The sequence below is a fragment of the Nicotiana sylvestris genome, chromosome 8 (assembly GCF_000393655.2).
Source record: "Nicotiana sylvestris chromosome 8, ASM39365v2, whole genome shotgun sequence".
In the NCBI taxonomy this organism is placed as follows: Eukaryota; Viridiplantae; Streptophyta; class Magnoliopsida; order Solanales; family Solanaceae; genus Nicotiana; species Nicotiana sylvestris.
This window is the reverse complement of record NC_091064.1, coordinates 189,460,412-189,532,500: the sequence shown is the minus strand read 5'-3', so window position 1 is coordinate 189,532,500 and position 72,089 is coordinate 189,460,412. Positions and strand designations below refer to the sequence as shown.

Here is a 72,089-nt window from a genome sequence, read left to right as displayed (position 1 = left end):
TCCAGCTGTGGTGGGTCAACATTAACAAGCTTCTGACTAAGGATTTTTTCATATCTATATACTATTTGAAACCTTATTACGTAAAATGTTCATGTTTTGGTATTTACCCTACCTAAGCATATTTTAGTTACAAATATATACAATACACCTTAAAAGGCTCCTAATCCATTATTTGTGCTTTCAATCAAGAGATTTAGTTACACCCCTTTTCAAACTTTCGAAGACTAATCTTTCAGTCCTTTTCATCTTCTCAGTTGGATGTTATAATTAATTTCGATTCTGCTTTTCTTTTAATTTTTGCCCAAATTTTTTCCAGTTCTCTTCGCACTTCCCAATTTCATGGCTGAAATTAGTTACTGATGTCGTTCTTTTCTTCCTATTCTCGTTCATTTTCCCATTCTCTGCTCTACTTTGGAAAGTTATTACGAGTTCCCAAGTTGGTAAATAATTTGTTAAATGTGACATTAGCTATAAAATTTTTGCACATTTAAAGACGCTAGATATTTTTTATCCTATACATCTTAATCTGTTAAGAGAAACTAAAACAGATTTTCAGATTTTTGAGCATAATTCCTTTTCTGCTACTTGAAATCATGGTACAACACCTCATTTTTCAGTTTTTATTTTTTATTCAGGTGTATTCTATGTCTTGAATATTTATACTTCTTCAACTATAAAAGAATTCCCTAACAAAAATTCAACTTTGGCACGAATTTCCAACCGCATTGCAAATAGATTAGTCAAAGGTTAATGGTGCAAGGATACTCAGGCATTTGGATAATATTTGATTTGGATAATATTTGGTTGAAGTTAACGGAAAAATAAAAGTATAAAAGTATAATATATACATAATAATTATATATTTTACAACTTATCTACAATTTATCTACAACTTTCACACATTATTTATACCAAGTTATATACAACTACAATATCATACCACTTAAATAATTTTTTTATACAATATGTCTTTTGTATATTTTATATCCGATTTATATATATAGTAAATAAATTTCATACAACTAATTATATATTATACAATTTATCTACAATTTATCCACAACTTTCACACATTATTTTTACCCAGTTATATACAACTACAATATCATACAACTTAAATACAATTTTTATACAATATTTAAATAAAAAATATATATAAACAACAGAATACAACTTTACTACAATTTCTGCAGTATAATGTATGTCATATCTGCAGTATAATGTATGTCATATCTTCTTCTTCTTCTTCTTCTTCTTCTTCTTCTGATGATGATGATGATGATTCTTCTGAAATTCAACCAAATTCAAGTCTAATCTTCACGAAAACACCCTCAAAATTGAGATATAAACTCCAAATCATATTCCCAATTGTCTGCAACAACACACAATCCAAACAAGTAATGGTTTTTAAAAACCCAAATTCTAAATTCAAAGCTTCAAAACTTTTTAATGACTGCCAATGGTGAAATTGCTGCTCTCTTTTCCTTAGCTTTACATTACTGTAATTAGGGATTGAGAGATAGAGAGAGAGACATAGAGAAAATTCCAATTCTTTGCAACAACACACAATTCAAACAAATAATGTTTTTTAAAAACCCAAATTCGAATTCAAAGTTTCAAAGCTTTTTAATGGTTGTCAATGGTGGAATTGCTACTCTCTTGTTCAAGATACGTGGGGAGGGGGGAGGGGGATGTGGAGAGAGAAATGTGGAAGGAGTGGGATACGGAGAGAGAAACGTGGGGGGAGTGAGATTTGTACGTTACAGTGATTGTAGGAATTGATTAATTATCCTTAAATCCTAAAAATATACGTAATTGGTAATTTTGTATATAGGAGGTAATTAAAGTGAAACTTGAGTAGGGAGAGTCATAAAGTTTTCAATAGTGTATAGGTATGTAAAAATCCCTTCTGATTAAACCAAAAAAATGTGAAAATAGCATGAGCTATAGCTAGTGTTAGTAAAGTAAATAAAAACTAGCCCCTATTTTGATAAAACTCAATAAAAACTAGCCACTATTTTGCTGAAATATGAAAATAGCATGTGCTAGCATAATAGGCTGGATTATGGAGTTCCTGCATATAAACTTCCAGCATATATGTTGGAACTCCAGCACACGGAAAGTTCGAACATAATATGTTGGATTATGAAGCTCCTGTGTATAAACTTCCAGCATATTATGTTAGAACTCCAACACATTATGAAATTCCAACATATTATGCTGGAATCTCATATGTAAAAAGTTCGAACTCCAGCATATTATGCTAGATTTTTTCAAATTTTTAAGGGTGTGTTCGGATTCTATCTTTATATGAAAAAATATATAAAGTTCAATTAATTTTGAAATTGTAACTATTTTCAATTACCAGTTATAAACCTCGCCATTTCTAATTTCCCCTAAAAGTTTGGATAAACTTATTCTAATTCAAGATCAATATCTTAATATGATAATAACAACATATTTAATATAATCCCACACATCATCTAGAAAGGATGAAATGTATATAGACATTACCCATCAATCCAAGATTAATCTTCTGCCAAAATAACACTTGCCAGGCCTAGTTACACATCTTTGGGCCTATTAGTTAGACTTCTTTTGCACCATTGACACAACAAATTAATTGGTGGTGAGATTTCTTGCACGCCTTGATGTTAGATTAAGGTTCTCTTTAATTTTTTGGGAAGAATTAACCTAACTAACCATCAATTCAATAGCTTAAATTAAAAGTAGCTAACGGACGTATAATGATTTATTTATATAGAGTTACATATAATAACTGTATAATTAATGTATACACCCCACACTAAAACTCTTGATTGTCCTCGAGCAACTTTCAAAATTAAGCACAATGGCAAGAAACACATTTTCTTTGCGTGCGTAGTCCGGTCGCGTAGCCGGAAAGCCATAATGTGGAAATTTGTGAAAAATGATGAGTTTTGACTTTAAAATAAATTTAAGTTGACTTCGGTCAACATTTTAGGTAAATGGACCCGGACCCGTGATAGGAAAATATGAGACTTGGGCGTATGCCCGGAATTGAACTCCGATGTCCCAAACCCGAGAAATGAATTTTTTAAAGAAAATTATTTTCTGGAATATTTACGAGTTTTTGGAAATGAAATGTGTTTAAAACTTGACGGTATCGGACCCGTATTTTGGTTTCGGAGACCGGTACAGGTCTTATATGTGATCTAAGATGAGTCTGTAAAATTTGGTAAGAACCGGACTTGAAATGACGTGAATCGGACCGTATTTGAGAAAATTGGGAAAAATTTAATGTTCTTAAGTGATTTCATGATTTTGATGCTAAATTCATAGTTATCGATGTTATTTTAGTGATTTGAATGCACGAACGAGTCCGTATGATGTTTTTAGGTTGGTGTGCATGTTTGGTTTAGAGCCCCGAGGGCTCGGGTGAGTTTTGGATAGGCCACAGAGAAGAATTGGACTTGGAAAAAATTGCAGGTTTCAGCTGTTCTATTGCAGGCCTGCAGGCTTCGCATTTGCAAAGCCTGGCTTGCAAATGCGAGCTCGCAAATGCGAACTAGCCCAGGCCAGCCTTCCCTCGCAAATGAGAGTTTTCCATCGCAAATGCGATACTCCCTCCCCCCCCCCAGTTACTGCCTTAGTCGCAAATGCGACTCCTGTATCACAAATGCAACTTCGCATTTGCGAGAGGTCTATCGCAAATGCGAAGAAGACCGGAAAATAGACAGGGTCGCAAATGCTACATTTTGTTTGCAAATGCGAAGGTCTCAGAATTCTGAAGGGTTCGCAATCGCAATTGCGATATCAGAGACCTGTAAATTTACACTTAGACGCATTTTCAACCATTTTTCATACTCTTTCAAAACCAAAACACCCTAGGGCGATTTTTCAAAGGCAACTTCTTCTCCAAATCGATTGTAAGTGATTTCTAACTAGTTTTTCTTCAATCCTTAACATCTTTTCACATGATTTCAACTTAAAATCAATGATTTTCATGGGGGAAATTGGGTATTTTGGGTAGAACCTAGGTTTTTCAAATTTTGGGGATTTGGACCTCGATTTGAGATCCGATTTCAAAATAAATTATATATTTGGGTTCGTGGGGGAATGGGTAATCGGGTTTTGGTTCGAACTTCGGGTTTTGACCATGTAGGCCCGGGGGCGATTTTTGACTTTTTGGGTAAAATTTTGAAAAACTTATTTTCATGCATTAGAATTGTTTCATTTAGCATTTATTGACATAATTGAGTAACTTGTGGCTAGATACGAGCGAATTGGTGGGGAAATCAAGAGGTAAAGCGATAGTTGAGACTTGAATTGTGTTCATGGCATCGAGGTAAGTGTTTGATCTAACCTTAGCTTGAGGGATTAGGAGTCGTGTCTTATTTGCTATGTGGTAACTGTGGAGTACGACGTATAGGCATGGTGACGAGTATCTATACGTCAGTTTCAAGCATGCCCGTGAGTCTTGTATTGTAATTGTTATGACACGTTGTGGTTTATTGTGCTTCATATGAGGATTATCATTATTGTTCCCTTGCCGGGATGTTATTATCATTATTGTTCCCTTGCAATGATGTTATTGTCATATTATTGTTCCCTTGCCGGGATGTTTGTTTGATATTATTGTTCCCTTGATGGGATGTTGTTGAAATATTATTGTTCCCTTGCCGGGATATTGTTATATTGCTCTTGTTCCCTTGCTGGGATTCTTTTGTGATTGTTGTTGATTTATAAACGGGATCGGGTGGCACGCCGCCATAGAAATATATGGAATGGGAGCAGGTTGCACGCTTGCAACGAGATATATGAAATGGGAGCGGGTTGCACGCTTGCAACAAGATATATGAAATGGGAGTGGATTGCACGCCTGCAACGAGATATATAAAATGGGATCGGATTGCACGTCTACAATGAGATACATGAAATGGGATCGGGTTGCTGATAACTGCGATTTCTGCATGTTTTTTATACCCATTCTTACCTGAACTTTGTGCATTTATTGCCATATAATAGTCCCAAAATGCTTACAAATGACACTTGATTACATGTTTGAGCGACAAGATGACAAATACTAAAGATCGGCTCAAAAAAGGAGTGAAATCTGCCGAGTGTCAAGAGACAACTGAAAGGGGGGATCAAAAGGCCCTGCGCGGTCCGCACTGTTCTGTCACGCGGCCGCGCAGGAGAGTTCAGAAGCTGGGCATATCCAAGTTCAACCTGCGCGGACCGCACTGTTTTGCCACGCGGCCGCGCAGAAAAGTTCAGAGGCCATGATATTTTTAAGATAAGTTGCGCGGTCCGCGCCTCTTCTCGCACGGTCCGCACCCAGTTCTAACGCGGTTCGCGTCCCTTTTTGTGCGGTCCTCACCTAAGAGAATCAGAGAAGCGATCACTCGAGACAAAAGCTCATGCGACCGCGCACCTAATTAGTGCGGTCCGCGTGGATGAAGTTCATGCGGCCGCACGTCACTTTTGTACGGTCCGCGCCCCCCAGTACCAGATGCAAGTAATGAAGACCCAGAGCCCTACGCGGCCGCGCGTCATTTGTGCGCGGTCCGCGCCAGACCCTCAGGGGTATTTTTGTCCGGTTTTTCCTGTGAAGTATAAATAGAATATTTTACTTTTTAGCAGTAGTTTTTGGATATATATATATATATATATACTTTCAACATTTAATATGTTTGAATCTATTTGGATTACAAGGGTCAAATTAATTAAGTTTTATAAATTCGAATATAAATTCTTTAAAATAATTTACCTATTTAAAAACTAAATAACTAGAAACGATGCCCTCAAGGCTGGCTCTCCCTTGGTGCATGGTAGCTTAACATGCGCCCACCATGGGTGGTAAGAGAGTGTGCATCCCAACCTAGAAGGATCTCATGGCAATTATGAAGCATCCTCCTCGCAAACTCAACGAGGGCAACATGATGACAGTAAGAAAGTAGTGGGAACTGCACAAGCGAATTCAAAATCCAATGAAACAGTACTGACGAACAAAGAATTAGAGAAGGCACAACAAATTGAAGCATCAAGGCGCTGGAATGAGCTAGTACATGCTTCGCCTAGTCAAATGCAAACTAAATCAGGAAGCAGCGGTAAGAAATCATGGGCAGATGAGGTCGAAGAGGGAAGAAGAAGAAGAAGAAGAAGAAGAAGAAGAAGAAGAAGAAGAAGAAGAAGAAGAAGAAGAAGAAGAAGAAGAAGAAGAAGAGTTCAATTTGGGATGAATTTGATATAACACAAATATCAAATACAGGATACAAATTAGAATATGCTCCACCAAATCAGTTGGAGAGAATTCAATTGTTGAAATTGAATTGGAGGATATCAGTATAAAAATTGCTTATTGGGAAAATGTTATGGCGTGCTATGTTCTAGGGGCACACCCTCCTTTTGCTGTAATTCAGGGCTTTGTTCAATGACTTTGGGAGACACATGTAATTGATAGGATAACTATACTAAAGCATGGAGTAATTAGTGGTGAGATTCGAAATAGTAGTAGGAAAACAAGAGGTTATTCAAGATGGTATCTACCACTTTGATAACAAACCTTTTATTGTTAAGGAGTAGTCACCACATCTAGAATTCACAAGAGAAGAACCGCTAAATGTTCCAATATGGATCAAGTTTTTAGGATTAGACTTTAAATATTGGAGTCAAAAAGCTTGAGCAAATTGGGAGTCTAGTTAGGAAGCCTCTCATGGTCGACCACAACACTGAAAAAAGAATGGTTTGAAGTTTGCGAGGCTACTAGTGGAAGTGGAGACGGGATTACAATTGCCTGATGTGGTGATTTTCAGGAATGAAAAGGTGAAATTGATAGAGCATGAGGCGAGTTATGATTGGAAGCCAACTTTGTTTAAGCACTACTCCATATATGAGCATACTGATGGTGAATACAGATTGAAGAAGAAACAACCAAAGGCTCCACAAGAACAACAAACTAAACCCATCGAACCTAAATAAGCAAGTAAGGGGAAGGTGAATGAAAGGCCTCAGGTAACAGGCCAAAAGCAAGATGACAGGGGTAAGAAGCTTGACACAGCACAGGCAGTAAAATTGACAAGCCAACATGATAAATATGAACAAGGGAGAGGATCAGGATGGCAAACTCCTCTAAGGATTGGTAAAACTCAACCAAAGCACGCACAACATGTTACTAGTTCAAACTCCTTTCAGGTACTACATGGACAAGAAGTTAATACTAGAAGAATGGGCTCAAATCTTACTGTATGTGACTCTCCAATCCCTCATGTCGGGGATCAATAGTTTGCTCAAGTAGAATGTGAGGGGGCTTAACACCCCTAATAAGCGAAGGAAGGTAAAGTTCCTTTGCCGTGAAGGAAGATTAGGCTTAATAGGCTTACTAGAAACTAAAGTAAAAAGTAATAAATTAGAACAGATTACTATCAGGTTGTTTGTGGGATGGGACTTTGTCTCAAATCTTGAATGCCACTACAATGGTAAAAGATGGATCACCTAGAAACCTGATTATTTTGAGGCTATCACATGTGAGGTTCAGTGCATTCCTCTTAAATTGTCAGTTGACTTGACCTATGTTTATGCATTCAATACAAGAGAAGAAAAAAAGGATATATGGGACAATCTCATTAATCACAGCAAGAGGTGTTCCAACCCTTGGATGGTTCTGAGTGATTTCAACTCAATTTTGAAAACTGATGATAGAATGGGAAGAATCCAGTAACATGGGCAGAAGTAGTAGATTTTCACAGTAGTGTGATAGAACGTGGCCTGCTTGAAGTACCAGCTCAAGCTAACAAGTACACATGAAATGATAAGCATGTTGAACATAGGACTTTCTCAAAAATAGATTGAATTTTTGTCAATGGAGTATGGTTGGATGAGATGCCTTCATGTAGAACTGTGTTTCTCCCATAGGGTATCAGTGATCCTTGCCCTACTAAAATCTCTCTATCCACACGAAGAAATAAAGCCAAAAGATCCATCCAGTTTAGTAATTGTGGACTCATCACCCACTCTTTGCTACTGCAGTTAGTGAAGGATGGAACATTGTCTTTGAAGGATGCAAAATGTACAAGATGGTAAAGAAGTTGAAAGTGTTGAAGAATAAGCTGAAAAGCCTAAATAGTCTGTCTTCTCATGACTTAGGGTGTGTTTGGTATAAAGGAAAATGTTTTCTGGGGAAAATGTTTTCCAAAAAAATATTTTTTTGGAAAACAAGTAGTAATCTTATTTATTTTCCAGTGTTTGGTACGCAAATTAAGGAAAATGAATTCTCAAAGAGTATTCATAAATAATTTAGATATAATAAACATGAAGCTATAAACTTTCAAACCAACAACCTTCCGAACCAACAAATTTTATAAACTTTCGAACCGCTAAACTTTCAAAACCGCGGAATTTCAAACCCGTAAACTTTATAATTTCTAAACTCGTAAACTTCCAAACACATAAACCTCCGAACTCATAATTTTGGAACTTATAAAATTTTGAACCTTTAAACCGATAAATAAAAAAACTAAAACTGAAAAAATATATTTTTTCCGAAAGGACCGTTCGGGGGTGGGGCAGTAAAACAAAAAAAACAGAAATTTAAATTACAAAAAAAAGTAGATTTTTTTTGCAGGGGGAGGGGGAGGGAGGGGGTTGGGGTGGGTGGTGCAGAAAAATGAAAAAATAAAAATTTAAAATTGCAAAAACAAAATTAAGGTAAAAAAATAATTTTTTTGTGGTGGGGGGGATGGGGGTAGTGGGGGGTTGGGGTGGGGTGGAGGGATAGTAGGGTGGGTGGTAACGAAAAAACTGATTTTTTTTTTAAAAAAAGGCCTTTTTTGGAGAGGGGATGGGGTGGGTTGGTGAGGGTGGGGAAGGTTGAGAAAGATTTTTGGAAAATATTTTCCCTTCTCTTAATAAGGAAAATATTTTCCTCCAATTGGAGGAAAATGAGTTCATGAGGAAAATATTTTCCCAAATATTTAAGCCAACCAAACATGGAAAAATTGGAAAATATTTTCCGGAAAGTGTTTTCCTTCATACCAAACACACCCTTAGTCTCAGAAGTCATTGAAGATAGGAAGGCCTTTAAGCAAGTTCAGCAGCAATGCATAGGTATCCAACCAATGTAGATCTTCAACAACATGAATCACAGGCTTATAAAAAATTTAGGCAGTCATCAAATTTGGCAGAATTGTACCTACATCAAAGGAGTAAAGCTAGTTGAATCAGATTGGGAGATAATAATACAAAATATTTTTACTCTATTATAAATCACAGGAAGTTGAAACATGCTATAACACAACTCAAGGATAATATGGGAGATTGGCAAATAGAATCTGACAAAATAGCAAGGCTCTTTGTGGAGTATTATGAAGACACTTGGAAGGACAACAGATTCAAGACTGCAATCCTCTGAATATTTCTTGAAGGATGATCCTACACTTTCAATTGACCAACAACTTGCACTATTGAAACCTTTTGAAGATAAAAATGTGAAAAATGCAATATTTCAGATAGATAGTAGTAAAAGTCCAAGCCCTGATGGATTTGGAAGTGGATTCTACAAAGCTGTGTGGAAAAACAATGGGGCAAAAGGTCACTCAAGATGTGTTAGAGTTCTTTCAAAATGCTAAGTTGCTGAGACAAATTAACCCAACTAACATAGCACTCATTCCTAAGGTGGAGGTACCAGAATATGCTATCTAATTCAGACATATCTCATGTTATAATATCATATACAAATGCATCTCTAAGTTGAATTGTTGTAGATTGAGAAGTGTTGTGAGCTTCTTTGTGGTAGATAATTAGTCAGCTTTTCTGCAAAACAAATCCATGTTGCACAATGTATTGATATGTCATGACTTACTTAGACACTATAACAGGAAGGCCTCACCAAGGCGTCTTTTGAAGATTAATTTAAGGAACGCTTATGACATGGTGAGCTGGGACTTCCTTGAAGAAGTTTTAGCAGGGTTTGGATTTTCTAACAAATTCATTAAGTGGATTATGATTTGTGTATCAACAACCAAATTTTCAATCAAGGTGAATGGAGAAGGGCATGACTATTTTGCAAGGAAGAGAGGACTTAGTTAAGGTGATGATGTCTCACCTCTGTTGTTTGTTCTAATGATGAAATATTTGTCCGGAATATTAAAGGTTGTCAGTATGTTGCCTAATTTCAAGTTTCATCCCATATGCAAGACAATGAAGTTAACTCATCTCATTTCATCTTTGCGGATGATCTTATGATCCTCTGCAAAGGTGATGTGAAATCAGTTAATCGAGTCATGGACACCTTGGACCATTTCAGTAAAGTTACAGGTTTAATATCTAATATGGACAAGTCAAGCATTTTCTTAGCTGGAGTGGATGGCAATACTAAGGATCAACTGTTGGCAAGGACTAGATTCACGGTGGGTACCTTCCCTATCATGTATCTAGGATTGCCTCTCTCACCCAAGAAAAAGAACAAGTTAGACTGCCATATGTTAGTGGAGAAAATCACTAGAAGAATTACTATCACCTATTCAAAGCATCTGTCTTATCTTGGCAGACTGCAGGTGATCAATGCAATCCTTTTCTCTATTCACTCTTTCTAAGGGCAGTGTTCATCTTGCTTCAAAGCGTTCTAAAGGAGGTTGGTGAAATATATAGGGACTATTTTTAGGGAGGATCTGAGGAGAAAAAGGTGTCTTGGTTCTTGGGAAAAAGTTTACTATCCTAAGAAGCTAGGTCCACTGAATATAAAGAGCTGTTGGAACAGAAATGTAGCTTCAATTGGGAAGTTGATATGGCAACTAATCAATTGCAAAGAATCTCTATGGGTTAAATGGTTTCATGGGATCTATATGAAGGCGAATAGTAACATTTGGACACATAGACCACCCATAGATTGTAGCTGGCACCGGAAGAAACTTAATTCTATTAAGGTTCAAATGCAGGGTTAGTATCAACAAGATAAATATAAGCTTACATTGAGTGGTGAATACTCCATCACTCGAATTTACCTTTCAATTGTAGGACATCGTCCAAAGCTAGAGACTGCTGAGCTAATTTGAACTGCATTAGCTCAACGAAAGCAGAGATTCATCCTGTAGCTGGCAACACAAGGGAGACTGCTTACTAAGGAGAGGCTACTAAAGTTGCATATATATTAGTGGTCGATGAAAGCTGTTGCCTATGCGATACTCAAGCTAAGGAAACAACTGATCACTTATTTATTTGAAGAGTGTGAATGATTTAAAACCCTAAGATATATCTTCCAATGGACAGGGATCACTATGTAGGTAGCATCAACCAAATGCTGAGAATTATTAAAAGGAAACATTGGAAATACTTTAAAAAGGACCTGGTAACTGCTATGTGTGGAGCATTACTATACCATACATGGAGGGCTAGAAATTGAAAAATATTTACATGAGTAACTGTACATAAAAGATGGGATAATTTTAAGGATAAAGAGGAAATTAACAGAAAGGATGGATTTACTTACCAAGTCAAAGGAGGCACATAGATGTGAAATTTAATTCAACTATTCTGTAATTAGCTTTATGTGTTTGTTTGAGGCCTAACTCTGTTAGCAGTGTTAGGTATTCTTCATTTGTAAAGATTTGGGTGTTAATGATAATATTTACATTGTTACAAAAAAAAACATTATATAACTATAAATTATACATAATTAACAATTTAAGATATTTAAAAATTATTTATAAAAATATCATTAAAGAAAAATCTTATTTAATTCCTTCCCAAAATAATAATAGGTTCATTCCTTTTGTTAGGTAAAATATATCCAAACTACTCGTATTCGAGTGGTTGATCGTAGTGAGATTTCGCCTCACGGAACACTACTTAGAGAGAGAATGAGCAACATCTCACTAAACCAACACTCAGGGAATCCACATCAAATTCTTCCCAAACCCCCTGACAAATTCACCAACAATCAATCCTACTCACTCTTACATATATAAACTAATTCAAGGAGAAATCTTTACCATTGCTTCCCAATCAATACCAGGAACCTCATCAACTACTATGAATATCCAATCAAATGATTTGGAAGCCACTACAATGGAGGGTTTGTCCCAAAATATGAGGCACATCATACTGAGTGAGGATGATAGAGAAAAAATGTACAATCCTTGGAAGTACTCACTCATCATCAAACTCATGGGCAAATGACTAGTTCACCATTACTTAAAGAGGAAAACCCAAGAGCTATGGAAGGTAGACGAAAACTACCCTCTAATAGATCTAGGGGAAGATTACTACACGGTCAAATTGACCAACGAGGAAAGCATGACTAGAATGCTACATGATGGACCCTGGTTCATCAATGGTTTTTTCTATCAGTGCAAAAATGGGTACCTAATTTTGTAGCCACAAAGGCATACCAAAATTATACTGCCGTTTGGGTAAGATTATATCAACTCCCCACAGAATTTTTTGATGGGATAATCCTAACAAAATTTGGAAACTGTATTGGCAAACTGCTTAAAGTGGATGCATGCACATCGGCTACATTAAGAGGAAGATATGCGAGACTCTGTGTGGAATTACCATTGGATCAGCCAGTTCAAAACTTTATCATGATTGGCCACCACAAACAACCTATACTCTATAAAGGAGAAGGTTTTTTATGCACAGTCTGTGGAAGGCTGAGGCACTCAAGCAGAATCTGCCCCTATAGGATTCTACCAAGTGGCCATAATGAAGGTCCATTTTCAAAGGAGGCACCACAACCTAAGGAAGAAACTACACAGGAGTGGATGATAGTCTCTTTCCCCAAGAAAAACAAATCAAAGGTAGCCAATCAGTGCATGAACAAGACGAGTTCTTCTGTTGCACTAGGTATTAAAGTTAGCATGTATGATGCATTGTCAGGTAAGTATTTAAATACGCAACCTATGAACTATGTTAACAATCAATTGCTCACTAACCCTAATACATCTTACTCTACAGCCCAAACTGATCAATGTGATGTAGGAACATTAGTAGCAAATGAGCTCGCTAGAAAACCACCCAATGGCAATGAAGGTGGTTTCTCCAATAACCTACTGGAGCACATAGTTATGGAAAATTCAATAAAAAATTTAAATAAAAATCACCCTAATTTGCATGGCAAGATGAAGGCTAACTCTACATCTGTCCAAAACGTGTCACACCCTACTAAATCCAATAATATCTTAAACCTCTTGTCTAAAAAAATGGATTTGGACTTAACTCCCACACTAACCAACAAGAGAGGCCAAGACATCATTAATACTACTAATAATAATTACCCCTCTAATATTAACAAACAATCAAACAATAATGGCAAATCTACTAACACTCACCATGCAAAATCTGCCCCTGATTCCAATTCAACCATGCAACGCATGGACATAGAAAATAGCCAAGTGGAGGAGGGCATATCCATGCAAGATTTGGATATAAACCACACGCAATCCCTCTCTATTCTTACAAAGGTAGAGCAAATCATTGCTGTCGCGCCTGTGAGCACGCGATTTTTGCCCTATATGAATTACTCCCATAAATTCAAAACAAAATAACTTCTTCTCATTATTAGGAATTTTTGAGGATTTTGTGGCATTTTCTGATAATTGTTTGCATTTGTCTGTGCATTTTTATTTTTGTTTAATTAATGAAAAATACAAAAAAAATGTTGCATTTGCATTTAAGATTTAATTTTACATTTTAGGATTAATTTACAAATTAGTTGTTTTATAAAAATGGAAAAATCACAAAAACAAATAGCTCATTTTGCATTTTAACTCTTTAATTGTGAATTCTATAGTGTTTCTTTGAATTTAGGATTTAATTAATTATTGTAAATACTAGAGTGATTGATTAATATAATTGGGTAGGTTAATTTAGTTCAAAATTTAATTTATGTTTTATTTTTAATTTGAAAAAGAAAAGGATTTGAAATTGGAAAAGAAAAAGAAAGGAAATAAGAGAAAAATCAGATTTTTGGGCTTTTTCCATCGAATTTTTCCAGGCCCAAATGATTATACACCCATTACCCATTCAAATTGCCCCACACCCGGCCCAGATTTGGGTCCAACCCGGTCCGTTCCCCCAACTAGGTCAAACGACACCGTTTCGTCCTTTTGATCTGGATCGTTGATCTCAGTTGATCAAACGGTCCGTAACTGACCCTATCTCAACATATAAGTGTCGGAACCCCCCATCCCCCCCTCAGAACCCTTATCCAGTCTCTTTCACCTCTCTCTCTCAGGGATTGGAAACCCTAGTGCCGCCCTCATATCCTCTCCGCCTTAGCCCGGCGGCGCCAATGCCATGCACCACCAATCAATTCGGGGTATGTCTCTTTTCTTCTCCTCAGTTCTTTTCCTTCTCTACTCCTTCGTTTCTTCTATTATTTGTTGTCCCGTTAGGTCTTTTGTGTTCATTTATGGGTTGTTTATTATGCACGTTATTTTAAAATATTAGGTCACTTAGCTTGATTAATTAGGTTAGTTTTATCTGGAAATCTCTTTAATTTTAGCCCAGTACTTGATTTCTGTTTTTGAAGTTGTTCAGACGCGTCTCTATTATGAGCATTTGTTTCAATCAATTCGACTTGGTCTGGGTTTGGGTTTATGCCTTTGATCTTTTGATTTACTGGTTTGGGCCGAACCTGAATTAATTCAATTGGGTCGAATCGACCCATGCTCTGTCCGATTCCTTCAGGTAATAACAGGGCCATTAAGGAGTAATTTGGGTAGTCTAGGCTTGGGAATCTCTTTGTAACTGCCTGGGGAAGCTTCTAGGAAGCTGGGGTGGGGGGCTATCTTGAATTCTAAAAATTTAACTAAGGGCACCTAAGCTAAAACAAAAATTAGAAAAGGGGCAAAGTGCAAGCTGAGGCTGCCCTACTCTCTTGCCTATAAAGGCATCATTTCTTGCCTTTCAAGGCAGACCCAAGAGACCTAAGAGAAAAGATACAGAAAATAAAAAACACGGCGAAGAATTTCAGAAAACTACTGTTCCATTGAACTCCTTCTCTGATTTTTTAATTTGCTGATGCCATTTCTGATTCATCTGGTGTTGAGATGGATTGAATTTAGTTGTTTTAAGTTTGAACTGAAACCAGCTGAGTTACTACTCGATTGAAACTATTTTTGTGGACTAGCTGAGCATCGTTTTGGTTTAAAATTGATTCACTGGTTGCTTCCTGCTGTTGATCTTTGCTATTGCCGCTAATCCTTAATCCCTGTTCCTTCCATCTTCAGGTACATGTCCCTGATTTAAGCATGTAAAGAATAGCTTATGAAGTGTTTTGTTGAAGGGAGATGAAGATTATGTTTTGCTGTTATCAGATGTTCTTCTTCTTTAGTTTCTTTCTCAGCTTGTAGTGTCAATTTCTTATCTCAGCATGTTTAATGTGAAGTTATGCTTGAGGACTTTGAGTCTTATGTTGAAATTGTATCAGGGCTACTGTTAGAGTTATTGATTTCCATTTGTTCAGTTCTCTAGGTTTTGTTATTGATAGAAGTGTCAATTGATTTTAGATCCATGATGTGTTTGTGAGTTCAAATTACAAGAGTATGTTGTTAATTGTAAAGTTGCTATAGTTAAATTGAGCATGCATGTGAAGTGAGAATGGGGAGATTGATCATGTTAAAGTGCAGCAGGTTTGCTGCTGGTATGGACTCGAACTCGAGTCTGACTCCCTGATTTGGGCCTGGGCAGTATCTAGGCTTTTAAGTCTGGATAGGGTCTGGCTTTTATGCCTCACATCTTCAAATTCATTTATTCACAAACCCGGGACTTGGTTTACTGATTTCAGGGGTACATTAGTTTAGTGTTGTCCATATTCACACATAATTTCTTAAATGTTCTAAAAGGGTTGTAAGCAGGACTTGAGTTTAAAATTATATTTGAAAACTTGTGAGTTTGGTTTTAATACTTGCACTTGTTTTCTTTAGAAAGCTTAAGGCTGTGTAGTCTTATTAAATGGTGGGCAACTTATACAGATATTTTAGTAACATAATTGAAATGTTTAAAGCATGTCTTGACCTTTGAATGTAATTTGATATTTGTTTAAAAGTCAGAAGTTGTATGAACGAATCCCTGTTGCGTCAATCTGGCATCAATGTGATTCTCCCCAGGACCGCATATGCCTAGTTTTCCATTGGGTGTTGAAATTTCTTTGAAATTGGGCATTGGGCTTCAAGCCAGGCCCAAGTTTTGAGGAAATGAGGACGGATTAAGTTTTGCCTAATGCTGACGTTGTGATTAATAATCTGAATTTGAGCATCAGTTTAGGAATAGTTATAATTTCTTTAAGCCTTATTTCATTATTTTAGTTACTGCAGGTGAGCCAATATTAGATAACAGAAATAGATTTTGGCCCTCAAACATCTAGTTTGAACATCCTTTTAAATTGGGGTTGAGGTGCGCCGTGCCAAATAAACTTTAAATGCATAGCCCTCATTTAATTAATGTGTTTGCTCTTTAGGAATCGAGGTGTGCCATTTAGAGAATTTTCCATGGCCCTCGCAAAATTAAAAATGTGTAGTTGCTTTAGGCGCGTTATTCTAAAATTTTACCTTCTTAAACTCGGGTGTGCATTTCATGTGACCCAAATCATATCTTAAAACGTTGAATAAAATATGTTTAGGATTGCGAGTGCATTTCATGTGGCGCGATCCAAAGGCATGTTTTAAACGACGTTCAATCTTCTTTAAAAAATTGAATAAAAGCGGCTAAAAGTTAAAATTTGCACATAGGTTCATAATTGTTTAAAATCGGATAATTAAGCCGATTATAACAGTTGAGCGACCGTGCTAGAACCGCGGAACTCGGGAATGCCTAACACCTTCCCCCGGGTTAACAAAATTCCTTACTCGGATTTCTGGTTCGCGGACTGTAATACAGAGTCAAGCTCTTCCTCGATTCAGGATTCTACCGGTGACTTGGGACACCATAAATTATCCCAAGTGGCGACTCTGAATCTTTTAATAAATAAACCCCATTTCGATTGTCCTTTAATTGGAAAAACTCTTTTACATCACCCTCCTTCCGGGGGTGTAGGTAAAAGGAGGTGTGACAGCTCTGGCGACTCTACTGGGGACTCGAACCTAGAATCTCTGGTTCAGGGTTCAAGAATTCGAGCTTAGAATAATTGTTATAGTTTGCTTTATCCATTATCTGATTTTGTTACATGATTTGGGGCCTAATGTGCTAATTGATTGCTTCTACTGCTTTGATATTCCGTGAATTGTATATAAACTGTTGTGAAATCCCTCTTCTTTCTGAGTCTTCTAAATCATGAAGAAGTGTGCACTTCGTGTGACTTCTTTTCTGTTAGAGTCATATTCCAAATTTAGAACGAGGTTCGGACAAGTTACAAAGCCGGTGAAGCTTCTGTATTTCCGGTATGCTACCCTTCCCCCCCCCCTGGTTCGAGTTATCCGCTCGGGTAAGCCAGGTCTAGAACAAATAAACCCAGGTTTCTAAACCTAGGCTGAAGCTGCTGATTCTGTCTTAACCGTTGTTGATACCCAATTTTTCCTATATATTTTCAATATGCAAAATACCTTTAAAATAGCATATATATGCATATATAAGCATTTCCAAGGTTTTTATTATTTTTTCCATAATTTTAAGGTTTTAAATTGATTTATTTCCTCCCTTGTTATCCATAAAATCCCCAATAATTATTTCCAAAATTATTATTTTGATAATTCTTCTATTGTATTTCTATATTTATGCCAAAATATGGCTAAAGTAATTTTTTTACATATTTTTACAATTATATTCAGTATTTTTAAAAGCTAAATTGCACATATTTTCAATACTAGCCCTTTTTAGATTTGATTATGTTTTATACGTATAAAATTAGATCCTGTATTTTTAAAATTGTTAATTATGTATTATAAATCATTTTAGCCCTTTAAATTAGTTTTTAGAAAACTATTTACTATTTTTATAATTTAAATAGGGAAAATGGTTATTTAACGTATAGCCAAATTGGCTTTCAATTATAGCCCAAATCAAACCCCAATTTCCCAGCCCAATTTCAATTTAAAACCGACCCTAACCCAATTTAAATCCTACCCAACCCAGACCCCCTCTCATCCTAGCCATTGATCTCTGAGATCAACGGCCCATATTCCCCCTAACCATAATTAATCCCAAATGACCCCCCCCCAATCCCTCTTATTCTTACAATCTGTCGCCCTTGAATCCCCCCTCCTCTCCAACTCTCTCTGAAACCTAAAGCTAACCCTAGCTGCTGCCACCCAAACTAACCCTAATCCCTTCAATCCTCACTCAATCCATGGACTCCCATGGCTGTTTGAGACGTATGCTTGTCTCCTACGTCTCTTGGTTACCCGTTTTCATGATTTCGTGGAAAGATATCGAGGAGATCTAGTCCAGATCTTGTTCAACTTCTATCCATGGTCTTTTATGCTACTTTCTGGCCATCCATGGCTGTTTGAGTAAGGTCCATGGCTTTTCCCGCAGAAATCGGTAACGATCTAATGTTTTCTCATCCTCGTTGGGTTCTCTGAAATCCTAGTTCTTGAATTTTTTTTACTTATCTTTAGATCTGTCTTCGATCTAGGTGTAACCATGAGTTTTAACCGATTTTTTCTTCGTCTCTATTATTTTCTGAAAACCCTAACTATAAAGCCTCAGATCTTTTTAGATATGTGATGGATCTATGGGTTTCTTAAGGTTTTCACTTGTTTTCCTCAAAATGTTTCTCCGATTTCAAACGGTTTCTTCATTTTTCAAATTAGGGTTTCAAAACCCTTTTTGCAAAAACGATTTCTTTCTGATTTTAGCAATTACTTTGATTTTTAGCATGTTTAAACATTGCCTGAGTCTTTCTTTTTTGCTCGATTCATTTTTTCCAAGAAACCCTAATACTTCTGGGTTCGATTCGAAGTTTGAATATGTTTGCGGTGTGTTTGCATGACTATCATATACATTATGGGCTTTATGTGGGTTCTATATGCTCTTGTGCTTCCCGTTTTAATTTGTTCTTAAGGTTTCTTTGATTTTGTCCAAACCCGTGTTATTTATGGGTCCGACCATCTGTTTATTGAGCGTTCACATAATTTATGTAGATTCTATGTAATCTCCTTAAACCTACATCTTTGATTTCGTGTATTTTTCTTGTAATTCTGTACTGATTTTTCGAAATTGCTTCCTTACTTTTGTGATACTTTCCTTGGTTAGTGCTGATTCCCTATGATTTTTCAATCTCATTCGTGATTCTCTGAACTAATTTTCAGAATCAAATTGTACTCTGCCTTGTTTATGTGCATAAACATGTTGTTAAGTAGTGTGTATTTTCCTTATGTTGAAACTATTATGTACTTAGAACTTATTACATGCTACATGCTTTTACTATTCCTATTATGGTAAAATCAGTCTTACAAGCAATTCTTGTCTTATTTGATACAACTTGTACCCATTTGAACAATGACTCCTTAATGAAAGGAAGTCTGGGTCTTTAATTGATTCTGACTTGTATTATTTCTGTAATCATGCTAAGTCAGTACTTATTACCTTATTTTCCTACCGGTTTTCAAAAACTATAAATACTCTACCCTCTCTTCTTTAAAGACACGGACAATTAGTTTAGAACACACATACACACTCAAACTCTCTCTTCTTTCCCTACTACTTGTGCTACTGCTTGTCTAGCCGGTTGAAAGTCAAGGTTAGACTGTGGAATCCTACTTGCTTTACTTTTCTGCACTTTGCTTCCTTAACTAGTATGTCCTAGTTTAATTTTAAAGCCTCAACAACAACATGTTTCTCTTATTGTTTCAGTTTCTCTCATTTCTGGTCTATTTCTACTTGTGGTTCTGTTGTGAAACCTGTAGTTGAGTTACATTACTAGCATGCTATTATGTCTCCATTTTCCTTTAGATTAATGCATTTTATGTGTGTTTCAAAGCATGCCTTGTCAATCACTTATTGTGTATTTACCATCTTATGAATCCCAAATCCCTATGCCTTCCATGTGTTTTTGTTCTTTCTGACTGGTTTGTGATTATGCCAGTATCAACTATTGCTGAGCATATCCAAACCAGTCCTAAGACCCTTGCTGGGGTTATGTGTTTATAATTAAATGTCTGTGTATCCCCAAATCCCTTGACCCCCTGTGTGACTACTGATTCTGTGTGTGATCCCATCTTAAGGTGTTTGAGTTTGGTTCACTACTACAACTGCTTTCAATCATCTCTGTTACTGATTGCTTTCAAAATGGACTTGTCAGTCCAGTTTTTAAACAAACTCCTTTCAAACATGTGTTCTGCACTTTCACTATACTCTTAGAATACTAGGTTTTGCCCCTTTTGTGTGAGCTTTGACTTGGGACCCTTGAGCTCCTTCTGAGCTTGGACACATGAAAGTTGGCCTTTCCACACTGCACTTACTTTACCTTGGCTATGAAATCTAGGTGTGAGCACTGCCCGGGGATCCCTTGAGGTCTTTAGGGAACTCTGACACACCTAGATATGAGGGAAAGCTATGAACAATCTTGGCACTTGAGATGATTGATTACATAACTCGGAGAGGAAGTCCTAATCAGGCTTTCTATAGTATAACTTCTTATTTTCATTATGTAATTCATTTCGACATTGGTCTGTAATAACTTGTTGTAAACAAGTATATTGGGGTTGGCTAGTGAAAAGGGATGGGGTAAATATCTTTGTTATAGTTGTTAAGGGTAGAAAACATGTTATTAGGTTTACGTTACTAATTACGCAATAGAAACCATGCTTAGGGTTCATACATGCATTAGAAATCATGCCCCTTAGATCTCATATTTATTGTTTCAGCATGTGTACCCTTACAAAATCATGTGTTAAAATCTGCTAATAATTAGCACTTTACTATTACGTTTTACGCTACCATGTGCATTTAGATTCCTGCTCTAAGAATTCTGCATCATGAGTTTTATACATGCATCTTAGATACCATGTTTTAGGATCTTATTCATACTTGTATTCACACTTAGTGTAAACTGATGATGATAAAAGAGGTAAAAACAGCTTCACACTTGATTATCCTGTTTGATATAACTAGCAATAACCTCTATATTCGTAGCAACTAGAATAACAAGCTTCTAGGGTAAAATAATTTCCAAACCGTCTTTTAATAATTCTGAATAACTACTGCATATCGCTTTACGCCTAGGCAAGTCTTAGGTCATATAAAGTTGGAACTGCCTTTGTTTAATTATCAACTGTTAAAATCAGTAGGCAAACCTGATTCAGACTTCTTTTCTGAGTCATGTGATAAATCTAGTTCTGTTGTTATCACTTAGATACCATGCTTTAGGATTTAAATATAGACCTTAACCGTGTATGAGTCATGTTGTCTATGTGCATTATTTGTGGAGGTATATCTGAGCCTTCTACTTATTTCGGTGTTTTCCCCTTTAAATGCAGTCCTACTTGTTTTGTATGTCGCCTTAGTATTTTGCCTTTAAACTTGAGGGTCTACCTAGAACCCCCTTCTTATAGGATAGGAGTCCTAAATTCCTCCATGACTGATAGGAAGGGATGGGTAACATCATGTAATAAGGGTCGAGACCAACCCTCACTTTAATTACCTTCACGGGCGGGAAAGGGTAGATATGGATATGATGATTGGTGCGCTAATACCACGTGTAATCCCTCTTTTGAGGAGTGCCATACCGGGTATTGCATTGATGTGATCCATATTACAAACAAACCTAGGACACCCCCTTTACATTCATAAGCATGTTTTAGATTGTAATTCTTTTCAAATTTCGCCTTTCGCTAATTGTTTTCAAACACTCGTGTATTTAAAATCAAATTCCCTACTATTTGAGCCCTACTTGTTTACTTGCTAATTGCACAAATTCACACAAATTGTCTGGCCGGGAACCACACTAGTGGATCCTGAGGGGTGCCTAACACCTTCCCCTTAGGATAATTTCAAGCCATTACCCTATCTCTGATTACCAAATAAATTGAACCCTATAGGTGCCCTAACGCACTTTAAAAATCGTTAGGTGGAGACTCTTCAAAATTTCAAAACCCATTTTCCCAAAAGGAAAGAGTTGTCCCATAGCAAAAAATGTCATAAACCCGATTTCGCGAGAAAAAAAGGGGCGTAACAACCGCACCTGCGGAGTGGGAACTGCAGGTGCGAGGTCCATAGAAGCGGGTATGAGGCACAGGTGTGAAGATGGGATCACAGGTGCGGCTTGGTCCCCGCATCTACAATGACTACAGATGTGGTCAGGATATCGCAGAAGCGGAAGTGGGCTTTTAATGAAAATCAGCAGAAGCGGAAAAGCTTTCACAGGAGCGGTCCCGCAGATGCTGGAATGGGACCCCAGATGTGGTTTTGCTAGGCAGAACCTATAAATTGGATACTTCGTGAAATTTGGGTTATTTTCTACCATTCTTGTTCGGACTTGGAACTTTTTGAAGGGTTTTGAAGAGTGAACCAAGGGGGTTTTCGTGGAGGTAAGCTACTTGAACTCAATACTTGTGATTATGGTGATTTTTAGTTGTTTAAGCATGTAATTCAAAGAAATTAGGAAAGAAATTGAGGGGTTAGGGCTTGGAAATTGGAGAGTTGGAATTGAGGATTTGAGGGACCATTTGAGGTCAGATTTTGATGAATTTGGTATGTATAGACTCGTGAGTGAAAGAGCTTTCTAGTTTGGTGATTTTTGTCGGATTTTGAGATGTGGGCCCGGGGGCCGGGTTTGAGGGTATTTCGGGTTTTTGGTCTAAATTGATAGTTTTTCGTATGGAATTGGTTCCTTGGCCTATATTGATTACATTGTATTATTTTTTGTTAGATACTTAGATTCGGGACGTTTGGGTGCCGATTCCAGAGGCAAGGGCATTGCGGAGTAGGGATTTGACTGGTTTGAGGTAAGTAATGATTGTAAATCTAGTCCTAAGGGTATGAAACCCCGGATTTCATATTGTTTTACCATTTTGAGGTGACACACATGCTAGGTGACGGGCGTGTGAGTGTGCACCATTGGAGATTGTGACTTGGTCCGTCCCATGGTGACTATAAGTTGTGTAATTTGGCTGACACTATATGATACTTATGTGTTTTAGAAAGAATTTCTATAAATTAGGTTGAATGCCATATTTAGGCCTTGTGCCAGAGCGGCTTGGACTCTTAGGGGCTGAATGACTGATTGAAAATCTATACTCAGTCATGTTATATTTATTGATTTTATAACTCAGTATTTATTACTCTATTTTGATGCATATAAATGTTGTTTTGGGCTGAGTACCCTGTTTTTACTGAGAGCCCGAGTGGCTTGAGAGGTTATTGACTGAGCGAGGCCTAGGGCCTAAATTGTGAGGATATTTATGGGATCGGGCTGCACGCCGCAGCATGTTGTTACAGATTCATGACTGAGTGAGGCTGAGTTCCTGATTGTGAGATATTGAGACTATGGCACGTGAGTTGTCCATACGAATTCTGATATTGATGTTATAGCACGTGAGTTGTCTGTGCCGATTATAGCACTTGGGTTGTAGGAGCCCCTCCGGAGTCTGCACACCCCCAGTGAGCGCGGGTGCTCTGAGTGAGTGATATGATGTTTTGATCGAGGGGATGTTTTTGATTCATGTTATGCCCGAGGGGCTATTTTACGAGAGATTGTAAGGTATTGCCCGAGGGGCTGTATATGAGTGACTGTAAGGTTTGCCCGAGGGGCTGTTTATGATTCATGTTTGCTCGAGGGGCTGTTCACAAGTGATATTTGCCCGAGAGGCTATTTATGATTTATGTTGCCCGAGGGGCTATTTATACTTTCATCGTTTACTCACTGTTTCATCACTTCGTTTGAAAACTGTTGAAATATGTTTTAAACGGTTTTACTAAAACTGGATTTAAATTAGCTGAGTAGATTTAAAACCCTGATTTTAAAAACATGTTGTATTTTGTTGAGATTTCATGCTATGAACTGTATATGTTTTATTTGCTCGTTACTATTGCTCAGTCTTTATTTACTTTTATTACTTACTGAGTTGGTGTACTCAAATTACTCCCTGCACCTTGTGTGCAGATCCAGGGGTTGCTGGACGTGCTAGTGAGTGTTGATTTTTTCCGTTGCGGATCTATTGGAGTTAGTAAGGTAGCTGCATGGCGATCACAACTCTGCTCTTCTCCCTCATATCTTCCTATAAATTGTTATTAGCTATTTTTCAAACGGTATATGTCTTAGTGTTATCGGACAGTCCTTTGTAGATGCTCATGACTAGTGACACCCCGATGTCTGGCTTTCTTTCCACACTTTTGTTTTGATTTACACTCCTTATGAAGGTTTTATATTAAATAGCTTTGGAAATTGTCTTAAAAATAAAAAAATCTTGTTTGTTTTGGTAAAGTGTCAGCTTGCCTAGTACCACGATAGGTGCCATCACGACATGGTAGATTTGGGTCGTGACAATTAATGCCTTAAATTAGGGAATTTAGTTACATCCTTTTCCTTTTTTCTGTCATCTCCTCTTTCCTCACTACCGCATCTCTCATCAATTTTTCTTTCTTCTTCATCTCTCTCTCTCTCACCGTCTTTCTCTCTCAATAAGGTAATTCTAAAAGTTGTCTTCTGTTAATCAACCTATTGAAGTAACCTCCAGGTTGTAAGAATTGAAGATTCGAACACTAATCTAGCATAAAGCTTTGAATTCGAATTTGGGTTTTCAAAAATCATTATTTGTTTGGATTGGGTGTTGTTGCAAACAATTGAGAATATTTTTTGGAGTTTATATCTCAATTTTTAGGGTGCTTAGTGAAGATTAGACTTGATTTTGGTTGAATGTCAGATTGAAACTCGAAGAAGAAGAAGAACACATGGCATACAATATACTTACGAAATTATAGTAAAGTTGTAATATAATTGTACATAAATTGTATTTTGTTGTAGTTATATATATTTTTTTATTTGAATATTGTATGAAAGTTGAAAAATAATAGAATAATGTATGAATCGTCATATAAAATTTGTATTTAAGTTATCAAATGGTCGTAATATTGTTAATCTTCTTCCTTGACATAGACCCATAACTATAAGCGTTTGGAATAATATTTCGCCGCCTGCTTCTTCAGGTAAAGTGGGAGGTATCCCTCCTTTCATCTTTTTGGCAAAAAATTGGTTTTAAATTTTCCTCTTTATGGTCAAATCCAAGCTGAATCCTTTTTAGAAAATCCTCACCCTTTTATAAAGTAGGATTTCCATAAGTATCTTTTAAAATTTGGAGAGTTTCTGTTGTTGGCTTTGGGATTGATATGAAGGTCTTCTGGAATCACTTCTTAAGGGTCTATTAGGTATAGGATCAGGAGGCAGAGGAGGATTCATTAGAGTTTGATGGAGCCGCTAAATGACCGTAATATTGTTGATAGAGGTGTCTCATTTGCTTTAATCTATCATAAATTACTGAAACCTATTTAATCAGCACTGAAATGGGTACATTGTACTTACAATTAATATTATACAATTTGATGGTACAACAACATACAAATTTAAAAATAAATTTCGTACAAATTTAATACAAATTGATATATCTACAACAACATACATACTAAAAATAAATTTATACAACTAATTATATAGTATACACTTATTTACAACTTTCATACATTATTTTTACCCAGTTAAAATACACTTACAACATCATACAACTTAAATACAATTCTCATACAAATTTTATACAATATGTCTTTTGTATATTTTGTATCTGATATGTATATATTTAGTATGTGGTGTGTATTTCTTCTTCTCTAAAACTTCAATCAAAACTTTCTCTCTTAATAAAATTTTGATAGATATCAGCAATTTTATGTAAAAAGATAGCATTGATAACTTAAATATAAATTTTATACAATAATTCATATATTATACAACTATTTCCAACTTTCATACAACATTCAAATAAAAAATATATATATAACTACAACAGAATACAATTTACATACAATTATACTACAACTTTATTATAATTTCATAAGTATATTGTATGTTATATGTTCTTCTTCTTCTTCTTCAAGTTTCAATCTAAAATTCAGCAAAGATCAAGTCTAATCTTCACCAAACACCCTCAAAATTGAGATATAAACTCCAAACAATATTACCAATTGTTTGCAACAACACCTAATCCAAACAAATAGCAGTTTTTTAAAATCCAAATTTGAATTCAAAGCTTCAAAGCTTTTTAATGGCTGTCAATGCTGAAGAGTAAGGGCGACAAGTGGGCCGGTCGGAGCCTTAAACGGGCCAAGTGGGTAGTTCCAAATGGTCCCAGTCCCGGTCCTGGTCCCGGACCGGTCCCAAATTAAACGGGTCAAACGGGCCCGATCCAAGTGGTCTTTTTGTAGGAACCGACCTGGAATCGGGCCCATGAACTCATGGTCTCGGGCTAAATGGTCCCGGTATGCGGGCTAAGTGGGCCCAACATATATTTTTTTAAAACTAAATAAAAATTAAAGACAAAAAGATGTTAAAAACCAATATCTAAGGCAATGCCTTGTAAATTTTATTATAGAATTGTAACCTAAATTTTTTACTTCAAATTTAAAGTCTAAAGACAAAAATATTGTAAAGAGATATTCAAAGCAATGCCTTGTAATTTTATTATAGCATTGAAAAAATATGGCAATATCTTTCTTAGTCTTTCTCCTCACTATGGAATGAGCACAACAAGGTGCTAATACCACCACTGAGAAGAAAAAAAACTAATCAAGATGTGCTAAAGTACAAACTATATAATAAAGACTAATTTTTGTTCATACAAGTTACATGGTATCTCTTACAAACTTCATAAATCCAACAAGTTCCGGAGGAATTTTCGTTAGTGGTGGCGGAAAAGTAGTTTGGCCATTTTCACTTTCGGGCGAAGCAACATCTTTTACAAGTTCAGCTAGCATTTCTTCGTAAGCTTCGTCTTCCTCTGGTTGTGATTCAGCAAGTCCAAAATTTCTTTTTTTCGGACGGATCCAATCTCTAAAAAGTACTGATTTTTCCAAGCTCTTCCTCATAGACGCTCTATAATCGCCGAGTTAAAGTCTTGCTTGTCTGAAAACGCTCTTCGATGCCACTGTTGAAGCTTGAATAGTTAAAATATCTCGGGCCATCCTTGAAAGAACCGGAAAATATTTTTCTTTGTCCTTCCACCATTCCAAAAGATTGAATGAGCCGTCGGAATTAACTTCCTAAATTCTCTGCGACAAATAAACTTCAAACTCATTTAGTTATGAAAAATCACTAGTACTAGAATCTTGAGAACCCCTAAACCCCGCCCAAGCACTAAGTACTCTTACTCCCGCAGTTCTTTTAGATGATTGAGAAGAAGAAGAAGAAGTTGGAACATTTGATCTAGCATGATCTAATACAACTTGATAATCATTATAAATAGTTTGAGCATTTATTCTAATTGAGGCTATTTCTTCCGGAAGTTTATACAACTCCTCATCTTCAAGTGCTAAACTATTATAAAGAGTTTCATACCAAAATTAAGGACCTCCTAATTTTATACAAGGATTTAACAAAGCAGCAACACCACAAATAGGGGGAATAGGGGGAAAAATATTTTTTAAAACTTTTTTCCCCATAGAATCAATAGCAAGTTTATAAATTTTCCATCCTCTGAAAAATGAGCAAACAAATTTGGAAGTTCTATAATATAAACTAAACAGTTAGAAATAGTAGGAGAATATTGCCCAGAAAATTAATTTGTAGCAATATAAAAAATTTTCTAAAAAATCTACAAACATTTTAACATTAGCCCACTCTGCATTCGTAAGGCGCTCATCATCATCACTTACATGAGTATTAAACGTTGAGTTTATGGATTTCTATATTCATATGCAACAACTAAACTTTTATACATGTTATTCCATCTAGTTGGACATGGTTTAGGAACCTTTCTTTCTCTTAGGCCAAATTCATTGCATCTTTTAAAATATTCTCTAAGTCTACTTCTACGGTTTGAATAAAAAAGCCAGTTAAGGGCCATTTTAACCTTTTCAAATTCAATATTTAAAATTCTCATACCATCACCAACAATTAAATGGTAAATATGACAAATACATCTAACATGAAAATGTTACTAAATGCAGGACTTAGTATAGTGGTAAGCAAGCCTACAGTATTTGTGTTACTAGTAGCATTATCAATTGAAACTGACATTATTTTATCACTAATGCAAAAATATCTGCAAATTTCGTAACTGTGCTAGCAATAAACTGCCCTGTATGACGTGAATTAATTATTCTATAAGCAATAATGCGCTTTTGTATTATCCAATCCTCATCAATCCAATGACTGATAACAGTAAGATAATCACAGTCGTTGCCACTTCTACCAATATCAGTTATAATAGCAACACGATAATTTATATGAGTAAATAAATAACGCAAATATTGTTCATATTCATGTTTATATTTATAAATATCGCTCTTTACGGTTATACAAGGAAAACCTTTATAAGTAGGATTAAAAAATTTTCTAATATAATGCATAAAGTTAGGGTCAGAAGGAAACCTATAGTATAAGCACATAACATTTACCATTTTTGCATCATTCCCAATCTTTTTTTGGATCATAATATAAAATACCTCCGGTAATAGTATTAATTCCCGGTTGAAATTAATTTAAACCAGTACTAGGGTCAGCCTGACTCGGAGTAGGTACACTTTTCCCCTCGGCCAAAGCTTTCAGATGAAGATATCTAACTCTATCTTGAGGGTGTTTCAATATGTGTCTAGCCAAAGTTCTCGTTTTCCCCCGAGATCCAAAATATTTAAAAGTTAACTCCGCGCCACAAGTTTTACACTTAGCCTTATTTTGTAAAATTAGTTGAGTAAAAAATGGTCAAACATGAGATGTTTCCATCTGTTTAGTAGGTTGTCTAGAAAAAATAGGGGCAGTAACAAGAGTATCAGATGGGGCATCATATGGATTAGCAGGGTTATCACTAGTTTGGTTAACATCAGGAGCAGGACTAATGAGTGTATCATTATCCGGTTGAGTTTCATCAAAATATATTTCCTCATCATCATTTTCATCAATAGTTGGATTAGAATAAATAGCATTCATTAATTCATGGTCTAATTGTTCGCCAGCTCTAACATTATGGCAAAATTGACTCTCAGTAAATTATAATAAACTATTATCGCTATCAAGAATAGCAGGTGTAAGACAGATATGGGGTTTGGTTCGAGGAGCGGGGAGCAGTGGAGGAGGAACAGATTGACCACTAGATTTGCCACTCTTGGATTTTCCTTATTTTTACCAAAAAGTTTATTTAAGGAAGCCATCTTAATTAATCAAGTAATAGAAAATAAATAAAACAAAAAAAAAACTATAATATTAAAATTTAAGACTTGGAATGAGTTTACCAAATTGATAACAACTTGTTGAACACTGATTATCGTTGAAGACTTGAAGACTTCAATTCACCAACTTTAAATTTTTTTCACAAATTGTAACAATAAAGTAAGCAATAGTAGCAATTATAGAAGAAAATTAGAGAGAGATTGATGATTTTGTAAGAAAAATAAAAGAATGAGGCGGTATTTATAGTTAAAATAGGAAAAAGTGTAATTATAAAAAGTTTGAGGTTAAAACAAAGTGTGTGTGTGTGTGTGTGTGTTAAATGACTATTTTGTAAATAGCCAACGACTATTTTTTAAAGGCTAATGAGCAGATTTTTAAAAGCCCGACGGGATTTTTTTTTAAAAAAATTGACTGTCGTTTGGCCCGCCACAGACCAGTCCGGTCCCGATCCCAAATGGTCCCGGTCCTAGCGGTCCTATTGTGAAGAACTGGCCCAGAAGCCCGAACCATGCCTACGAATTTGACCCAACCGGTCCTGGCCCGTTTGACCCATTTGGCCCGCGGTCCCGGGCCTCGACCGACCTTGCCACCCTTAGTGGAGAGTCAAACACCTTCAAAATTTATTGATTGACAATTTCAATATGAACACCAATTGTGCAACATGAAAGGAAATTGCTAAGTTAAAACTCTACAGTAAAACGATTGAAATCTATTGATGAATTCTTTTAAAAATATATACAACATGAAATGCTAAAAAATAGAGAACATCAGAGAAAGAAAAATTAGGGAAAGAACAGAGAATGAGAGATTGAGAGACAGAGAGAGAGAGAGAGAAAGAGAGAGATATAGCGCAGGAGGGAGAGAGAATAAGGATGAGATATAATTGATTTCTTATTCAATTTCTAATATAAAGGGATACTCATTTAATTCCTAAAAAATATATATATAATTGGTAAATTGTATGTAATTAAATTGAATTTGAGTAGGGAGGGTAATAAATTTTTAAATAATGTATAGGAAGGTAAAAACCCAAGTATAAATTATATCTTCGGATGATAATGCTACGATCTGTTGGGTTAATCAGTAAAGGGTAACTTATAAGTTTAAAAAAACGGAAAAGGTCCAAATATGTCCTTGTACTATACGAAATTTAGTACATTTGCTCTTCGTTAATACTTTGGCCCATATATGTCCTTACTGTCGCATAGTTGGTCCATATATGCCCTTGTAGTATACGAAATTGAGCACATTTTTTCTTCGTTAATACTTTAGCCCATATATGCCCTTACAGTCACATAGTTGGTCCATATATGCCCTTTTCAAAACAGAATCCGCCCAAACTAATTAGCTCTTTCGTTAATTTTACTAAAGTGTATTACAAACACTATTTCCTTTTTATTAGTATTTTTTTCTTTATCTTTCCCTTTTATTTTCTTCTCCTTTTTCCTTTCTCTTTCTCGCATATTAGATTTCCTCCATTGCTGATGCTTTCTCCATTTTCATCACCAATTTGACTTGACAAAACTTATAAATTCCTGCTAATTTTACTATCACAAACCCCACAAATTTTCTAACCTGAAGGAGATGAAAATTGTTGGAGAAAATTTTTCGGTGGTATTAATTGGGTGAAGAGAGTATATGGTTATTCAGATTTTGAAGGAGTTGTTCAATGTGGAGCTTTAGAACTGAAGGGAATAAGACCTTCAAAATCGGAATAACCATATCTTATCTTCACCAAATTAACACCACCGAAATTTCTCTCTCTCAATAGTACAAGAATATTTATGGACCAACTATGTGAGAAAGAATTTACAAAAAGAACTCTATTCGATATTTTAGTTTCTTTCCCTGTTGTTATGTTCCCGCCACGAGAAAGACGCACGGGAGAGGAATTCCCAACGTGCGGAGGATCCCTTGAGAGTTTGTCTCGGTACCCGAAAGCGAGACAGGTGGCTTAGAGAATACCTAATAGCGCGAGATAACTCTGTCCTTTGAACTCGACTATTTATCATGGCCGAAAGGGAACTCTTTCTAGTTGGTGGTGGAAGGTGACTGAACTCCGTTCGTGATCCCATCCGTCTTATGGGCACACAAATGTTCACAAAGGAAAAGGCTATCCATGGGAAGCGTCTACTTCGGCTTAAAGCGAATAGGCTGGCAGTCTTGAATCGACGGAGAATTCTTTAACTGTTCGGTATCAACATCTTTTTCTACTTCTAACAAGTAGGATTCGAACTTACGACCAATCGGTTAACAAGCGACTCCTCTACCACTGAGCTATAGAGGAACAATAGGAGATTCGATCTCAAAGAGTTCAATTCCCGCTCCCTACCCATGACCAATATGAGCTCGAAGCTTCCTTCGTAACTCCCGAAACTTCTTCGTAACTATGTGTCGCGGCCCCTTTTTCTTTCCTAAGTGGAAATTGGGTTTATGACAATTGGAGAGACAACACATTTCTTTTGGGAACTGGGTTTGAATTTGGAGAGTCACCACCTAATGATTAGGGTGCATTACGACACCAAAAGGGTTCGATTTGAATAACCAGAGATAGGGTAAGGGCTTGAAATTATTCTAAGGGAAAGGTGTTAGGCACCCCTCAGAATCCACTAGTGTGGTTCCCGGCCAGACAATTATTATGAATTGAGGTGCAATTAATGTATAAGCAAATAAGGCTCAAATAATAGGGGATTTCAACACATAATGGTTTGAAAGTAAACAAGTTTTGAAAGAACAATTACAAAAGCTGATTTTTTAGAATAAAAAGTTAAATTGCTAAAAGAATAAAGAATAAAGGAAAGGGGATCCTAGGTTTATTAAAAAATATGGATCACCCCACACAATGTCCAGTAATCACTCCTCAATGAGGGGCTACACGTGACATTATCGCGCGGTTATCATATACATATCTACCCTTCCCTCCTCGTTAAGGTATTAAAGCGTGGATTGATCTCGATTACTTATTGCATGCTATTACCCATTCCATTCCTATCAATCCCGGAGGCACTTAGGGCTAATTATCCTAAAAGGGAGGGATGCTGGGCTTATTTGGAGTTTCAAAGGTAAAAATTCTAAGGCGACATACAAAAACACATATTGCATATGAAAGGTGAAACACATAAGCATATAGGCTCAAGTATACCTCATCGAACAAACACATAAAGTAGCATGTCTTACACATACTGCTTAGGTCTGATTGAAAAGCATTAAAGATGAGGGAGATGAGATTGTTGAGGCAGTTTTAATTTATTGCATAACTCAGATAAGAAGTCCGAATCAGGCCTGCCTGCTGGTTGTAGTGATTAACAGATTCAATTTTACAGTTATTATTCTAAGGCTTGCCTAAGTGTTTAGACGGGGTCCTATAGGCATGATATCTACTGAATTTAAAAGGTGATGAGATAGTAGAAGCTTCAAAATAAATTATTCGAAATCCTATAAGCATGCTTGTTAAACCTTGTTAACGAGGGAATTAGGTTATTAAGAGAAGCAGAATGAACAAAAAAAATTGAACTGGTTACAGGTTCTGCAGGTAGTAGTATCTACTATTACCGAATTTAATTCCTAGGAGCATGTTATCTAACATTGACTGCGAATGAAAGCGAATCAGATTGATTTAAGAAACCCTTATAGGCATAATTTCTATGCATTACTCATTTTAAACCTTATAGGCATGGCATCTAAATGAAGTTTGAATATGCAGAATTAAAAGTACCCTATAGGCAGATTTTCTACATGAAGTTGAATATGCAGAATTAAAAGTACCTTATAGGCAGGTTTTCTACGTGAAGTTGAATATACAGAATTAAAAGTATCCTATAGGCATGGTCTATAGGCGAAGTTCGAATATGTAGGAGTTAAAACACCATATAGGCATGTTTTCTACCCTTGCATGCATAGTTACCCAAACCTTTTCACTAGCCAGCCCCAAGTGTTTATTACAACTTATTACAAACCAGAATAACAAATTGCATCAGAACAGGAAAAATACAAAGAAAGTACAACCAGAGGAGGCCTGATTCTTGACTTCCTCTCTGAGTTACGAGATAAACCAACTCAAAGACCATTGATCCAAAACCTTTCTCCAATTTAAGTGTGTCTGAGTTCCCTAAGAGACTCAATGGGACTCCGGGCAGTGCTCAGACCCAAATTGTATTACCAGAATAAGGACAAGTGCAGTGTAGAAGTGTCAGCCCTGAAGTGTCCAAGTTCAGAGGGAGCTCATGGGTCCCAAGGCAAGGCTCACAAGGGGGGAGGGGTCAGAACATAAGTCTAAGAGAGAGTGCAGGTGAAGAAACAGAGTAAAGAAGAGGGAGAGAGGTGCTGGGAAACAGTTACAGAGTTAAGGACTTCACACAAAAGAGGTTCAGGGATTAGGGATTGCAAAGAGCCTATGCACTTAGGCATTAGTTAATTCTGGGCATGCACAGCAATAGGGAGTGTTGTTATGCTTACAAAATCAACCAGAATACACAATCACATAATGGTAACATAGAGGTTATGATCACGGGGGAATCACGTTTGAGTCATAGACAACAATACTTAATATTGTCATGCCTCAAACAAACTATCAGTATCAACACATTCGGGTAGGGGTTTAGGACACATAATAGATTCAAAACAGGTAGAAGGAAATTACATCATGCTAAATTAAGTACTGGACTAAACACAAACAGAAGGCAAACAAGAAGGCAAACGTATTAAGTAAACATATTGTTGTGATGCTGAAATCTTAATCAGAACATACCAGTTCAAAGAAGAAAAATATAGTAAAAGCAAGTAGTAGGACTTTGAAGACAAGCCACAGTACAAGTAACAAGAGAGAATATTTTGAGTGTAAGTGATTTCAGAACTAAGTATGTTCGTGTATATGTGTTAATGAAAGAGCAGGTTATTTATAGTTTGAAGACACGCAGAAAATAAGTCAAGGATCACAGTTTAGCAGTAATTATGGAACTATGTACCAATTAAAATCAAATCAGTATAAGGACTTCCTTTAATTAAGGAGTTAAAATCAGACGGTAATGGGCAGAAAACATTTTAGGAAAGAAATCAAGCACCAGGTGCAGAGTAGACAATTAGGGGTAAGTGCATAGAGGTTTAATTAAAGGAAGAATCTTTGAAATACTCGGTTAGCCAAATAAGGTAAGAAAACAAAGTAAAGTTGCAGCATATGGAGATAATCGAAAATCAGTACATAGCAAATCAGGGAGTCAAGGATTTCAAAATCACTGATTTAAGGAGAGTGACATGGGTTCCCAAGAATAAACAAGTAAACCAAGTTAAAGACAAGAGAATTGAAAGTCTAAGGGGAAGTTTTCAAACCAATTCAAAACACAGGGAAATCAGTAAACAAGGGAAGAATCAATTACACGAGTGCAATCAGAATTACACGGGAGGTTTGAAATCAGTCCAAAATTGAAGGTCATTTTAGAGGGGAATTTAGCATATAAAAGAGTGCATAAACATTAGGCATGCAAGGCTAAACTTGTGACAAAGAGAATAACAATCACAAAATCAGTAGATAGTGAATTATCGCAACATGGTAGTCACATAGGTCAACTTAGTAATAGGGAAAAAGGATATCAGAAGCATGCAAAAGTCCGGGTAAAAAGACTTTTTCTGAAAAATATAGTCTAGTTTCAATGCTTGCAAGAAACCAAATCACATAGAGAAACAGAAGTTGAAACAAAAAAGACTTCAAATCCAGTCGAGCTAATTCAAACAGATGAAACAGCTTTCAGAAGTTCGAATAGGTCTAGAGAAATTAGGGTTTTGAAATTAATCGAATTCAGAGCATGACGAACAAGTAAATCATATAGCAAGTAGTCTCAGGACTCGAATGGACCCAAAATTTTAGGGTTTTCACCATCAATTGAGTTCTAGAGATGAAAAGCAAGTAAATCGGACAAATACTAACAAAATAGATTCAGAAATCTCAAAAGGTCAAAACCCTTAAAACTCAAGTAAAAGAACAACATAAGGAAACACAATAGAACATGTTAGAAAATCAAAGAAAGCTTCGAAACAACTTAACAGAAACTCAAATCGGAAAAGATAAGGGTTCTTGAAGGTAGAGTTTTGAAATAAACCTTGAGAAAACGTTTAAAAGTTTAGAGTAAACACAGATTTAAAACAAATCTAAAGAAATCGGAAGAACCTCAAAGGTTAGGGTTTCAGAAGAACCCCAGATGGTGAGAAAGGCTTGGAAACCATCGATCTAAGCAGGAGAAGTCAAGAGTCAGGCTTGAATAGCCTTGGCTGGCCGGAGCAAAGTCAAAGATGACCGAGACAGCCATAAGAACTGAAATCGACCAAGGTCTGGACCGAGATTCCCCGATATGGCCTTGAAACCATAGTACTCGAACACATAGAAGCCAAGGGAAGTGGATACAGGCCTCCAATGGCTTTGGAGACCATGGATTTGAGAGATTTTCAGGTGGTAATTGAGGGCGGAGGCTAGGGTTTAAGAGGGGATTGAGAGAAAATTGAGAGAGGAAGGGGTTTGAAGGCGGCTGCAGGTGAAAAATGACTAGGGTTTAGGGTAGGTCGGGATTAAAAAAGGAAAGGGCTGATGTGAGCCGTTGATCTAGGCGATCAACGGCTGGGATTAAAAGGAAATTCGGGCGAGTTATTTAAAAAGGGGCGTGGGTCGGGTAGATTAGGATTTGGGCTGGGTAATTGGGTTTAAAATTGGGGTTCAATTCAGGCTATAATTGAAACACAATTGGGGTATATTTTAAATAGCCACTCTTCCCTTATTTATTTTATAAAAAATAGTAGAATAATTTCTGGAAGTAAATTAAAGGTACTAAAATAATTAATATTACATAATTATCGAATTAAACATATTGGACCTAATTTTTTATAGACACAAACGTAATTAAATCTAAAAGAGGCTAATATTGCAATTATATGCAATTTAGCTTTAAAAATACTAAATAAATTTGTAAAAATATGCAAAAATTACATTAGCTATATTTTAGTATAAATATGAGAGTTTAATAAATGAATCACCCAAAATAAAAATTTTAGGAATAATTATTGGGTTTTTGTCTGGATAAGATAGGGTAATAAATTGATTTAAAAATCTTTAAAAATTAAGAAAAAATAATAAAATATTTGGACATACTTATATATGCATACATATGCTATTTTGAAAGTATTTTGCATATTAAAAATATATAGGAAAAAATTGGGTATCAACACTATGTGGAAAAAAGAGAGAAGAAAATAAAAAAGAAGAAAGAAAAGAGAAAGTAAAGAAAAAAGTACTAATAAAAAGAAAATAGTGTTTGTAATGCACTTTTGTACAATTAACAAAAGAGCTAATTAGTTTGTGTGGATTCCTTTTAAAAAAAGGCATATATGGACCAACTATGTAACTATGAGGGCATATATGAGCTAAAATATTAACGAAGGTCAAATGTGCTCAATTTCATATAGTACGAGGACATATATGGACAAATTATATGACGGTAATGACATATATGAGCTAAAATATTAATGAAGGGCAAATATGCTCAATTTCGTATTGTACAAGGGCATATTTGAACCTTTTCTGTTTAAAAAAATGCTATAACTAGTGTTGAAATTAGACTAATAGTTATGCTCAAAGTAAATTTGACTATCATACCTAGGAGTGGCAAACGGGCGGGTCGGATCGGATATAATTCGGATCGAAAACGGATAATGAAAAACGGATACATTATCCGATCTAACCCATATTTAATACGGATAAAAAACGGGTTAACCGATGGATAATATGTGTAACCATATTATCCATGACTTCTTGCGTATGATCACTTTTGGGAGAATTCTTAGTCTCCCTTCCCTAGCTTGAGGAACCCCCAATTTGAGGCTTTAAGTTATAAGCAATTCAAAAGGTGTTTTAAGAATCCACTTAAAACCTTACCAACACCATTTAGAAGTCTTTGAACGATAAATATGAAGTACGAATGCCTTTAGAGCTCCACCAACTATTTTAAAATTATCAAATATGATTCATTAAAACTTGGAAATTGTATAATTTGAAAATCTGATTGTTTGGTGAAGGATAGTTTTAATTAAGTACTTATTTAAATCTAAATTAATCATTAGGAAATTATTAAGCTTGTCTCACAAGATAAAATATTAGTATTATTTTGTTAATTAGTAATTCAAAAAAGTTATTAAAAACATGAAATTAGGAAACTCTGTGTTGACATTATGATCTGAACTAGTGACCTATTGAATTAGGAAACTCTGGGACGTTGTTTTACCTAAGTATCGTAAATTACCAAAATTTCATCTTTGTTTGTTTATTTTTATTTTTAGTGACTAATCTGCTACTAATTTACAATAAAGAGTATGTAACTAAGGATTTTAGGAACTTGAGGGACTTATCTGTTAAATATTTTTGTTAAGCAACTGTACTATATTAGCATTTCAAACAAGTTAAAGGACCTACTATGCTACTATTTGCTAAAGTATAAAATATCTGTGCTGAGCTATTCGAGCTGAAAAAACATGGTGGCTCTATCTCTCCCTTCAACCTTCACTTGCCGGAGAAGAAGAAGGAGAATGAATACTCTGTTACTTTCTCCTCCGTTGCAACTACGTTTTCCGTTCATTCACTTCCGTTTACACACCAGTCACCGCCGTCAAGTTCTCCGACCACCGCCTTTCGCCGCCTCAACATCCCATCTCTCTATTTCCAAGCAATTCAATATCGATAACCTCGAAGTGGAAGAGGAAGACGAAAACCACGACGTCGTTTTGTACCCGAATCGCCGTTACGATTTCACTCCTCTGCTTCAATTTCTATCCACTTATACGCCCACTGAGCCCAATTCAGACACTTCTTCACCCACTCAACTCGACCCGGCCGAGTTAAAACTCGCCGAGTCATACCGAGCCGTTCCGGCCCCAGTCTGGCACTCTCTTCTGAAAAACCTCGCCTCTACGTCATCCTCAATTTCTACGGCATACGCACTCGTTACGTGGCTTCAAAAGCACAACGTTTGTTTCTCTTACGAACTGCTTTACTCAATTCTCATTCACGCGCTGGGACGCTCGGAGAAGTTGTACGAGGCTTTTTTGCTTTCACAGCGGCAAACTTTAACGCCGTTAACGTACAATGCACTTATTGGTGCTTGTGCACGGAATGGTGACCTCGAAAAAGCACTTAATTTGATGTGTAGAATGCGGAGAGACGGGTATCAATCTGACTATGTTAATTACAGTTTGATTATTCAGTCGCTTATTCGTAGTAATTCAATTGATTTAACTATGTTAGAGAAGTTTTATGATGAAATTGAAGCTGATATGATTGAACTTGATGGCCAATTGTTGAATGATATGATTGTGGGTTTTGCGAAAGCTGGTGATGTTGATAGAGCTTTAGTTTTCATGAGTGTTGTTCAAGGTAATGGGCTGAGCCCAAAAACGGCTACTGTTGTTACCTTGATATCTGAGTTGGGCAATTCGGGTAGGACTGAGGAGGCTGAGGCTGTATTTGAGGAGTTGAAAGAAGGCGGGTTAAAGCCAAGGACGAGGGCATATAATGCACTTCTGAAAGGGTATGTGAAAACTGGATCCTTGAAGGATGCGGAGTATATTGTGTCGGAGATGGAGAGGAATGGGGTGGCACCGGATGAACATACGTATAGCTTGCTTATTGATGCTTATGGGAATGCAGGTAGGTGGGAAAGCGCGAGAATTGTGTTGAAAGAAATGGAAGCGAATAATGTACGGCCGAATTCGTTTGTGTTTAGTAGGATTTTAGCTAGTTATCGTGATAGAGGAGAGTGGCAGAGATCATTTCAGGTGCTTAAAGAAATGAAGAATAGTGGGGTGAATCCTGATAGGCAGTTTTACAACATAATGATTGATACATTTGGGAAGTACAATTGTTTGGATCATGCAATGTCTACATTTGAAAGGATGAAATTGGACGGAATTGAGCCTGATACTGTTACATGGAACACGCTAATAGATTGCCATAGTAAGCATGGCCATCACAATAAGTCGGAGGAGCTGTTTGAGGCAATGCAGGAAAGTGGGTGCTTGCCATGCACCACCACATACAATATAATGATTAATTCTTTTGGTGAGCTGGAGAAATGGGAGGAAGTGAAGGGCCTGTTGAGTAAGATGCAGAGTCAGGGCTTACTGCCCAATGTTGTTACATATACCACACTGATTAATATCTACGGACAGTCAGGAAGGTTCAATGATGCCATTGAGTGCTTGGAGGTGATGAAGTCTACAGGGTTGAAACCATCCTCAACCATGTATAATGCCTTGATCAATGCCTATGCACAGAGGGTAAATATTATTCTGACCTATAACGCATTGCTTTATGAATATTTCATAGCTACTTGCTCACTATATCTTAGGGAACTAGTTTCAGGGTACGCGCGTTGCACGTGTACCCTATATTGAGGACAATAATTTTAAAAAAATATATATATATAAATAACATTCAAAGCATGGTTTTAGTCACAAACTAAATATTAAGTAAAAATTTGAGTTCTTGAAAATAATAAATATTGATCATGAAATTGACACACATATAATAAATAATATTCATTTATTCATGATTTTGTCTAATAATATTTATTTAAGTAACAAACTAAATTAACGTATAAAAAAATCTATTAGTAATTTGAAATTAGAATATCTTATGATTGCTTTTGTCTTAATAACCATGTATACTATGATTCAATATGTAGTAATCAATAAAAATGGACAATTAAGTTAATACTTCAATCATAATATTTTAATTGATTTCAAAGTTATAATATATGGAAAAATAATTAAATGTTAATTTTATTCTATTTGAAATCTATTTTTAAAGGCTAAAAAGTTTTACTAATATTACGCTATGAGGCATTGTGCTTTTATAATAGTTCATATATATTTTTATTGATTAAAGAAATATAACAAAATGTACTTTGCTCGCAAGAAAGAAAGAAGATTGTCTTCTGTCTATTAAAATGAACTTGAAATAGCTTTTCAATTTTTTTTTTTTTGAAAAGCTCTTAGATCTTCAAAAGCTATGTATTCTTGCTAAAACTGAAAAGTTGAACATATAGAACTGGAACTAAGTTTAATTGAACTTATTGAATGATGATTGGGGAATTTTATATTTCTTCCTTTATTGAGTTAGCTATATATAGGATCAACATTCATCAATTTCAAAAAATTAAACCTTTTATTTTATACTCAAATATAAATTTCAATAAGTATATTTATATATTGAGATTAGGTACATGCGTAACGCGGGTACTGTAAATTTTACCAAATAATAAAAACTTCTAACCTAAAAGAAAAAGTTGGGTGTGAGATTTAGGCAAAAAATTTTAAATACAAAAAAGTCTCATAAACCTAAAAGGTATTAACTACAAATAAAGTCATTTAATACTCCAACATAAGAAGTTGAATAGGCAAAAAAATTTTAACTACTAAAAAAGGTCTACTAAACCTAAAAGGTATTAACTACAAAATAAACACATTTAATACTCCTTCATAGGGAGTTGAACGTAGAGGTGAAAATTTAGGCTAGGCAAATTTTTTTTAACTACTAGAAAAGGTCTCGAAAACCTTAAAAGTATTAACTACTCCAACGTAGGGAGTAGTACCAATAGGCAAAAATTTATTAACATTCCTAGACCTTTAATAATAAGAGAATAATTAAATAACTATTTCTAAATTGTCGGAGAATTAATTAAATAATTATTCCTAAATATTAATGAAATACTAAAATTACTATTTTGTCTAATGTGAACTCTATATTTTAAAGGGTAAAAAAGACGTGCTTTTAATATAGTACTAGTTTTAGGATACCCTCTTTATGCGTGTATTCCATCTCAATGAGTATAAAATTTTAAAAGAATTATGCATATTTTATATTGACATTCATTTGAATTATAAACTAAAAGTTAAAAAAGAAGGTATGATGATTGTTGATCTTATTCAGATTTTTTTTATAATTAAATTTTTATTAATCACCAAGTGAAAATATTACAAAACAAGCTTAGCTATTGCTCTTATTTAGCTAATTACTCAATAAAGGAACAAACTCACCTTGTAAAAATACTCAATCAACTCAATCAATTTATTCCACTTAATACTTAGTTCAATTTTATAATTTTACTATCTTAATTTCACAAGTTAAATTATGACAATAAAAGATACAAAATATAACTTACATGTGACAAGTAGTTATGGTCGAGTTTTAGTGACTTATATTAGTTAAATTCAAGGTGATTTGATATCAGCTTTCACATATGAATTATAAATTAAGTTAATCAGATTTCATTTGTAATATTACTTCACTTAATAGTTCTTTATAGACAAATGTTTCTTTGTGCATATTCCCTATATTGTCTCCAACATGTCCTGGAAATACATTAAAGGAACAAACATTGAATTAAGTTCTTTTGTTAATTAGTCATTTCAATGATAAAATATTCTTGTTCTCAACATTAAGGAAAGCAATTATTTTTAATTGATTCAATTTTTAATATTAATTCATTCTAAAATTTTATCCAATGGAAAGTCTTTTTTCAAAAAGTAAACCGATCGTTACTTGACTTTTTTGTGTGTGTTTTAGAGTAATTAAGTCAAAGTAGAAATACTATCTCATCTAATTTTCAATAGATTTTCCAATGTGAAAGTCAAACTTTTGAATTTTCTCCGTAATTTGAACATTTATTTATGAATTTATAAAGTAATTAAACTATAATCAAAAGTATTTAAAAGAAGTAATTGAAAAGATTAAGAAAAATGCATAGTGTTGAGAGAATTTTAACGCGATTTCAATATTCTAATAAAACATGACAGTAAGCATATGAGTATTTTATAATTCGGAGAAATTATAAATATCATGAATTCAATATTCTATATAATCATATCCTAGTAATGGTTCGAGTACCATTAACTATTTAATTTTTGTGTGTCATAAAATTTAATAGTTTGTTTCTTAATAAGTTAATTAAAATAGATTTTACTTGTTATAATAGAAATTAACCCGAAAATTTCATCCATAATTAGAGATATCACTCTTGTCAATATATATTAAATGAAAATATAAAAATAAGGAAAAAGGTGAAAAAGTAACATGCTTACGAACTAAAAGTCACTTGTCTATCTTTGATGGAGCAACATGTAATTTACTTATACTCGTTTTCATAATTCGAGGACTTAAAAAAACCCTTATTAGACTTTTTAAATTTTAAAAAGAAATGGCATTTTCTTATAGTTGCACGCATAGTTTTCAAAATTTATCTTGATAGGTAATACAAGGGCTTTAAAAATACACATTCTTTAAGAATCAAATTATTGTAAAATTCAATGCCACGTCAAGGGATAGTTTTCAAATTTGCAAGGTCGTAAATATTAGGAAAAATAACATGGAAGGAATTATAATTATATTACATAGTTCAAATAAGGAAAGAAGTTATATAAGTTCAAAAAAACTTAATGGATTTTAAAACCTAAAAATTAGGAATCCCTACGTAGTTCAAATAAGGAAAGATTTAATAAGAAAATTATTTAATTTTAAAGTCTTAAATATTAGGAAAATAATTAAACGACTATTTTGTCTAATGTGAAATTAAAATTTAAAGGGTAAAAAAAGGTGAACGACATTTCGCTAAGGATCTTCGTGCTTTTAATATAATATAGATAATTTCCACGAATAGATAATTTATTATTATTATTTTGTATGCTTATTCATATTGGTAAAGCACCTCCACCTACGACCGTTAGGTCCTGAGTTCGAGCACCCTGGAGGGAAAGTGTAGAAACACTATACATCCTCCTGATTGAAAAAGTTAAAAAAAAAAATACCAACTAGTTGAGATTTAGGTTTAGGCGTGGGTACACTTGAAATAGGTATGGAGTTTGTAGAATATTGCTGGAACTTGTGATCCTCCCCCCCCCCCCCCAACAACAACCCACCACCGCCACCACCCCAAAAAAAAAAAAAAGAAGAAAAGGGATCTTTAAGGAAGATTTGCTTAAGTCCACCAATCAGGCACTGGTCATATGCCTGCATTGCAGCATAACCTTCCTACTTTAGCTTAATCATTCTAGTTTTCTGTTCATTATCAAATTTTCTTGTGATTGCATATGTAAAATGTTTATCTTCGTCCACAGGGCTTGTCTGAACAAGCAGTAAATGCCTTTAGGATCATGAAGGGAGATGGTCTAAAGCCCAGTCTGTTAGCTCTCAATTCACTAATTAATGCATTTGGTGAGGATCGGAGGGATGCTGAGGCTTTTGCTGTATTGAAGTATATGAAAGAAAATGTGAGTTCACCTTTTCCTTTCTGTATATATACATAGCATGCTCATGACGATATAGTCTCGTGACTTACATACATATCCTACAACTGCAGCATATGAAGGCAGATGTTGTTACGTACACCACTCTTATGAAAGCCTTGATACGTGTGGACAAATTTGAAAGGGTAAGCCTTCTTACGTGGAGTCTTTCATCTATAGTTATAGTGTTGGAGTCTCCATTTTTGTATGGTGCGTCATGATTATTTTGTCTCTTGTATCTTCTTTTTAAGTGATATTATGCATATTATTGACTAAATTTTCTTATTTAAAAACCGAAATTCAGATCTTTATATGCAGCAAAAGAATCAGGCTTGGCAAAAATGGCATAGGATTGCAGTGAATTTTACATTAATATTTTTGCCTTTGTCAGATTGACCTGATTGGCATTCTTACATCCTAGTTGTGTGGATCATGCTAAATATTTTGGCTTTCAGGTTCCCGCCGTTTATGAAGAAATGCTTTTGTCTGGATGTACCCCAGATAGGAAAGCTAGAGCAATGTTACGATCCGCTCTGAGATACTTGAAGTCCACATTGAAATAGTAGTAGACTGTGCAAATCATTGTCACAAAAAAGGATTGAAATTCTAGCTGTGCAAGTCCTTCTAACAAAAGGACCACAATGAACCGAGATGTTTCAGTTTGACTTTGAATTTGTGGTAAGTGAATTGTCTAGATGCTTATTTGAGTCGAACAGTGTGCTTTGGAGTTAGATATGGGTATTCAAATAGAAAATTTCCTTTTTCTGGTGCTTAAGTTTTGCTGAAATTATTAGAAAGTAGAAACATTGAAGAGTATATTTGAACATGAAAAATCTAGTTTTCCTTAGAAGCTTACCATCTAATTTATCCTGAATTATTTAATTTTGTAGGCTGTGGTTCACGGTTGTGCATTGACCTATGACACAAATCAAAATTGTTCCATGTTTGACAGCCAAATCTGGGGACAACGGCAGATAGAGATTCAAGGTGAATAAAGGATCCAAGGTCCGTATTCGTCCCAGCATTCTTTCAACAACACACTTGTACAGTTCTTATAGCAGCAAAGAGCATATTCAGTTTCTTTTCTTTTTGCGGTAACATGTGAAGTGTCATATTTATGTAATTGCAGTGTTGAATTTAGGAACAAGACTCCTATCACAATGTTGTTTTACAGTCTTGTCATATCTTATGATAAGAGGTTATATCAGCTTGTGGATAGAATCTAGCAAATGACTGAGCTCCTTAAAAACCTCTGTACTTGTATATTCTAGCTGTCTTCTTTTCTCCTTGTGGACGTAGTGTAACAGAATTGTAGGATGTTTGGCCAACCTTCTCCAAACCCCGAAAAAAATATTTTTTTTCAAAGTTGAAGTGTTTGGCTCAGTTTTTAGAAGAAAAAAACTCTTTTAAGTAGAAGCAGAAACAGTTTTGAAGAAGCAAAAAAAAAAGTAATTTTTCTCCGATAACACTTTTGAGAAAGAAACACTTAGAAGCAATTTTTAAAAGTTTGGTTAAACACTAATTATTGTTTAGAAGTGCTTTTCAAATTAATTAACCAAACATAAATTGCTTTTTACCAAAAGTACTTCTAAAAAAATACTTTTCAAAATACGTTGATTTTAGAAGTTTGGCCGAACAGACTATTAGCAAGTTAGATTCAGCTACATTGTTCTCGTTCTTAATTATGCGACGAACGGATATGTCTTTCTTTTTTTATTTTTTATTTTAATTCAAAGCATCCATCATGGCGATGGGGTTTTTTTAGGCATGAACCTGTACCTGTATATAATCGAAAAGCAGTAAAACATGGAGGATGATGTATCCTTTAGCCCCCAGTACATAATGAAGAATGATATGCATCATCCTTGAGGTCTGTTGCTCCAATCTAATCTGCCTAGTTTGGGAGATCCTGTCCATTACATTTTGACTACAAAATATTCCACAAAAAGATGATAATCCTACTGATGCTAAGAATATATAAAAAACTGTTTTATCCATTGGAAACATTATTAACAACAAACTGATTCCTTTTTGGTTTGAATCTAAAATTTGGTATGCCTTCTCTATCCAACAATACAACAGCTCTAACATTGTGTGGACAGTTTGTCAAGCTGTTGAAAACCACATGATCCTTCAAACTCTCTCCCAAATTTGCCAACAGGTCGGCCACCATATTAACTTCTCTGTATATGTGAACAAAAGTAAAGCAGTCATCATGTGATATCTCTTGAATCTGCTCCAAAATTAGTCTTATCTCCCAAGGTGGTTTTAGTTTGTTGTTAATCAAAGTAACAAGAAACAATGAGTCGGATTCTACAATAATATTGCCTCCAATTCTATCCCTGCACAGAAGCATTCCTTTTAGTATTGCCTTTGCTTCAACCATATTGTTACTGCAATGGGCATAGAAATCAGCAAAAGAACAAATAAAATCCTCATTCGCATCTCTAATAAAATCCCCATTCGCATCTCTAATTACGCCTCCGCCACCAGAGCTTTCCGGATTACCTTTGCTACATCCATTTGTATTTAACTTAAAGCCTGTCCCTGGCTTGGTCCATCTGACAACTTGGCTAGATATTACCTGTTGTACCCTCTCGGTTGCTAGACACATTTCCATCCATGAATGAGGCAGCCGTAGCTTCGGAAATTTACAATTTAAAAGCGAAGTCATAAATCTGCACACCTGCTGAATGATGATTCTAGCAGACATATTTATCCCTTCAAACTTGGCATTGCACCTACTCTTCCATATTTCCGAGGAGATAACAGAAGGTAAGCAGTGAATTAAAGTAGCATGAACTCCATTATTAGCTATAGTTAACCACCATCCCATAGCCATTTGCCTTATGTCTCCCTGGCTCATTTTAACTCCACAACAGTTAGCAAAGTACGCCCACACTTGTCTTGAAATTTGACTCTCACAAAACAAGTGTTGACTAGTTTCTTCTTCATGCTTGGAACAACAACATTTAGAGGGGACAATAATCCCAAGTCTATGGATCATTTCATCAGTGGGTAATCTTCCTTGAAGTAGTCTTTTCATGAAAAAAGAACCTTTGAAGGGCAATTTCTTTTGCCATATCATACTCTTTGTAAAAGTCCTGGTTCTGTGCTTTCTCAATTGTTCCCAGGCTGCACTTTTCAGTTCTCAATGCGACAGGGTCAAAATTAAACAACTTAATTCGAGTACAAAACACAATATACTTGGCCTTTATACCGTGAAAACAAGAAGAGAGTACTACTTATTGATTAGTATAATTAATCATACCTATTTTCATACTAAGTTATATCACAGATATTTGTGTTAATTTGCACTGCTAAACCAATACCACATATTGCCGCTGCATACTGTGACTCCAAACATGATAGAAACAAGTCTAGTTAAATGACAAGATACAGCTATTTTACACTGTTATTTTGACCAGTCACCTACATGTTTGTTTGTCAACCAACGAGTTTGGAAATTTAGACGTTGTTAATTGATATATAATATGGTGTATATTGCCAGTTGTGATCCGGCCCTTCTCCGGACCCTATACATAGCGGCAGCTTAGTGTACCGGGCTGCCCTTTACGGCATTACCAGCTGTCCACTTCTCCGATCTAATTAATCACGTCATGCACGGTTCATTTTGTCAATAATATCATTTTGACACTTTTGTTATAATTGCACTGATATTAAGGTAAGGTGATGCAAAATCGTTTACTTTCTCTTCTTTCCAGTTAGATGGCTGCCCTTGAATTGAATGGCTACTTGTACGCATGTGTGTATAAAGATTTCCAGATCAATGCGTCTGAAAGATAATTGACTTTTTTTTCCTATAATCGTGGTGTTCGGGCCAGCTACCTGCCACCTCCCACCAGCAACGTACTAGCTAGGTAACTATATCCACCAAGACTTGAATAGATGTGAAGAAATCATCTAATTTTTTTGCCTCCGCTTATATTTAAACCTGACACCTCATGGTTCTCACGCACTTCATTGACCATTAGGCCACACCCGTAGGTGGAAGATTGACTTCCAATTCTACGCAGCAGAGTTTTTGGGATATATACATTGTCCTAATCTCTTTACTTCGTGCCAAAGATAACCAAATATAGCTAATGCCCAGAAAAAGCTTTTAGACTCGGTCCATAATGATACTATATTGCTATAGTCGTTGCCCTTGAATTCTGCGTTCTTTGCTCTTGCTATGTCATGAAGGTGACTTTATGTCCAGGATTGGCTATTCTTAGTCTAGCTTTTAAGGTCTCGTTTGGTACGGTGGATAAGCAAATATAATCTTGGAAAAAAAATTTAGTATCGTCCCTTATCCTTTGTTTGGTTACTAACCTTGGATAAGTTATTCTAAGATTAAAAATAGTATCGGGATAATTTAGACCTGCCAGAGATGGAATAACAATCCTAGGATAAAACAGTAAAATTGACAATCACATGATTAATATAACATACCAAACAATCAATAAAAATATAATCCCAATATAACTAATCTCAACATAACTAAGGGCAACATAACTTATCTTTCAAACCGTACGAGCCCTTAAAAGATATGTTGTGGCAAACAACTATTATCGAATCTATTTTCTCAAACTTAATAACTTTTTCCAATTATTTTTCTCCTTTTGTGCGTCATGTTTGAATTTGAATAATAATCATAGACTTCCCTTAAAATACTCAAAAGTTCTACTTCTCTATAGAAGTGAATTGTTTCTTATGCCAATAAGTCTACAACCGACATATTTAGCAAACTCATGAAAAAGTCAAACTGCATTCCAAAAAAATATTCACAAACTAAAGTCTCATATTGCTGCTATTAGAAATGTCATCTTTACCAAATTAACTGCTGAGAGATTACCTTTGTATACAGGTGGATAATGACTCCTGCTAGGGGTGTACATAGGTCGGGTTGGTTCGGATTTTATAATTACCAAACCAAATCAATTGTGTCGGGTTATTAAATCTAAAGACCAAACCAAACCAATAAAACTCGGGTTTTCAATCTCGATTTTTCTCGGGTTTTCTCAGATTTTCGGGTTTTTGGGGTTTTTTCCCTGGTAAAATCTTTGTAGAACAAAACATATAAATTGTGCTCAAAATATTTTTTTAGTCCTAATAAAATACAACTATATAAAGTATTTTCCAAGAAATAATACAAAATATGAGATATGTCATGACATTATCCTAAAATATTCAACAATAAAGACAATAAAATTATGTAATATAAATATTGCTAATTAAAAAGCCATAATAAAAATAAACATAATCTAAAAGTACTAAGTCATGCTAAAATAAGTAGACTAATGAGGGACTATTAATTACATGACTAAACGCTAAAGAAAAAATAAAAATAGGTTATGCATTTTTATCTAAATTATTGCAAAACAAAAAATAGATATTCAATACTTCCCGTTCGTAGTATTGAATTGAATGTCTTTTGTTAGGATTGGTATTAATTTGATTTTGGTTTGGGCTTTTGTTAGCATTATTTAATTTACTAATGTTAGTGGCTATAAAACTTATTGGAACATTCAAAAGTTCTAAGTCCAACCTTGAAATAATACCTCAAAAGATAAAATTATGAAATCTTTTAAGAAATATTTATAAATTACATCACAATAAGTATATTTATATATTAAATATATCTAAAATTTCTATATATGTAATGTCGGGTTGGTTTGGTTTCGGTTTGACTTTCTTTAGTTAAAACCAAACCAAACCAATTATGGTCGGTTTTTTTTTTCCAACACCAAACCATAGTCGGATTTTTTTCTCGATTTGACTCGGATTATCGGGTTGGTGCGGTTTCTCTGTTTCCTTTGTACACCCCTAACTCCTGCATAGTGCTGGCAAAATAAGCCCATATTTTGTCAAACCTCCCAATCCGCCCATATTTTAGTGCGTAAAATTTATAAATAGCCATTTTTATTGCTGGTCAATCAAATTTTGCCGCATAATCAAAAGTCAACTATATTTAGCCAGTACATTAGCACCGGAACAATTTGTTGACAAAATACCCCTACTCTGTTTATAAAAGTTACGCGACATGACCTCATACTCTGTTTCAGCAGAATCTAGCGGCGTCAATCTATAGATTGAAGTAAGCTCTCACAATTATTATTCCGATTTTTTAAATTTTGTGGTTTAATCTTCTTATTCTCCTCACTGCGTTAATGTACTATTCTTCTCGTTTGTAATTGAGATCGTAACTAATAATATCTGCATTGTTGTATATTTTTATAAATTTTTTATGAAAAACATTTATTATGTGCTTGGTTGTGTAATATATAAATGTAATTTAATTTACAGTACTTTATGTTGTCATTAAACATCAAAAATGTTTAGTTGATTAAAAAAACACAGTTAAAGTAATGGCAAATGAATTAATTGTAGAACAAAATATCCAGTATAATATGCTGGACCTTTATAAATTGATATATAAAACTTACAAACTTTAAGAATATTATACGGAGAGTATTTGTGATTCAAATTCCTAGGATATATCTAAATGTTTAAGGTTCACCTACTATCCTGAACCAAAAGCTAGAATTTTGTGATTAGATATGTTAAAACTACACTCTGCAGCATATAGTACTGAAGGTATCTTTGATTCAAACTAGAAAAAATATTGCATAAAATGGTGTAGAACAAAACTCTAATATAATATGCTGGACCTTTCTGAATTGATATGTAAAACTTAGAAACCTTTCTGAATTGATATGTAAAACTTAGAAACTTCCAGTATATTATATTGGAAGTATCTGTGATTCAAACCAGAAGAACACATCTAAGTTTTTAAGGTTCCCCCAACTGTTCTGAATAAAATGCTGGACTTTTGTGATTAGATATGTGAAAACTACCTGGTAAAGGTAGAGAAACTGTTTCTCGTAGACTCTCAACTCAAGAAAAAGTGAAACACCACCTGAATACATGGATAATAGTAAATCAGAGAACACTTCAAGCAGAACTTTGCAACCATTTTAGGTTTTATCCTCATAACATTAATTAGCAGTACATTCCAATTCATGACAAAAGTATCCTAATTCTAGCAGACAAAGAAGAAATCAAACTCCTTGAAGAAAATTGCCCCATATTCTTATTTCCTTTATTACACTGGGAAACTTTTTTCCTTGGTCCAGTAATATCACTTGCAAAATCATTATTGTGCTAAAACTACACAGATCTTTGGTAATCTGAAGGTTTATAAGGGGCGAAAAGTTCACTCAACATTTTTTTCTTTCGTCTGGGATTCAAATTCATGTCCCTGCACAGCAGATCATTGCAGTATATTTGTAACAACACACTTACACAAGCTCGTTTGTAGTATTTACAAGCGTAACGTTGCATACACTTCTCCCATCTCAGGACGTCCTCTTCCATTTGCGCTATTGTTGGTAGCTTAAATTTCCCTGCAAGAAAATGAACTAACCATTTGCTTTGCATCTCAGTGGTGTATAGTATTGCAGGGCTCTCAGAATACCCAAGTATCGCGAGCTGTGGAATACGTGGATGAATGCATTCGCGGTAGAAGGGAGTTGAAGAGCCAGTAATGCATTTCTGAAAATAAGCTGAGCTGAAAATATTACAAAGCTTATCATCACTTCTGTATCCAGTTGCAAAGATGACAATGTCTGTTTTCAAAGGAAGATTCTCCTCCTCGTCGATGATGAGTCCTTTTTTACAAAAGCAATAACTTTTCGACTTCTTTAAAATGAGGCTTCCTTCTTCAACTCTCTTATAGAAATCAGCTGGCAATACTGTGAACATGCAAGACGATATCTGTCTAAGAAAACCATGGTCCGGAACCATATTGTACTTCTTCAATGGGTATATCCATTTGAGATAAGTTTCTGCAAACTTTGAAAATATCCACAGCTGAAAGCAACAATCATATCCATCAATTATTATACAATGCTAAAAGTAAGACATCAGTAGAATTCTGCTATGTTGCGCGGACTCTCCAAAATGATGTCGCACCCGTGTCGGATCCTCCAAAAATGCACTATTTTTGGAGGGTCCGACACGCACCCGGCAACATTTTCGGTGAGTGTGAGCAACATAGGAATTCTGAATACAACTAAGCTAAAGCAATGTGAGGCAAAATTAAGGAAATTATTACCAGAGGTGAAAGTAAAATTGCCAAGAACCAGAGGAAAAATCCTTCGCGGGGCTTATGGATCATTAACTCTGAGAATCTATTCAAATTCCTTAAAGATAGTTTCAGAAAGCCCTCTGGTACTGTCCAATGTACCCTCCTGAGTAACAATGTACAGGGATGTTTCACTCCTGAAATGAAAAAAATTATAAAACTTTTTTATCAGTCCAAAGAAGTCTGCTGCAAACCAGTACATTATTCTGTTCCGAATGGCATAGCTAGCATTCGCGTACTAGACAACAACAACAATAACCTATCCAGTATAATCCCACATAGTGGGGTCTGGGGAGGGTAGTGTGTACGCAGACCTTACCCTACCTTTGTGGAGGTAGAGAGGCTGTTTCCAATAGACCCTCGGCTCATGCAAGCATAGGTACCACAATAATAACAAGAAACAATACGGGACAATACCGAAAAGCCATGTAGAAGCAGGAAAAAAAAATAGTTATTCAAATAAGCCTACTACCAACCAAATGCTAGAGTACGTACTAACACTACCAATATGAATAATCTAGACTACCTAACCTACTATCCTAATCTTAAACCTCCACCCCTTTCTATCACGGGTCATGTCCTCGGTCAGTTGTAGTTGCGCCATGTCATGCCTAATCACCTCACCCCAACTCTTCTTCGGCCTACCTCTACCTCTCCTAAGGCGCTTCAATGTCAACTTCTCACACCTCCTTACTGGAGTGTCTGTGCTTCTCCCCCTCACATGTCCAAACAATCTAAGCCGTACTTCCCGCATCTTATCCTCAATTATTGAAAATTCAAACATCTCTAGCAAATAATTCATTAGAGTCAGCAGATCTAATGGCAAAAAATGAGACTGGTCCTAGGCTAGCAATATCTGTTTACTGTATCCAGTTAATTACTAAGTAGTAGTACCATTTAGTCTGGCGACTTCTGCTGCAAGATCTATCGCTGATTTTTGGAATCCAATAACAGTGACACGCTTATCTTTGACTATTGCAGTTGCATTAACACTTCCCATTTCAGCATAATCCATGGCGTGTATAACCTTGCCATCGAACACCTCCGGCCCTTTATTCATTGGAAAGTGAGGGATATTTGGCAGGCCACTGAACTTTCCAATGCATAAGATTATGAAATCAACTTCATAAACCTACCATTTCACATATCAGAAAATGATCATCATGCATGTCAAGAAAGTAATACAAATATGCGCTGTTAAAAATAGAATAGACTGAAAATTGTGACAACAAAGACATCTCAGTATCAGTAAGGCAGTAAAAGGTACACTTTGCTTGAAAAAGGTGTTGTTTTAAATACTTCCCAAAAGAGATTATTCTGAACCAACAAATAATCCATCGGTTTCATTTTATATGTTAGTGTTTGACAGGACATGAAATTGTTAAAAAGAATGACTTTTGGCATATGAAGGAGAGCTTGGAGCAATGATAAAGTTGTCTCTGTGTGACCTATAGCTCACAGGTTCAAGCCGTGAAATCAGCCACTGATGTTTGCATCAGGGTAGGCTGCCTACATTACAGGGTAGGCTGCCTACAACATCCCTTTAGGTGCGGTCTTTCTCCGAACCCTACGTGAAGGTGAGATGCTTTGTGCACCAGGCTGCCCTTTTAATGACTTTTCTCATATACCAAACTATCCTATAACTAATGCTCTAATAGTATGTGGGCGGAGCTAGAAACTCCAATGCGGGTTTGGCCGAACACAGTAACTTTTGCTCAAACAATGTATTTGCGTTAAAATGTTCATTAAATGTATACAAATATAAAATTTAGAACTCAATTATTAGCACTTGAAGTCATCGTTTTAAAATTTAGAACCCTTAAAGTTGAAATCCTAGCTCCGCCAATCATTCAGGTCAAATGAGGTACCATTCCTTTTAAACAGATTAAAAAAGAAAAAGTACAGGAATTAGTATTTACCTTATGTGAATGCAAGGGACGAAGGAGATCCATTACTGTAACAACCCATTTGCATTTAGGAGAGAATGCGCGACCTGTACCACCCCACAGATTATCACAACCAGCAGCTATTATTTCTTCACCATCATCCTCACAACAGTAATCAACAGTAACCACCTTAGTATTAAACTGAATATGTTTCAGGATGTTGAAGTGAAGAGCATAGGATTCAATATAATCCTTAACTTGATTGTGATTAGGAAAAGTTTCTGCGACAGACTTAGGCCATGCAAAATCTGAGAACTGGTAAAAATCTTTTGGAGTTTGAAGTTTAGTTGACTCAATTGTATTGGACCAAACTCCGCCAATACAATTTGAGGATTCAAAAATTATAGGATTAAATCCCTGTTCCAGTGCGTGTTTGCATGCAACAAGACCACTTATTCCGGCACCGATGATTCCTATTTGCTTTTTCCTTTTTTCAACATTGATTTCTCCGTTTACGTGTGTCTCCATGTTGAAAAGACAATAATACCCTAATTCCAAACTTCCCCAAAAAAGGAAATTGGAGAATTGTCTACTATTTGATGGCTAAACTCAATTTTGGGACTTGTCAAATTATCAAACGACAACTGAAATTCTTATACTATAGCAACCGACTCAATAGACGTCATTAGCCCAAGTACACATAATTTATATAGCGCAATAGATGGGACACTATTATTCTATTCAACCGATGCTCACGGCCTCAAAACTATCTAGATATTTTTAGGGTTTAAAGGGATGAATTAAAAAACCATGAAAGATGGTCACAGTAGATCCATCAATTATTCTACAATAACGTAATAGAAACTAAGCAAAGACACAAAAAATATAAATCACAAGAGTAAAAAGATACTAACCAAGTTGGAAGTCAAGAATAAAGCCTATAGAAGATTAAATATTCAAAAAGATAAATCTAAATTATACGAAAGGAAACATATTCAATACATTGTAGTTTGCTACTCATAATCGTTAGAATACTTTGTGTCTTGATAGTGAATATGCTGAAAATAATTTAGTTTCAATAGGAATAACATAATAGGTTTGAGAATTATTATTTTGAGTTTAATTACTTATTGGTTTGTATCCGTTTTCATAATTCCAAGGCCCGCAGAAATATTTAATGTTTTATTATTTTTAAACTTAATATATAAATATATTTTTCACATGTAAATTTATTCGGTACGGTTCGGTATTTTTTGGTTTGTTTTCATAAAATAAAAAACCTACCCTAATTAACAGCACAGTTACAAATTTATACAAAAACCTACAATTTTATTAAAAGAAACCTAAAAATAGATTTGGTATGGTACGGTTCAATCGGTTTAGTCGGTTTTTAACAATATATTGACACCTCTACATATATATACAAGATTTTTTCTAAAGTTTATGAGACCCGATGACCCTTAATATTATACATAGGTCCGCCTTGGCAAGAAAATATCGCACGTGAAGGATGTGTGACTAAGGGTGTTCATAAAAATCTGAAAATCGAACCAAATCGATATTTTGATTTGGTTTTGGTTTTGAATTTTAATAATTGAGCAAGTTTAGCTTGGTTTTGGTTTTAATAAAAAAATCGAACCAAACCGACTATAGAACTAACTATTTAAAATATATTATTTCACCTATATATATATATATATATATATATATATATATATATATATATATATATAATCTAGTTCTTTGTCTTTATGTTCTAGTTTGGTTGGTAATTTTCTTTTGTTAAGTACAAGAATCTATTTCATGTTAAAAATAATCTATTTTTAATTGAGTCTTAAAATTATTCTTCATTATGTGGTTTAATTATCATCAATATATCATGGTAAATAATAGATTTCTCAAAAAGCAATTGGTTTGATAATGTTATGTTGAATATATAGTCGTCAGAATATATATTTGGTAGTCAGTGGCCAAGCCATAAAACTCAATAAGGGTGTTCAAAATTTGAACACCTTTTGCCAGTTGGCTATGCAAGGGTGTTCAAAGTCTATTTTGTTAATCAATAATAAGTAAAATGTTACCTTATACATAGTATAATTTTTCGGCGAAGGGTGTTCAGTTGACCACCCTTAGCTTGGGCCAACATAGCTTTGCCCCTGTTGGTAGTATATGTCTTATATTTTAGAAAAAATCGACAAATAACCAAAAAAATCGAAAAAACGACATAAAACGAATCGATAAAAAACTGACTTAATTGGTTTGGTTTGATTCCGATATTTAAAAAAACGACTTACTTGGTTTGGTTTTTTTTTTTAGGAAAAAATCGATCCAAATGAACTCCCTTAAGTGTGACAATAGTGAAATTTCAAACACAAACATGTGACCGCTTCATCTTGTGGATTCCATATTTTCAGCCTTAGATGTAGCCAGAAGGCCAGGTTTACAAACTTTGTGTATGGAGTTATGTCATAGAAAGAGTTGGACCGTTAGGAAAATGTAGAAGGTGACAGAAACAAATCGCCTGCATGAAGCCGGAATCGCTAGTAATCGCCGGTCAGTCATACGGTGGTGAATTCGTTTCCGGGCCTTGTACACACCGCCCGTCACACTATGGAAGCTGGCCATGACACTTGTTTCTCGAGAAGAGACGGGAAACATGCTCAATATCATTTGATTGAATAGTTGACCCAGCCCCTTGTTGTTTGAAGAAACCTTTTAATATTATTTGTTTTATTAGGACTAATGTCTATTTTTGGAGTTACTTTCTTTTTTTCCATCTCGTTTTTTTTAACGAATAATTTTTGAATTGGAATGACGTCGATAGAAATTCAGTATTTTGCAACGAAAACACCCTCATAGATATCAGGTGCCCACATACATAGAGTCAAAAGATATATGGAGTCCGAAGGTAATTGGCGAGATTTTGAGACGTGATGAATTATTTTTCTTTAGAAAAAGTTATTTATCACCGTACCAAGTTTGGTAATAAGTTGAAGGATACAACAATATTTGATTTGTAGCAATAATGAAGTACTACCTACTTCTCTTATTTTCAAGTTCTGAAAATTTGCAGGTTTATTTCTTTAATTCACTTGTATATCTACTTTTTGTCTTTAGGAAAATCTTGCAATTCTAGTTCTTGTGAAGGTTCATTCCAAAAGAGTGAAGTTTAAGTAACAAAGATTAGATAGTTATTTTTGTGGCATGAACCTTCACTTTGATTATCTTTTAGAAGTGACTTTTGTGCGATGAACCTTTACTTAGATAACTATCGATGAAATATTTCTGGACCAAGAGACTCCACCAAAGACATGCATAGAAAATAGGCAGAATGACCTAAATGACATCTATACTTGTGCCACTTTGTCATGTCGGTCCCCAAACTAAACAATTTGCCAACTAAACTCTTACACTCCTTCAAACCGTGTGAAATAAATGCTTATAACAGGAGACTATCAGTGAGTGTAACACAATCTCCTCCACGTTGTCTGCCACGTCAAAAAATAACAATGTATATATGCCATGTCACATAGTAAATTAAAAATAATTAAAATAAAAAATAAACATAAAAATAAAATTCAAACATTAATCCCCTCCATCAAATGGTGCGACTGTTGTGAATAGTAACACAACAAAGACAGAATGGCCGATGTGCCGTCGTCTGGTGGTGAAAAACCACCGGATCAGTCCCAAAAGATGCGTCTCACCATTGCGCATAAATCCCACCTAGGCGCCCCTCTCATTTCTTCCCAAGCTGCTGCAGATTTCAACAATGGTGGGATCGAGTATTGTAGTGAAAAATTAGGCAAAACTGATATTTATCATATCGGTTCTGGTTCAAATCGAGTGATTCCAAGCAGTGGAGATTGTTCTCCACTTCAAATACCATCGACCCACCAAGTTTCAGACAATTTCAATTCCGGAATAGTCTTCTCCAACCAACTGAATATGGTCGGCGAACACCAGTTGGTCGAGCATAGAGTTACAAGTGTCCAAATTGAACATGACCAATGTCAATTGACTCAAACTGAGAAAGTGATTGATGCCAAACGATCAAACAACAACTACAATGAATCAATCATCACAATAGTTCAAAAAACAAAATCTACAAAATTGCAGACACCAGGTGTTCGACGAAATGCTAAAGTCAGGGGAGGGAAGAAAGAATTGGACAGAAAATGTTGAAGAGAAAGAGCAAAAAAAAAAAAAAAAAGAATTGGGCAGAAAATGTTGGAGAGAGAGAGAAAAGCAAAGAAGAAAAGCTCAATTTTGTTCAACAATGGAGGATGAACAAGTAGGAAGAAGATGACAGCCAAAAAATGGCTCTTGGTGCCTTTTTAATAGGCCTCACACTCCTTAAACGAGTATAGCACACGCACTTCAGTAAAAAATGCTACATAGGATGGCGGGGGTTAAAATGCTCAGTTTTTAAGGGTAGAGGGGTTTGGTTGGCAAATTTGTTAGTTTGGGGACCGACATGATAAAGTGACACAAGTATAGGTGCCATTTAGGCCATTCTGCCTAGAAAATATAGAAAAACTCAGGTTTCGACCTGTCAGCTTAGTGGAATTAAAATTGAAGATGAGGGTATAATAGTCATTTCATTTCTAAACAAGATGTACTACGTGTCTTATTCCTTTACACCCAACGCATACTCTCATTCTTGTGCCTTCGCTTTCTTGCTCTATGTCGAATTTTCTGGTTTGTTGTCAATTTTAAATTCAATACAAAATTATATATCTCTTTCTGCTTTATCCAAAGTTTTATTTCACTTTAATTTCAAACCAGTTGAGTTCTAGGGTTTATACGATATGTGTGTATAAGATTTATATTTTATTCCATTTTAGAATTGGCGATGAAAACATACCTAATGGCCTTAATAAGCTAGGTCGAGGAATATATATATGAAAAATTCATTAAAAATGATCAATATTAGTGTATATATGTTGTAGGTGTGAGCACCTAATTTTGATCATATTTAGATTTTATCACTTTTTAGTATTTAAATATCTTTTAAGTTTAGTCTACATATTTTAGCCTTTATTTCACTTTTAGGAGGTTTAGTTAAGAAAAGTAAAAACCACAAAAAGCGTCACGCTTTTGTATTACTTCACTTATAAGGAATGTGAGAAAATCTCAAAAAGACACATAATGAGCCGAAGGAATTAACAAAAAACATATATAATTTTTCTCTCTTCTCTCTCAGCGCACGATAGAGTGCATGTGCTAGCGTACGGTGTCCAGCAATGGGGAGGGGTAGGCCGAAGAGAAATGCAACCACGATCTAACTGGTTGAGTACACAGGAATGAGCAACAACACTAAAAGTACGAGAATGGAGAACAATACGATCAAAGAAGCAGGGACAACACCAATGAAATAGTGACCGCCATTGTCAGCCACAAAGAAAGGTATTAAAACTCCGTCTGATAAGGTTATTAGTAGTAAGAAAGTAGTTTCCGGAGTTCCAAAGAAACATGCAAACCCTAGTTCTAGTAAAATTGAGACAATTGAAAAGAATTCCATAGCGATTACTAGAGAATTGGGTGCAATTGGGGATACAGGTGAGGCGACTAAACCTCAAGTGAATTTGCCAACTGCTGATGTCCAGACAGGTCAAAAAAATGGGCAAATCGATTCATGGAAAACCAACTTGTAGCAAAGGGAATGGATCTAAGCTTTATCGCTCCAACTCTAAAAAATGGTGAGGTAATTGTGGAACTCTATAAGGAAGAAGGAGGAAACTCAGAAGTACAAACAAGCGCTAATTTTGTATGTTGTTGGAGGAACTCCAATTATAGGAGCCATGGAATGATACATTGCTTCAGCTTGGAACTTCGCAACAAAGCCTAAGGTGTATTTTCACAATGATGGATACTTTATGGTAAGATTCAACTCCAATGAAGACAAAGATGAAGTGTTGTACTCATGACCTCATATGTTGAACAATAAACCTATTATTATGAAAGTATGGTCTGCTGATTTTGACTTTAACAAAGAAGTTTTACAGACCATTCCAGTGCGGGTCAAGTACCCTAATATACCTTTGAATTGCTGGGAAAATAAATCACTGAGCATGATTAGTTGTGGCTTGGGAATTCTCTTATATGCTGATGCTTGCACTACTCAACTAGATCAGATTTCCTATGCTAGAGTGTTAGTTGAGATGGATGTTACGAAAAAGCTACATAGATCCATTAAGGTGACTGATCCAAATAGAAGGGAGTTCATACAAGAGATAGTGTATGATTGGGTCCATAAATTTTGCCGCAAATGTATGCAAGTAGGCCACAAATGCAGAACAAAAGACCAGCTAGGACAAAAACCTAAGCCTAAGAATTAGAAGCAGAAGCAACAATGACAGCCTAAACATGTGCTTAAAGTACAGGAAGCACCTATAGCTATTAATGGGCAACAAAAGATGGCACCTCCTAGTATTGAAGAAAATGCTAATACTAGTGCACAAAATACTAGTACTAGTGTTGGATCAACTAAAGGAGATGAGGAACAAGCATGGCAGACAGTTATAGGGAAATCAGCAGCTAGAAGCAGAGAGAGACAAGCAATTGATACAGTTAATGTGATCAATGGTTTTAACCTTCTCACAAAGTCCTGATTACAGTTAACAATGCTAAGTAAAATAGAGGAAGAAACAAGTAGACATAGAGGCAATACAAGGCAGGATGGGTCTGCACAATCCCTCTTTATACCTGTATGAAGCGGGTCACTTGGAATATAAGGAGATTTAACAAAACCCCTAAATAAAAAGAGGTCAAGTTATTCATTAGAAGTAATAAATTTCATATGATTGCACTATTAGAGCACATAATAAAATAACAAAAAGTCATACAAATAATAAAGAAAATCACTCATGGATGGGCATGACTAGCTAACTATGAATATAGTAGTAGAGGTAGAATCTAGCTACTGTGGGATACAAATGAGGTAGACTGTATGGAGTTGGGAAGATCATCTCAGTTCATACACTCTTCAGTACACATTAAGAGGTTGAGTATGAGATTTACATTTATAGTTGTTTATGGGCTACACACTTTTGATGACAGAAGAAATCTATGGAGTGATCTGACAAGCCTACAGTCCATACAACAAGATCCATGGTTGATAATGGGTGACTATAATGCCATAAGATCAGGAGAAGACAAACCAATTAGTAATCCTGTACAAGAAATGGAGATTAGAGACTTTAATGAGTTCATCAAGGACATTGGCCTGACAGAAATGAAGGCTAGTGGGAGAAACTTTACATGGACTAATGGACACACCTATAGCAATTTGATAGATCTTTGGTTAATGCTGAGTGGATACTAACTATGCCATACCTAGAAGTATGAGTCATGGATCCATCTTAGTCTGATCATTCCCTAATGAGCATAACACTGGAAGAGGATGAAGATCACACTCCTAAACTATTCAAATTTATAAACCACTTAGCAGATCATAAAGACTTTATGACATTAGCAAGTGAAACATGGGAGAGGTAAACTAAGCAGAATACAATGAAGAAGGATACATGGAAGAAATTGAAAAGAGTGAAGCAAGTTATGAAGACTCTAAATAATACTGAGTATAATGCAATTGACAATCGAATAAAATATTGCATATAGCAACTATGTGATATGCAAGAACAAATGAAGGACCCTGGGCAACCAGAGACTATGGTAACAGTAGATAAAGACATGAAGATACAATTGAAGGAATGGCTAGGAGTATAGGAAAGTATTATGAAGCAGAAATCAAGAGTAAAGTGGTTGAAGCTAGGAGATGCTAATACAACATACTTCTTTGCAAACATGAAGAGGAGATACACTCAAACTAAGATTAGGAGATTAATAAAGGGCAATGGGGATATAGTGCAAACACAACAAGGAATTGAGGAGGAAGTGATAGGGACCTGCTATTAATCCAATAGTAATGAGGGATGGCCTATTGGTGAATAGAGTACAACAATTACTTCTGGAGGTAGAGGTATCTAAAGAGGAAATTTACCATGCTCTAACATACAATAGTGACAATAAAGCTCCTGGTTATGATGGCTTTAATGCATTATTTTTTAAGAGAGCTTGGACCGTGATCGGTGATACAGTTACAAATACTGTGCTGGAGTTCTTTTCAAGCTCAAATATGTATCAGCCTATAAACTGTACAACAGTTACTATTGTGCTTAAGGTGAGAAATCCCTCCAAAATTACTTAATATAGGCCAATATAATGTTGTACATTACTATACAAGATTATATCTAAAATGCTAACAAATAGGCTACAAAAAGTGATGGATGGACTGGTGGATAGGAACAAGTCAGCTTTGTGCCTAGTAGGCTGATAAATGATAACATAATTCTCAGCCATGAACTAGCAAAAGGGTATTGCAGGAAAGGTGTATCACCTAGATGCATGATGAAAGTAGACATGAATAAGGCTTATGACTGTTGAATGGGGATAACTGGAGCAGGTGTTGACAAGTTTGCAGCTCCCAGGGAAGTTTGTGAAATGGATTATGAGGTATGTGACAACAGTCTCATATTCTATCATCATTAATGGGCATCATACAACACCATTTCAGGAAAAGAAAGGCTTGAGACAGGGAGACCCATGTCTCCTTATCTATTTGTGTTGGTTATGAAATACTTGAACAGGATACTGAAAACACCCAGGAAAGATCCTAATTTCAGTTACCATCCTAAGTATGCCAAAATCAACATAGTTCAGCTAAGCTTTGCTAATGATCTACTGCTTTTCTGTAGAGGAGATACCATATTTGTGCAATTTTTGTATAAGTGCTTCTAGAATTTCTCAAAGACTTCATGATTAGTTGCTAATGCTAACAAAAGCTCTATTTTCTTTGGTGGAGTAAATACTGACATGCAATAGGAGATACTGCAAGTTCTTGGCTTTTCAAAAGGGACATTACCAGTTAGATACTTGGGAGTGCCACTAAGTGACAAACGACTGTCATTAGTATCATTGAGAAGATGTTAGGGAGAATCCAATCTTGGACTTCAAGGTTTCTATCATAATAGAACTCAATAAAAGTGTTCTCTTTTCTATTCAAGTATTCTAGTCCCAGGTTTTTTTGTTGTCAAAGAAGTTGATTCAACTTATTCCGATGGACTAGAGGGGTGGAGGTATCAAAGAAAGCACTAATGGCTTGGGACAAATGGTTCCAACCTAAAGCAGCAGGTGGTTTGAACTTACTTGATGTAGAGACATGGAATATGACAACTATTTGCAAACTTCGATGGAACTTATGCAAGAAAAAGGACAAGATGTGAGTGCAATGGATTCACATTTACTATAAGAAGCATAACTCATTGTGGAGTGCTGAACCAAAGCAAGCCTCTTGGATTGTGCAAAAGATACCGAAAGCTAAGAACTACTTTGAGGAACCTGGATGCAGAAGAAAATGTAGTGGGAATGGAAAAGTTCTCCATCAAGGCCATGTATATGCAGTTTAGAGGAAACTTTGCTAAAGTTTCATGGAGAAAACTGGTGTGAAATAATGCTGGGTTGCCTAAGTGGATTTTGACACTATATCTGGCTGCTCATAGACGACTATTAACTAAGGATAGATTGAAGGGATGGGGCTGTTTGGAATATACGACTTGTTCACTCCGCAATACAGAAGAAGAATCCATTCAGTTGTTCTTATTCATCACGAGTGTGGACAACAATGTTACAGTGACAAGGGATACATAGACAGGTGATGCCATGGGAAAATAAGATAGCATGGGCTGAGAGAAACTACAAGGGAAAGAACACAAAAGCTGAAGTATACAAGTTAACACTTGCAGGCTGCTTGTACTATATCTGGAAAGAAAAGAATGGTAGAATCTTTCAAGCAAAGCAACGATCAGCAGCAGTACTTAGTAGACTAATAACACAAGATGTGCATGGTCGAGGAGCTTCTAAGTTAAGACTACAGAGAAGATTAATGGATTTTAACTAATATCCTACTATACAATTAGATAGTTAAATAGTACTCCCTCCATTTCAATTTATGTGAACGCATTTGACCGGGCACAGAGTTAAGAAAAGAGAGAAGACTTTTAAACTTGTGGTGTAAAATGCGGCACATATATTTTGTGTGGCTATAAATCATTGTATAAAGGTAAATTATTTCCAAATAAGAAAATGAGTCATTCGTTTTGGTATGGACTAAAAAGGAAATAGGTTAATATAAATTGAAACAGAGGGAGTAGTATAGCAATTAGTAATAAGGAAGGCTAGATGAATAGCTGAATCTGGGGCTTTTGTCCATATTAGGCTTGAACACAACAATATATAAATATTACTGGTAAGCAATTTTAATTACTAAAACAAAAAAATTATTTTCGTTTACAAAGACAAGTATAGAGAGAGATTGATATATTATTCAATTTCAAACTGATGTATATAATAAACTGAAAACTCCTCTATTTATAGAAGAAATGAAGCAGTTGCGGGGCTTTTCTTGAGCTGCTTGTAAGTTGTCTGCATGAGCTGCTCGCAACCTGCCTGTTTAATAAGAAGCTGCTGCAAATCATTTCATTGAGTTGCTTGCAACCTGCCTGCATCAGCTGCTTGTAGATAAACTTCAACAGAGTACTATATGGATAATCATCTTCAGAAAGATTATCTATAGCGGAATAATAAATGAACATCCACAATATAATAGTTTCATAACACTCCCCATTGGATGTTCATTAAAAGATAATATGCCTCGTTAAAACTTTACTAGGAAAAACCAGTGGAAAAAATCTTTGTGAAGGAAAAAGAGTACATATATTTAGTAATACGCATTTCTAGCTGCCTCATTAAAAACCTACAAGAAAAATCCCATGGGAAAAACCTTAGTAAGAAAAAAAGAGTACAACGTGTATTTCACTCCCCCTGATGAAAACCTTATTTCAAATATTTGAGCCTTCACATTCCAATCGTTTATACCATCTTTTCAAAAGTTGAAGTTGACAAAGATTTAATGAACAAATATGTCAGATTATCACTTGAACGGATTTGTTGCATATCAATGTCACTATTTTTCTGAAGATCATGTGTGGAATAATTTTGGTGAAATGTGCTTCGTTCTATCTCCTTTTATAAATCCACCCTTTAATTGGGCTATGCATGCAGCATCATTTTCGTATAAAATTGTGGATCTTTTTTCACATTCAAAACCACATTTTTCTTGAATAAAATGAATCACTGATCTCAACCATATGCATTCCCTACTTGGTTTATTAATAGCTATTATCTCAATATGATTTGAAGAAGTAGCAACAATAGATTTCTTTGTGGAGCGCCATGATATGACATTACCTCCACATGTAAACACGTACCTAGTTTGAGATCGAGCTTTATGGGGATCAGATAAATAATTTGCATTGAATAACCAACAAGATCTCCACTACCTTTGTTAGAATAAAACAAACTCATATCAAGAGTTCCTTTTAAATATCGCAAAATATGCTTAATCCCATTCCAATGTCTCAGTATAGGGGAATACATCTTACTAGTAAATTAACAGAACATGCTATGTCACACCTTGTAGCATTAGCAAGATACATAAGTGCACCAATTGCACTGAGATGGGGTGTTTCAGGACCAAGGAGTTCCTCATTCTCTTCCGGAGGTCGGGACGGATCCTTATTCACTTCAAGTGATCGAACACCCGTTGGTGTACTTAATAGGAGAGCTTTGTCCATGTAAAAACGTTTAAATACCCTTTCTGTATAGGTAGATTGATGGATAAAGATCTTGTTTGCTAAATATTCAATTTGCAGACCAAGACAAAATTTTATTTTTTCAAGATCTTTCATCTCAAATTATTTCTTAAGATATTCAATTGCCTTTTGGAGCTCTTCTGGAGTTTCAGCAAGATTTATGTCATCAACATAAACAACAAGTATAACAAATTCTGGCTCCATTTTCTTTATAAAAATACATGGACAAATAACATCATTTATGTAACCTTCTTTTAACAAATATTCACTTAGGTGATTATATCACATATGCCCAAATTGATTTAAACCGTACAAAGATCTTTGTAATTTGATCGAGTACATTTCTCGAGACTTTGAAGTATATGCTTCAAGCATTTTAAATCCTTCAAGAATCTTCATATAGATTTAATCAAATGAGTCATATAAGTTATGACTTGCATTTAAATGGCATGACATCTTCAAATGTCTGGACTACAGGTCTGATCCTCACAATCTTTTATAATATTGTGCACTATATTGTATCTAATATATCTTCGATGATCATTTTGTATCGGTTCCTAAGCGGCATAACTTGTTGAGATCTCATCACTTTATTTATTTTCAGGTACCTGAACTTCTTCTGGAATTTCATAAAATGTTATGTCGTGGGCTCTTCTAGAGCTCATTTCCTCCTCATTATGATCATTTTGATCATTTGCTCCTATCATTTTTCAAAGATTGTTACCTTTGAAATCGATTGGTTTACTACGCTTCATGCATGTAGTAATCCTTCAGGGACTTTAATTTTAATAAGAGCATTTGCAGCTGAAATATGATATTTAACTTTGGATCAGCAAATACTTTTGGCATTTGACTTAAATTATCTTCTAAGTGAGGATCATATTAATGATAATTCAGTTCATATAGCATATTTTCCAGTTGTTTATTCCAATCCCCAAATGTTAGAAAAACTAATATATATCCCTAATATTCTTTGAGAAACCTATCTTTGTGCATCGTGGTAGTGAAATTAATCATATATCACACATTAAAAGTTATTAGATAATACAAATATTTGGTTTCTGATCTTAAACCAATTGTGAGGGAAGGACTTATTATATATTGTTAGTCTGATTTATGCAATTTAGAAAATCTTAAACCAACACATGAAATTTTATTCTCATAAGTAATAGTTTAGCCATTAATAGGAGGTATTCAATGCTGAACCGGCTTGGATATAAACTAGAATTATCAAGATTAACTGTGTTGATTTCATAATCTGAAAGTTATGCTCTTAATTAAAAAAAGTAATTTCAAATGTCAAACTGTAGGTTGACAATAAGCACACATGTAACCATCTTATATATGCATCAATAAGTGGTTCACATGATAAGTGAATGGGCCTATATTCACCTTTTATATTGCGTCGAGAAAATAAAATCAAGACCGAAAAATATTTCAACAATCGTAGTATTTTATTTCAAATAATTTTGAGTGTACAATCTCTATGAATCCTCTGATTCTTCTTTCCAATAGTAAATAAATTCAAGGGCCTTTGAGCTTGATCTTGAATTTGAATTTGATTTATCCGTTGCAAATGCTTTGATGGTTGACACGAATTCTATCATGAACAAGTAGCTTTGATCTTGAACGCCTTGTATTTGATTTGGCTATGTTCTTGACCTTGAATACTTGAAATTTGTGTTGAAGTGCTTGAATGCTTGAACACTTGCAGTTTGCAAAGAATTGTGGCATTTGATCCACGAGCTCCCTTGTGTCTTCTTGTTATAACTTCTAGTGTCCTTTTCTTGGTTATGAAGACCCCTATTTATTGTTGTGGGAGGGAAGAGTTATGATAAGAACAAACTCTTTCCGACCAATCAGATTGAAGAGTGACAAGGCCCAATTTGATTAGTCAGTACATGTCACTTGCACGCGTGATGTGATTTCATTGGCCTTTTAATTTGACTTGACATGCCTTGTTATTTTGAGACGTGGCACGATCCTATTGGCTCTTCTATTTGACTTGCGTGCCATGTCATTTGACACGTGGGCATCAATTTGGGCTCTAGGAAGACTTCATCTTGGGCTTAATGAAGTGGGCTCATCACTTTAGTCCAATGAACTTGAACTAATTTATTAAGTCCATCTATATCGGACTTATATAATTATATTAGTCCAATAAAATTTATTTGGACTAATATATCTTGAATTTAAAATATAATCCAAATTATTTTATTGAATATAAATTTAATTAAATACTTACAAATGCCCCATACTTCAAGACTAGTCTGAGTATAGAGTTATTGGATTCCTGAGAGACTTGTTTTGTAACGACTCGGCTGGTCGTTTCATGAGTTACCGCTCCGTTTTCCCCATTTTTGCTTCTTATTGCTTTATTTATCTGTTTTATATGTGATCGGGTTGGTTGGCTCGGGTTCGGATAGGTTTTGGTAAGGTTTGAGACACTTAGTCTCTTTTGAGGAAGCTTAAGTTGGAAAGGTCAACCGGATGTTGACTTATGTGTTAGAGGGATCGGATATGAGTTTTGATGGTTTGGATAGCTTCAGAGGTGATTTGGAACTTAGCAGCGTGATCGGAATGTGTTTTGGAGGTCCGGAATATATTTAGGCTTGAATTGTCGAAATTGTAATTTTGGCGTTTTTTCCGGTTGATAGGTGAGATTTTGATATAAAGGTCAGAATGGAATTCTGGGAGTTGCAGTAGGTCTGTTGTGTCATTTGGGATGTGTGCGCAAAATTTTAGGTCATTCGGACGTGGTTTGGTAGACTTTTTGATCAAAAGCATAATTTGGAAGATTTTGGAATCTTAGGCTTGAATCCGATGTGTTTTGGTTATTCGATGTTATTTAAGGTGTTTCAAAGATTGGTATAGTTTGGATGGTGGTATGTGACTTGGTTGTGCTTTTGCTTGAGGTCCCGGGGGCCTCGGGGTAATTTTGGATGGTTGGCGGAAAGTTTGGAAGTTGGATGTAGCAGCTGAAGCTAAGTCTGGTGTCATAACTGCACCTGCGGCTAGGGGACCGCAGGTGCGGGCTCGCAAAAGCGTAGAGGGAGCCGCAGAGGAGGCTCAATTGGAACCGCAGAAGCGGTAAGGGTAGCGCAGGTGCGGGCAGTGCGTCGCAGATGCGGAATTTGGCCCATATGTGAAAACCGCAGATGCGATGTCTTGGACCGCAGAAATGGTATCGCAAATGCGGTGGATGGACCGCAGGTGCGGAAAGCCTGGGCCAGAAGGTATAAAAGAATTCCTTTGCAATTTTGAGTTGTTCTTCACCATTTTAAGTCGGTTTTGGAGCTTTTTGGGAGATTTTGAAGAGGGATTCAATGGATAACGTCTGGAGGTAAGATTGTTAAACCAAAAACTCATTTCTATGGTATTATTTCATGGATTAGAGATATAATTATGGAAATTAAGGGTTAAAATTTGGGAAACTAGGGCTTGGTATTGGAGACCTTGACTTGAGGATTTGAGGGACCATTTGTGGTCGAATTTTGGGACTTTTGATATGTATGAACTTGTGGGGAGATAAGGAATCTATTGATGTAAATTTTATTAAATTCCAAGATGTATGCCCAGGGGTCGGGTTTTGGTTAATTTTGGGATTTATGTTGTAAATTGATTATTTTCACATGGGCTTCATTCCCTTAGCATATTTTGACACTGTGATTCTGATTTTTGGATAAATTCGACGCGAGTGGAGGCCGATTCGAAGTCAAAGGCATCGCAAGCTAGAGTTTGGACCGGATTAAGGTGAGTAATGATTGTAAATGTTGTCATGAGGGTGAAACCCTGGATTTCACATCGTTGTGCTATATTGAGGTGACGCACACGCTAGATGACAAGCGTGAGGTCGTGCACTGTTGGGGATTGTGATATTTGATTGAAAACTATTTGCTATCATCATGTTTTGGGCTGAATGCCATATTTGAGCCTCGTGCCAACTATTTGGACCCTTAGGGAACTTTTACTGCTATTTCCTCATTGTTTTGATTTTATATCTGTACTCAGTCATACAATATTATACTATTTTCATAACTCAACTATGTTTGCCCTGTTTTAGTACTTTAAATGATATTTTTGGGCTAAGCATCATATTTTACTGAGCCCGAGTGGCTTTTAGAGATTTCTGACTAAGTAAGGCCGAGGGTCTGTGCTGTGAGGATACTTTTAGGTCGGGCTGCACGCCGCAACAGTGATATATTGATTTATGATTATGAGACCGAGGGCCTGAGTTGTACGCCACGAGGTGGTTTGATATGAGGCCGAGAGCCTATTGATTATGCCATGAGATGGCTTGATATTGTGCTTGGGCCATAAGGGGCCCCTCCCGGAGTCTGTACACCCTCAGTGAGAACAGGTACCCATTTTGATATAAGATATAGCCCGAGGGGCTGGTGTTGTTCCATGTTATTGCCCGAGGGGCTGATTCTGTTGACATTGTGCCCGAGGGGCGGATTTTATGTGTTTATCTGTTCTGGCTGCTTTTCATTTAATTGTTTAACTATTAAAAAGGTGTTTTAAAGAAGCTTATTCTGAATTAAGGTGTCTTTATATGTTTTCACTATTTCATTACGTTTATTTGGTTTTACTCTGCTTCTTTATAGCATGTTGATGTGTTTTTACGTGATTTCTTATCGCTCAGTCTTCATTTATTGTTATTACTCACTGAGTTGGAGTACTCACTTTACTCCCTGCACCCTGTGTGCAGATTTAAGCGCTTCAGGTCCTGCTAGCGAGGGTTGATAGCTTCTAGCAGATTTCGGAGTCCACTAGGTAGCTGCTCGACGTTCGCAGCCCGGTGCTTCTCCCTCTTATCATTTTTCTTTCCCTTGTACTGGATTTTGTAATAGACTGTGTAGTCCCTTTTCCTTATTCCTAGACTTATGTTAGATGCTCATGACTGGTGACACCCCGATGTCGGGCTGTGTCAGTTTTCTTCCGCTAATTGTGCTATCTCACTTTTTATTTGGGATTAAATTATGTCCTTTTAATTTCTTAAAAATGAATTGGTTGTTGTGTCGGCTGGCCTTGTCTTCACGAGAGGTACCATCACGACCGGGTCTGGCTTTAGGGTCGTGATAAGTTGGTATCAGAGCCTAGGTTACATAGGTCTCACGAGTCATGAGCAGGTTTAGTAGAGTCTCGTGGATCGGTATGAAGACGTCTGTATTTATCCTTGAGACGCTGCAGAACCTTTAGGAAAAACTTCATATTCTTGAAATTCTTGTCGTGCGAATCTGTTGATCCGAGTGCTAAACTTTTTTTTATTCTATTCTCTCACAGATGGTGAGGACACGCGCTACCGGTCAGGATGGATGACCACTAGTACCACCAACTATGGCCGCTAGAGGCCGAGGACGCGGTCGCGGTCGCGGTAGGGGCAGGGGTGTGGCCCGCACAATAGCTAGGGCAGCACCTGCAGATCCACCAACCACCCCAATTCAGGATCAAGTCCAAGTTGTGGATGCTCCAGCAGCACCAACTGTGCCCATTGTGATTCCGGGTCTTCAGGATGCCTTGGCTCAGATTCTATCAATATGCACTGGCCTGGCTCAGGCGGTCTCAGTTACTACAGCCGCAACTACTTCTCAGACTGGGGGAGGCAATCAGACTCCCGCCGCTCGCACACCTGAGCAGGTCGTGCAGGGACTTCAGACACCGGGGGGCACATCCAGCCTAGCCGGTTGCAGCTACTCAAGACTTTGTAGCTCCTGCCATGCCAAAGGACGAGCAGTGCAGGTTGGAGAGGTTTAGTAGACTTCAGCCTCCGACTTTCAGTGGTGCAGAGTGCGTGGATGTCCATGGTTTCTTGGATAAGTGGATTCTTCGCACAACGGGTATTATGGAGACCAGCGGTGTCACTTTCACTACTTTTCAGTTTTCTGGAGCTGCCTTCACTTGGTGGGAGGCTTATGAGAGGCATAAGCCTGTTGGTGTAGCACCCCTTACCTGGCAGCAGTTCTCCGTTCTCTTTTTGGAGAAGTATGTGCTGTAGTCTCACAGAGAGGAGCTGCGCATGCAATTTGAGTGGTTGCGTCAGGGAGAGATGACTATGGCGTAGTATGAGATGAGGTTCTCAGAGTTAGCTCGTCATGCTATTTGGTTGGTTCCGACAAATAGAGAGATGATTGGGAGGTTTGTGGATGGCCTCACTTATCAGCTTCGTGTTCTTATGACCAGGGAAAGGGTGTCTGGTGATACTTTTGAGGATGTTGTAGATATTGCTTATGAGATTGAGTCAGTTCATCGCCAGGAGCGAAATGAGAGGGAGGCCAAGAGGCCTCAATGATCTGGTAGTTATGGTGGTGCTCCTTTGAGAGGTCAGTTTCAGCACGGCAGAGGTCGTCCATTCATGCATGCTCATCCAGCTCACCCAGGTTATCGTGGGGCGTCATTGGGTCATGGTTCTCACGGTTCTCATCAGGGCCAGTCATCACTCAGTGCCCTTCCAGCTCAGAGTTTGTCCCGTGCTCCATCAGTTCAGGGCTCTTCTATGCCAGGTACATCTGCTAGTCATTCCGGTGCTAGGGGTTCCCTTCAGTCCTCATTTCCAGCACCTGGGAGTTACTATGAGTGTAGAGAGACGGTTCATGTGTGGAGGCAGTGTCCTCGTCATCTTGGGGGTTTATCTCAGCAGAGGAGTCAGCCATCGACTTCAGCGACAGTTACTTCACTACCACCCACCCAACCAGCTAGGGGTGGAGGTTAGTCAGCTAGGGGTCGCCCTAGAGGGA

The 72,089-nt window shown here is 35.9% G+C and overlaps 2 protein-coding genes across 3 annotated transcripts; one reads left to right on the top strand and one right to left on the bottom strand.

The window, feature by feature from the left end:
- The first annotated feature begins 37,768 nt into the window (after nucleotides 1-37,768).
- LOC104233153 (pentatricopeptide repeat-containing protein At5g42310, chloroplastic) lies at nucleotides 37,769-44,893 on the top strand. The gene is made up of 5 exons (XM_009786485.2): nucleotides 37,769-39,598; nucleotides 43,436-43,588; nucleotides 43,678-43,749; nucleotides 44,059-44,281; nucleotides 44,494-44,893. The coding sequence occupies exons 1-4, from the start codon at nucleotides 37,799-37,801 to the stop codon at nucleotides 44,164-44,166; spliced, it is 2,133 nt and encodes a 710-aa protein (XP_009784787.1). The 5' UTR covers nucleotides 37,769-37,798; the 3' UTR covers nucleotides 44,167-44,281; nucleotides 44,494-44,893.
- A 5,610-nt stretch (nucleotides 44,894-50,503) lies between these two features.
- Nucleotides 50,504-54,315, bottom strand: LOC104233154 (probable flavin-containing monooxygenase 1). Of its 2 annotated transcripts, none has more exons than XM_009786487.2 (4): nucleotides 53,672-54,315; nucleotides 52,647-52,884; nucleotides 51,723-51,889; nucleotides 50,504-51,478 (listed from the first exon to the last, which is right to left on the bottom strand). In XM_009786487.2, the coding sequence occupies exons 1-4, from the start codon at nucleotides 54,164-54,166 to the stop codon at nucleotides 50,777-50,779; spliced, it is 1,602 nt and encodes a 533-aa protein (XP_009784789.1). In that variant the 5' UTR covers nucleotides 54,167-54,315; the 3' UTR covers nucleotides 50,504-50,776. The 2 variants fall into 2 exon arrangements, with proteins under 2 accessions (XP_009784789.1, XP_009784790.1); XM_009786488.2 differs by having other exon boundaries at nucleotides 50,504-51,460; nucleotides 53,672-54,281.
- Nucleotides 54,316-72,089: the final 17,774 nt, after the last annotated feature.

Coding starts and splice junctions, on each gene's coding strand:
- LOC104233153 (XM_009786485.2), top strand. CDS start 37,799: ATGGTGGCTCTATCTCTCCCTTCAACCTTCACTTGCCGGAGAAGAAGA. Junction 39,599..43,435: donor TCAATGCCTATGCACAGAGG/GTAAATATTATT, acceptor CTTCGTCCACAG/GGCTTGTCTGAACAAGCAGT. Junction 43,589..43,677: donor TGAAGTATATGAAAGAAAAT/GTGAGTTCACCT, acceptor CTACAACTGCAG/CATATGAAGGCAGATGTTGT.
- LOC104233154 (XM_009786487.2), bottom strand. CDS start 54,166: ATGGAGACACACGTAAACGGAGAAATCAATGTTGAAAAAAGGAAAAAG. Junction 52,885..53,671: donor GTCCCTTGCATTCACATAAG/GTAAATACTAAT, acceptor GTGAAATGGTAG/GTTTATGAAGTTGATTTCAT. Junction 51,479..51,722: donor CAATTTTACTTTCACCTCTG/GTAATAATTTCC, acceptor TGTTGCTTTCAG/CTGTGGATATTTTCAAAGTT.